We start from the raw sequence: 71,631 nt of genomic DNA, 5'->3' as shown, positions 1-71,631 counted from the left end.
TTGGTTGTAACATCTGTGAAAGGGCACTGAATGCCGTCCAAATTTTCTGCTGCGCTTGAGTCCCAGGAAGCAACTGGGTTCGTTGGCTTTAAGGCTGTGAACGTGCAGTAGTAATGGCAAAGCCCTGCCCGGATCGCTCGACAGCTCTCATTTTTACAGCATTCAAACGGCCTCAGGAACGCCGTTCCAAGCAACCTTACACTCCATGCTGGCGTAGCTAGGGAGGCATTTGGATTCTTCTGAGAAACACCACTGTGCCTCACAAGTGAAACCTGTGGGCTCCCAAATACGTCTCCCTACGGCAGTCGGAAGCTATATGTTTAGTTCCAGCCTGAAAACAACGGAGAGCTTTACCTGTGACAATGCTGGACTTCTGGGACCATCCAGATTCACCAAGGCCTAACTTTTGCCCGGCGGGGGAATGCTCTTCTGCTCGTACAGCACTCACCACGTGAAAACCTTTCTTTGCAGAAAGAAGCAGTCTTTCTCCAGTAGTAGAGAGGTAGGCAGAATCTTTAGATAAACCTGCTGTCATCAACCTTGAAAGTCGGACACCGATGGGAACGTTCGTATTCTCCTGGAATGGAAGCCACTTGCTTTGGGCTTCACAGCTGCCTGAACAGCCCTAGGGGCCCAACTTCTCCTCACTGCAGGATTGTCGCTGTGGGCCAAGGCTGCGTTCTCCTAATGGCTATAAAGTGATGGCAATTGCTTTCTAGAAACTCATCCAACTGCACTCCAGATTCAGCTCCATACAAATGAAATGTGACCTAAGTCCTCAGGGTAAGGTCCAGTGTTTCACATCAGCAGAGTTGAGTGTGCAGTGGTAGCCACGAAGCCATACTCTGAAAAGGAGTGCCATAACTCTGCTATGCCCCTGGGGACACATAGGGCAGTGTATCGTGCACCAGGTTGTCATGATGACCACTGTATGCTAGAAGAGAGGCCGCTGGCTTTGAGGAACCCTAGGCGAAGTAGGTTCCAGGAAGCACTCTTCACATTCATAGCAAGGGCAAAGTACTCCTTTCTGGGATGCCTTGGCAAAGAGTTCCAGTCGTCAAAAGGCCTCGCGAAAGCAGCGCCTGGCAGATTCTCTTTGCAAGTGGATCGTCCTCAGTGACTGAAACAGAAGTGCCCTGTTACTGCACATTGTGCTTGTGATTCAGTCTGGAACACAGGGTAGCAGTCTCCCAGTAGCGAAAGCTAACCTTTGCATCCAGCCTGAAGACCAGTACATGCATCACACTTCACACTGTTAAGTATGTGCAAGAGCCATGGTCACCGATGCCTACAAAAGGTACTGAAATACTTACACATTTCATCCTATGCAGAGGTCCCTGTGCCCACAGGAACTCCATGGAAGAGCCCTGTGGGTCCCGTGTGTTTCCTTGAGGTAGTCAGATACTACTGAGGATAACCTTATGAGCTTAAGTTTGAAACCGGGCAACCCTGGCCAAACCTTCATTTCGTCCGTGGTAGGCGAGACAGGTGCGGTTTGAAAGCTGCCTGAAAATCACTCTTGCTGCCCATCTTCTCTTGGCTGCCTGACAGCATCACGAAAGAACTTGACTGTAATCGTATGAGGCATGCTGGTCTCCGTTCCTTGCTGGGAGCTCCTCTAGCAGCACACTGGAACCTGCCGGCATAGGACAGGCACCACTGTGCTCAAGTAAAAGTCCAGATTTCTCCCTTAGTAAGCTTAGCTTTGCCCTAGTAGCGAAGCAGCATGTCTTAAAGGAAGGCTGCAACAGTGTTACGTATTTCACGACTCATTGTGCACTCACCTTGGTTGTAACATCTGTGAAAGGGCACTGAATGCCGTCCAAAACGTCTGCTGCGTTTGAGTCCCAGGAAGCAACTGGGTTCGTTGGCTTTAAGGCTGTGAACGTGCAGTGGTAATGGCAAAGCCCTGCCCGGATCGCTCGACAGCTCTCATTTGTACAGCATTCAAACGGCCTCAGGAACGCCGTTCCAAGCAACCTTACACTCCATGCTGGCGTAGCTAGGGAGGCATTTGGATTCTTCTGAGAAACACCACTGTGCCTCACAAGTGAAACTTGTGGGCTCCCAAATACGTCTCCCTACGGCAGTTGGAAGCTATATGTTTAGTTCCAGCCTGAAAACAACGGACAGCTTTACCTGTGACAATGCTGGACTTCTGGGACCATCCAGATTCACCAAGGCCTAACTTTTGCCCGGCGGGGGAATGCTCTTCTGCTCGTACAGCACTCACCACGTGAAAACCTTTCTTTGCAGAAAGAAGCAGTCTTTCCCCACTAGTAGAGAGGTAGGCAGAATCTTCAGATAAACCTGCTGTGTCATCAAGCTTGAAAGTCGGACACCGATGGGAACGTTCGTATTCTCCTGGAATGGAAGCCACTTGCTTTGGGCTTCACAGCTGCCTGAACAGCCCTAGGGGCCCAACTTCTCCTCACTGCAGGATTGTCGCTGTGGGCCAAGGCTGCGTTCTCCTAATGGCTATAATGTGTTGGCAATTGCTTTCTAGAAACTCATCCAACTGCACTCCAGATTCAGCTCCATACAAATGAAATGTGACCTAAGTCCTCAGGGTAAGGTCCAGTGTTTCACATCAGCAGAGTTGAGTGTGCAGTGGTAGCCACGAAGCCATACGCTGAAAAGGAGTGCCATAACTCTGCTATGCTCCTGGGGACACATAGGGCAGTGTATCGTGCACCAGATTCTCATGATGACCACTGTATGCTAGAAGAGAGGCCGCTGGCTTCTGAGGAACCCTAGGCGAAGTAGGTTCCAGGAAGCACTCTTCACATTCATAGCAAGGGCAAAGTACTCCTTTCTGGGATGCCTTGGCAGAGAGTTCCAGTCGTCAAAAGGCCTCGCGAAAGCAGCGCCTGGCAGAATCTCTTTGCAAGTGGATCGTCCTCAGTGACTGAAACAGAAGTGCCCTGTTACTGCACAATGTGCTTGTGATTCAGTCTGGAACACAGGATAGCAGTCTCCCAGTAGCGAAAGCTAACCTTTGCATCCAGCCTGAAGACCAGTACATGCTTCACACTTCACACTGTTAAGTATGTGCAAGAGCCATGGTCACCGATGCCTACAAAAGGTACTGAAATACTTACCCATTTCATCCTATGCAGAGGTCCCTGTGCCCACAGGAACTCCATGGAAGAGCCCTGTGGGTCCCGTGTGTTTCCTTGAGGTAGTCAGATACTACTGAGGATAACCTTATGAGCTTAAGTTTGAAACCGAGCAACCCTGGCCAAACCTTCATTTCGTCCGTGGTAGGCGAGACAGGTGCGGTTTGAAAGCTGCCTGAAAATCACTCTTGCTCCCCATCTTCTCTTGGCTGCCTGACAGCATCACGAAAGAACTTGAGTGTAATCGTATGAGGCATGCTGGTCTCCGTTCCTTGCTGGGAGCTCCTCTAGCAGCACACTGGAACCTGCCGGCATAGGACAGGCACCACTGTGCTCAAGTAAAAGTCCAGATTTCTCCCTTAGTAAGCTTAGCTTTGCCCTAGTAGCGAAGCAGCATGTCTTAAAGGAAGGCTGCAACAGTGTCACGTATTTCACGACTCATTGTGCACTCACCTTGGTTGTAACATCTGTGAAAGGGCACTGAATGCCGTCCAAAACGTCTGCTGCGTTTGTGTCCCAGGAAGCAACTGGGTTCGTTGGCTTTAAGGCTGTGAACGTGCAGTGGTAATGGCAAAGCCCTGCCCGGATCGCTCGACAGCTCTCATTTGTACAGCATTCAAACGGCCTCAGGAACGCCGTTCCAAGCAACCTTACATTCCATGCTGGCGTAGCTAGGGAGGCATTTGGATTCTTCTGAGAAACACCACTGTGCCTCACAAGTGAAACCTGTGGGCTCCCAAATACTTCTCCCTACGGCAGTTGGAAGCTATATGTTTAGTTCCAGCCTGAAAACAACGGACAGCTTTACCTGTGACAATGCTGGACTTCTGGGACCATCCAGATTCACCAAGGCCTAACTTTTGCCCGGCGGGGGAATGCTCTTCTGCTCGTACAGCACTCACCACGTGAAAACCTTTCTTTGCAGAAAGAAGCAGTCTTTCCCCAGTAGTAGAGAGGTAGGCAGAATCTTCAGAGAAACCTGCTGTGTCATCAACCTTGAAAGTCGGACACCGATGGGAACGTTCGTATTCTCCTGGAATGGAAGCCACTTGCTTTGGGCTTCACAGCTGCCTGAACAGCCCTAGGGGCCCAACTTCTCCTCACTGCAGGATTGTCGCTGTGGGCCAAGGCTGCGTTCTCCTAATGGCTATAATGTGTTGGCAATTGCTTTCTAGAAACTCATCCAACTGCACTCCAGATTCAGCTCCATACAAATGAAATGTGACCTAAGTCCTCAGGGTAAGGTCCAGTGTTTCACATCAGCAGAGTTGAGTGTGCAGTGGTAGCCACGAAGCCATACTCTGAAAAGGAGTGCCATAACTCTGCTATGACCCTGGGGACACATAGGGCAGTGTATCGTGCACCAGGTTCTCATGATGACCACTGTATGCTAGAAGAGAGGCCGCTGGCTTTGAGGAACCCTAGGCGAAGTAGGTTCCAGGAAGCACTCTTCACATTCATAGCAAGGGCAAAGTACTCCTTTCTGGGATGCCTTGGCAGAGAGTTCCAGTCGTCAAAAGGCCGCGCGACAGCAGCGCCTGGCAGATTCTCTTTGCAAGTGGATCGTCCTCAGTGACTGAAACAGAAGTGCCCTGTTACTGCACAATGTGCTTGTGATTCAGTCTGGAACACAGGATAGCAGTCTCCCAGTAGCGAAAGCTAACCTTTGCATCCAGCCTGAAGACCAGTACATGCTTCACACTTCACACTGTTAAGTATGTGCAAGAGCCATGGTCACCGATGCCTACATAAGGTACTGGAATACTTACCCATTTCATTCTATGCAGAGGTTCCTGTGCCCACAGGAACTCCATGGAAGAGCCCTGTGGGTCCCGTGTGTTTCCTTGTGGAAGTCAGAAACTACTGAGGATAACCTGATGAGCTCAAGTTTGAAACCGGGCAACCGTGGCCAAACCTTCATTTCGTCCGTGGTAGGCGAGACAGGTGCGGTTTGAAAGCTGCCTGAAAATCACTCTTGCTGCCCATCTTCTCTTGGCTGCCTGACAGCATCACGAAAGAACTTGACTGTAATCGTATGAGGCATGCTGGTGTCCGTTCCTTGCTGGGATCTCCTCTAGCAGCACACTGGAACCTGCCGGCATAGGACTGGCACCCCTGTGCTCAAGTAAAATCCAGATTTCTCCCTTAGTAAGCTTAGCTATGCCCTAGTAGCGAAGCAGCATGTCTTAAAGGAAGGCTGCAACAGTGTTACGTATTTCACGACTCATTGTGCACTCACCTTGGTTGTACCATCTGTGAAAGGGCACTGAATGCCGTCCAAATCTTGTGCTGCGCTTGAGTCCCAGGAAGCAACTAGGTTCGTTGGCTTTAAGGCTGTGAACGTGCAGCGGTAATGGCAAAGCCCTGCCCGGATCGCTCGACAGCTCTCATTTGTACAGCATTCAAACGGCCTCAGGAACGCCGTTCCAAGCAACCTTACACTCCATGCTGGCGTAGCCAGGGAGGCATTTGGATTCTTCTGAGAAACACCACTGTGTCTCACAAGTGAAACCTGTGGGCTCCCAAATACGTCTCCCTACGGCAGTCGGAAGCTATATGTTTAGTTCCAGCCTGAAAACAACGGACAGCTTTACCTGTGACAATGCTGGACTTCTGGGACCATCCAGATTCACCAAGGCCTAAGTTTTGCCCGGCGGGGGAATGCTCTTCTGCTCGTACAGCACTCACCACGTGAAAACCTTTCTTTGCAGAAAGAAGCAGTCTTTCCCCAGTAGTAGAGAGGTAGGCAGAATCTTCAGAGAAACCTGCTGTGTCATCAACCTTGAAAGTCGGACACCGATGGGAACGTTCGTATTCTCCTGGAATGGAAGCCACTTGCTTTGGGCTTCACAGCTGCCTGAACAGCCCTAGGGGCCCAACTTCTCCTCACTGCAGGATTGTCGCTGTGGGCCAAGGCTGCGTTCTCCTAATGGCTATAATGTGTTGGCAATTGCTTTCTAGAAACTCATCCAACTGCACTCCAGATTCAGCTCCATACAAATGAAATGTGACCTAAGTCCTCAGGGTAAGGTCCAGTGTTTCACATCAGCAGAGTTGAGTGTGCAGTGGTAGCCACGAAGCCATACTCTGAAAGGAGTGCCATAACTCTGCTATGCCCCTGGGGACACATAGGGCAGTGTATCGTGCACCAGGTTCTCATGATGACCACTGTATGCTAGAAGAGAGGCCGCTGGCTTTGAGGAACCCTAGGCGAAGTAGGTTCCAGGAAGCACTCTTCACATTCATAGCAAGGGCAAAGTACTCCTTTCTGGGATGCCTTGGCAGAGAGTTCCAGTCGTGAAAAGGCCGCGCGACAGCAGCGCCTGGCAGATTCTCTTTGCAAGTGGATCGTCCTCAGTGACTGAAACAGAAGTGCCCTGTTACTGCACAATGTGCTTGTGATTCAGTCTGGAACACAGGATAGCAGTCTCCCAGTAGCGAAAGCTAACCTTTGCATCCAGCCTGAAGACCAGTACATGCTTCACACTTCACACTGTTAAGTATGTGCAAGAGCCATGGTCACCGATGCCTACATAAGGTACTGGAATACTTACCCATTTCATTCTATGCAGAGGTTCCTGTGCCCACAGGAACTCCATGGAAGAGCCCTGTGGGTCCCGTGTGTTTCCTTGTGGAAGTCAGAAACTACTGAGGATAACCTGATGAGCTCAAGTTTGAAACCGGGCAACCGTGGCCAAACCTTCATTTCGTCCGTGGTAGGCGAGACAGGTGCGGTTTGAAAGCTGCCTGAAAATCACTCTTGCTGCCCATCTTCTCTTGGCTGCCTGACAGCATCACGAAAGAACTTGACTGTAATCGTATGAGGCATGCTGGTGTCCGTTCCTTGCTGGGATCTCCTCTAGCAGCACACTGGAACCTGCCGGCATAGGACTGGCACCCCTGTGCTCAAGTAAAAGTCCAGATTTCTCCCTTAGTAAGCTTAGCTATGCCCTAGTAGCGAAGCAGCATGTCTTAAAGGAAGGCTGCAACAGTGTTACGTATTTCACGACTCATTGTGCACTAACCTTGGTTGTACCATCTGTGAAAGGGCACTGAATGCCGTCCAAATCTTGTGCTGCGCTTGAGTCCCAGGAAGCAACTAGGTTCGTTGGCTTTAAGGCTGTGAACGTGCAGCGGTAATGGCAAAGCCCTGCCCGGATCGCTCGACAGCTCTCATTTGTACAGCATTCAAACGGCCTCAGGAACGCCGTTCCAAGCAACCTTACACTCCATGCTGGCGTAGCCAGGGAGGCATTTGGATTCTTCTGAGAAACACCACTGTGTCTCACAAGTGAAACCTGTGGGCTCCCAAATACGTCTCCCTACGGCAGTCGGAAGCTATATGTTTAGTTCCAGCCTGAAAACAACGGACAGCTTTACCTGTGACAATGCTGGACTTCTGGGACCATCCAGATTCACCAAGGCCTAACTTTTGCCCGGCAGGGGAATGCTCTTCTGCTCGTACAGCACTCACCACGTGAAAACCTTTCTTTGCAGAAAGAAGCAGTCTTTCCCCAGTAGTAGAGAGGTAGGCAGAATCTTCAGATAAACCTGCTGTGTCATCAAGCTTGAAAGTCGGACACCGATGGGAACGTTCGTATTCTCCTGGAATGGAAGCCACTTGCTTTGGGCTTCACAGCTGCCTGAACAGCCCTAGGGGCCCAACTTCTCCTCACTGCAGGATTGTCGCTGTGGGCCAAGGCTGCGTTCTCATAATGGCTATAATGTGTTGGCAATTGCTTTCTAGAAACTCATCCAACTGCACTCCAGATTCAGCTCCATACAAATGAAATGTGACCTAAGTCCTCAGGGTAAGGTCCAGTGTTTCACATCAGCAGAGTTGAGTGTGCAGTGGTAGCCACGAAGCCATACTCTGAAAGGAGTGCCATAACTCTGCTATGCCCCTGGGGACACATAGGGCAGTGTATCGTGCACCAGGTTCTCATGATGACCACTGTATGCTAGAAGAGAGGCCGCTGGCTTTGAGGAACCCTAGGCGAAGTAGGTTCCAGGAAGCACTCTTCACATTCATAGCAAGGGCAAAGTACTCCTTTCTGGGATGCCTTGGCAGAGAGTTCCAGTCGTGAAAAGGCCGCGCGACAGCAGCGCCTGGCAGATTCTCTTTGCAAGTGGATCGTCCTCAGTGACTGAAACAGAAGTGCCCTGTTACTGCACAATGTGCTTGTGATTCAGTCTGGAACACAGGATAGCAGTCTCCCAGTAGCGAAAGCTAACCTTTGCATCCAGCCTGAAGACCAGTACATGCTTCACACTTCACACTGTTAAGTATGTGCAAGAGCCATGGTCACCGATGCCTACATAAGGTACTGGAATACTTACCCATTTCATTCTATGCAGAGGTTCCTGTGCCCACAGGAACTCCATGGAAGAGCCCTGTGGGTCCCGTGTGTTTCCTTGTGGAAGTCAGAAACTACTGAGGATAACCTGATGAGCTCAAGTTTGAAACCGGGCAACCGTGGCCAAACCTTCATTTCGTCCGTGGTAGGCGAGACAGGTGCGGTTTGAAAGCTGCCTGAAAATCACTCTTGCTGCCCATCTTCTCTTGGCTGCCTGACAGCATCACGAAAGAACTTGACTGTAATCGTATGAGGCATGCTGGTGTCCGTTCCTTGCTGGGATCTCCTCTAGCAGCACACTGGAACCTGCCGGCATAGGACTGGCACCCCTGTGCTCAAGTAAAAGTCCAGATTTCTCCCTTAGTAAGCTTAGCTATGCCCTAGTAGCGAAGCAGCATGTTTTAAAGGAAGGCTGCAACAGTGTTACGTATTTCACGACTCATTGTGCACTCACCTTGGTTGTACCATCTGTGAAAGGGCACTGAATGCCGTCCAAATCTTGTGCTGCGCTTGAGTCCCAGGAAGCAACTAGGTTCGTTGGCTTTAAGGCTGTGAACGTGCAGCGGTAATGGCAAAGCCCTGCCCGGATCGCTCGACAGCTCTCATTTGTACAGCATTCAAACGGCCTCAGGAACGCCGTTCCAAGCAACCTTACACTCCATGCTGGCGTAGCCAGGGAGGCATTTGGATTCTTCTGAGAAACACCACTGTGTCTCACAAGTGAAACCTGTGGGCTCCCAAATACGTCTCCCTACGGCAGTCGGAAGCTATATGTTTAGTTCCAGCCTGAAAACAACGGACAGCTTTACCTGTGACAATGCTGGACTTCTGGGACCATCCAGATTCACCAAGGCCTAACTTTTGCCCGGCGGGGGAATGCTCTTCTGCTCGTACAGCACTCACCACGTGAAAACCTTTCTTTGCAGAAAGAAGCAGTCTTTCCCCAGTAGTAGAGAGGTAGGCAGAATCTTCAGAGAAACCTGCTGTGTCATCAACCTTGAAAGTCGGACACCGATGGGAACGTTCGTATTCTCCTGGAATGGAAGCCACTTGCTTTGGGCTTCACAGCTGCCTGAACAGCCCTAGGGGCCCAACTTCTCCTCACTGCAGGATTGTCGCTGTGGGCCAAGGCTGCGTTCTCCTAATGGCTATAATGTGTTGGCAATTGCTTTCTAGAAACTCATCCAACTGCACTCCAGATTCAGCTCCATACAAATGAAATGTGACCTAAGTCCTCAGGGTAAGGTCCAGTGTTTCACATCAGCAGAGTTGAGTGTGCAGTGGTAGCCACGAAGCCATACTCTGAAAGGAGTGCCATAACTCTGCTATGCCCCTGGGGACACATAGGGCAGTGTATCGTGCACCAGGTTCTCATGATGACCACTGTATGCTAGAAGAGAGGCCGCTGGCTTTGAGGAACCCTAGGCGAAGTAGGTTCCAGGAAGCACTCTTCACATTCATAGCAAGGGCAAAGTACTCCTTTCTGGGATGCCTTGGCAGAGAGTTCCAGTCGTGAAAAGGCCGCGCGACAGCAGCGCCTGGCAGATTCTCTTTGCAAGTGGATCGTCCTCAGTGACTGAAACAGAAGTGCCCTGTTACTGCACAATGTGCTTGTGATTCAGTCTGGAACACAGGATAGCAGTCTCCCAGTAGCGAAAGCTAACCTTTGCATCCAGCCTGAAGACCAGTACATGCTTCACACTTCACACTGTTAAGTATGTGCAAGAGCCATGGTCACCGATGCCTACATAAGGTACTGGAATACTTACCCATTTCATTCTATGCAGAGGTTCCTGTGCCCACAGGAACTCCATGGAAGAGCCCTGTGGGTCCCGTGTGTTTCCTTGTGGAAGTCAGAAACTACTGAGGATAACCTGATGAGCTCAAGTTTGAAACCGGGCAACCGTGGCCAAACCTTCATTTCGTCCGTGGTAGGCGAGACAGGTGCGGTTTGAAAGCTGCCTGAAAATCACTCTTGCTGCCCATCTTCTCTTGGCTGCCTGACAGCATCACGAAAGAACTTGACTGTAATCGTATGAGGCATGCTGGTGTCCGTTCCTTGCTGGGATCTCCTCTAGCAGCACACTGGAACCTGCCGGCATAGGACTGGCACCCCTGTGCTCAAGTAAAAGTCCAGATTTCTCCCTTAGTAAGCTTAGCTATGCCCTAGTAGCGAAGCAGCATGTCTTAAAGGAAGGCTGCAACAGTGTTACGTATTTCACGACTCATTGTGCACTAACCTTGGTTGTACCATCTGTGAAAGGGCACTGAATGCCGTCCAAATCTTGTGCTGCGCTTGAGTCCCAGGAAGCAACTAGGTTCGTTGGCTTTAAGGCTGTGAACGTGCAGCGGTAATGGCAAAGCCCTGCCCGGATCGCTCGACAGCTCTCATTTGTACAGCATTCAAACGGCCTCAGGAACGCCGTTCCAAGCAACCTTACACTCCATGCTGGCGTAGCCAGGGAGGCATTTGGATTCTTCTGAGAAACACCACTGTGTCTCACAAGTGAAACCTGTGGGCTCCCAAATACGTCTCCCTACGGCAGTCGGAAGCTATATGTTTAGTTCCAGCCTGAAAACAACGGACAGCTTTACCTGTGACAATGCTGGACTTCTGGGACCATCCAGATTCACCAAGGCCTAACTTTTGCCCGGCGGGGGAATGCTCTTCTGCTCGTACAGCACTCACCACGTGAAAACCTTTCTTTGCAGAAAGAAGCAGTCTTTCCCCAGTAGTAGAGAGGTAGGCAGAATCTTCAGATAAACCTGCTGTGTCATCAAGCTTGAAAGTCGGACACCGATGGGAACGTTCGTATTCTCCTGGAATGGAAGCCACTTGCTTTGGGCTTCACAGCTGCCTGAACAGCCCTAGGGGCCCAACTTCTCCTCACTGCAGGATTGTCGCTGTGGGCCAAGGCTGCGTTCTCCTAATGGCTATAATGTGTTGGCAATTGCTTTCTAGAAACTCATCCAACTGCACTCCAGATTCAGCTCCATACAAATGAAATGTGACCTAAGTCCTCAGGGTAAGGTCCAGTGTTTCACATCAGCAGAGTTGAGTGTGCAGTGGTAGCCACGAAGCCATACTCTGAAAGGAGTGCCATAACTCTGCTATGCCCCTGGGGACACATAGGGCAGTGTATCGTGCACCAGGTTCTCATGATGACCACTGTATGCTAGAAGAGAGGCCGCTGGCTTTGAGGAACCCTAGGCGAAGTAGGTTCCAGGAAGCACTCTTCACATTTATAGCAAGGGCAAAGTACTCCTTTCTGGGATGCCTTGGCAGAGAGTTCCAGTCGTGAAAAGGCCGCGCGACAGCAGCGCCTGGCAGATTCTCTTTGCAAGTGGATCGTCCTCAGTGACTGAAACAGAAGTGCCCTGTTACTGCACAATGTGCTTGTGATTCAGTCTGGAACACAGGATAGCAGTCTCCCAGTAGCGAAAGCTAACCTTTGCATCCAGCCTGAAGACCAGTACATGCTTCACACTTCACACTGTTAAGTATGTGCAAGAGCCATGGTCACCGATGCCTACATAAGGTACTGGAATACTTACCCATTTCATTCTATGCAGAGGTTCCTGTGCCCACAGGAACTCCATGGAAGAGCCCTGTGGGTCCCGTGTGTTTCCTTGTGGAAGTCAGAAACTACTGAGGATAACCTGATGAGCTCAAGTTTGAAACCGGGCAACCGTGGCCAAACCTTCATTTCGTCCGTGGTAGGCGAGACAGGTGCGGTTTGAAAGCTGCCTGAAAATCACTCTTGCTGCCCATCTTCTCTTGGCTGCCTGACAGCATCACGAAAGAACTTGACTGTAATCGTATGAGGCATGCTGGTGTCCGTTCCTTGCTGGGATCTCCTCTAGCAGCACACTGGAACCTGCCGGCATAGGACTGGCACCCCTGTGCTCAAGTAAAAGTCCAGATTTCTCCCTTAGTAAGCTTAGCTATGCCCTAGTAGCGAAGCAGCATGTTTTAAAGGAAGGCTGCAACAGTGTTACGTATTTCACGACTCATTGTGCACTCACCTTGGTTGTACCATCTGTGAAAGGGCACTGAATGCCGTCCAAATCTTGTGCTGCGCTTGAGTCCCAGGAAGCAACTAGGTTCGTTGGCTTTAAGGCTGTGAACGTGCAGCGGTAATGGCAAAGCCCTGCCCGGATCGCTCGACAGCTCTCATTTGTACAGCATTCAAACGGCCTCAGGAACGCCGTTCCAAGCAACCTTACACTCCATGCTGGCGTAGCCAGGGAGGCATTTGGATTCTTCTGAGAAACACCACTGTGTCTCACAAGTGAAACCTGTGGGCTCCCAAATACGTCTCCCTACGGCAGTCGGAAGCTATATGTTTAGTTCCAGCCTGAAAACAACGGACAGGTTTACCTGTGACAATGCTGGACTTCTGGGACCATCCAGATTCACCAAGGCCTAACTTTTGCCCGGCGGGGGAATGCTCTTCTGCTCGTACAGCACTCACCACGTGAAAACCCTTTCTTTGCAGAAATAAGCAGTCTTTCCCCAGTAGTAGAGAGGTAGGCAGAATCTTCAGATAAACCTGCTGTGTCATCAAGCTTGAAAGTCGGACACCGATGGGAACGTTCGTATTCTCCTGGAATGGAAGCCACTTGCTTTGGGCTTCACAGCTGCCTGAACAGCCCTTGGGGCCCAACTTCTCTTCACTGCAGGATTGTCGCTGTGGGCCAAGGCTGCGTTCTCCTAATGGCTATAATGTGTTGGCAATTGCTTTCTAGAAACTCATCCAACTGCACTCCAGGTTCAGCTCCATACATATGAAATGTGACCTAAGTCCTCAGGGTAAGGTCCAGTGTTTCACATCAGCAGACTTGAGTGTGCAGTGGTAGCCACGAAGCCATACTCTGAAAAGGAGTGCCAAAACTCTGCTATGCCCCTGGGGACACATAGGGCAGTGTATCGTGCACCAGGTTCTCATGATGACCACTGAATGCTAGAAGAGAGGCCGCTGGCTTCTGAGGAACCCTAGGCGAAGTAGGTTCCAGGAAGCACTCTTCACATTCATAGCAAGGGCAAAGTACTCCTTTCTGGGATGCCTTGGCAGAGAGTTCCAATCGTCAAAAGGCCTCGCGAAAGCAGCGCCTGGCAGATTCTCTTTGCAAGTGGATCGTCCTCAGTGACTGAAACAGAACTGCCCTGTTACTGCACAATCTGCTTGTGATTCAGTCTGGAACACAGGATAGCAGTCTCCCAGTAGCGAAAGCTAACCTTTGCATCCAGCCTGAAGACCAGTACATGCTTCACACTTCACACTGTTAAGTATGTGCAAGAGCCATGGTCACCGATGCCTACATAAGGTACTGGAATACTTACCCATTTCATCCTATGCAGAGGTCCCTGTGCCCACAGGAACTCCATGGAAGAGCCCTGTGGGTCCCGTGTGTTTTCCTTGAGGTAGTCAGAAACTACTGAGGATAACCTTATGAGCTCAAGTTTGAAACCGGGCAACCCTGGCCAAACCTTCATTTCGTCCGTGGTAGGCGAGACAGGTGTGGTTTGAAAGCTGCCTGAAAATCACTCTTGCTGCCCATCTTCTCTTTGCTGCCTGACAGCATCACGAAAGAACTTGAGTGTAATCGTATGAGGCATGCTGGTCTCCGTTCCTTGCTGGGAGCTCCTCTAGCAGCACACTGGAACCTGCCGGCATAGGACAGGCCCCCCTGTGCTCAAGTAAAAGTCCAGATTTCTCCCATAGTAAGCTTAGCTATGCCCTAGTAGCGAAGCAGCATGTCTTAAAGGAAGGCTGCAACAGTGTTACGTATTTCACGACTCATTGTGCACTCACCTTGGTTGTACCATCTGTGAAAGGGCACTGAATGCCGTCCAAATCTTGTGCTGCGCTTGAGTCCCAGGAAGCAACTAGGTTCGTTGGCTTTAAGGCTGTGAACGTGCAGCGGTAATGGCAAAGCCCTGCCCGGATCGCTCGACAGCTCTCATTTGTACAGCATTCAAACGGCCTCAGGAACGCCGTTCCAAGCAACCTTACACTCCATGCTGGCGTAGCCAGGGAGGCATTTGGATTCTTCTGAGAAACAGCACTGTGCCTCACAAGTGAAACCAGTGGGCCCCCAAATACGTCTCCCTACCGCAGTCTGAAGCTATATGTTTAGTTCAGCCTGAAAACAACGGACAGCTTTACCTGTGACAATGCTGGACTTCTGGGACCATCCAGATTCACCAAGGCCTAACTTTTGCCCGGCGGGGGAATGCTCTTCTGCTCGTACAGCACTCACCACGTGAAAACTTTTCTTTGCAGAAAGAAGCAGTCTTTCCCCAGTAGTAGTGAGGTAGGCAGAATCTTCAGATAAACCTGCTGTGTCATCAAGCTTGAAAGTCGGACACCGATGGGAACGTTCGTATTCTCCTGGAATGGAAGCCACTTGCTTTGGGCTTCACAGCTGCCTGAACAGCCCTAGGGGCCCAACTTCTCCTCACTGCAGGATTGTCGCTGTGGGCCAAGGCTGCGTTCTCCTAATGGCTATAAAGTGTTGGCAATTGCTTTCTAGAAACTCATCCAACTGCACTCCAGATTCAGCTCCATACAAATGAAATGTGACCTAAGTCCTCAGGGTAAGGTCCAGTGTTTCACATCAGCAGAGTTGAGTGTGCAGTGGTAGCCACGAAGCCATACTCTGAAAAGGAGTGCCATAAGTCTGCTATGCCCCTGGGGACACATAGGGCAGTGTATCGTGCACCAGGTTCTCATGATGACCACTGTATGCTAGAAGAGAGGCCGCTGGCTTCTGAGGAACCCTAGGCGAAGTAGGTTCCAGGAAGCACTCTTCACATTCATAGCAAGGGCAAAGTACTCCTTTCTGGGATGCCTTGGCAGAGAGTTCCATTCGTCAAAAGGCCTCGCGAAACCAGCGCCTGGCAGAATCTCTTTGCAAGTGGATCGTCCTCAGTGACTGAAACAGAAGTGCCCTGTTACTGCACAATGTGCTTGTGATTCAGTCTGGAACACAGGATAGCAGTCTCCCAGTAGCGAAAGCTAACCTTTGCATCCAGCCTGAAGACCAGTACATGCTTCACACTTCACACTGTTAAGTATGTGCAAGAGCCATGGTCACCGATGCCTACAAAAGGTACTGAAATACTTACCCATTTCATCCTATGCAGAGGTCCCTGTGCCCACAGGAACTCCATGGAAGAGCCCTGTGGGTCCCGTGTGTTTCCTTGAGGTAGTCAGAAACTACTGAGGATAACCTTATGAGCTCAATTTGAAACCGGGAACCGTGGCCAAACCTTCATTTCGTCCGTGGTAGGCGAGACAGGTGCGGTTTGAAAGCTGCCTGAAAATCACTCTTGCTGCCCATCTTCTCTTGGCTGCCTGACAGCATCACGAAAGAACTTGAGTGTAATCGTATGAGGCATGCTGGTCTCCGTTCCTTGCTGGGAGCTCCTCTAGCAGCACACTGGAACCTGCCGGCATAGGACTGGCACCCCTGTGCTCAAGTAAAAGTCCAGATTTCTCCCTTAGTAAGCTTAGCTTTGCCCTAGTAGCGAAGCAGCATGTCTTAAAGGAAGGCTGCAACAGTGTTACGTATTTCACGACTCATTGTGCACTCACCTTGGTTGTAACATCTGTGAAAGGGCACTGAATGCCGTCCAAATTTTCTGCTGCGCTTGAGTCCCAGGAAGCAACTGGGTTCGTTGGCTTTAAGGCTGTGAACGTGCAGTAGTAATGGCAAAGCCCTGCCCGGATGGCTCGACAGCTCTCATTTGTACAGCATTCAAACGGCCTCAGGAACGCCGTTCCAAGCAACCTTACACTCCATGCTGGCGTAGCTAGGGAGGCATTTGGAATCTTCTGAGAAACACCACTGTGCCTCACAAGTGAAACCTGTGGGCTCCCAAATACGTCTCCCTACGGCAGTCGGAAGCTATATGTTTAGTTCCAGCCTGAAAACAACGGAGAGCTTTACCTGTGACAATGCTGGACTTCTGGGACCATCCAGATTCACCAAGGCCTAACTTTTGCCCGGCGGGGGAATGCTCTTCTGCTCGTACAGCACTCACCACGTGAAAACCTTTCTTTGCAGAAAGAAGCAGTCTTTCTCCAGTAGTAGAGAGGTAGGCAGAATCTTTAGATAAACCTGCTGTCATCAACCTTGAAAGTCGGACACCGATGGGAACGTTCGTATTCTCCTGGAATGGAAGCCACTTGCTTTGGGCTTCACAGCTGCCTGAACAGCCCTAGGGGCCCAACTTCTCCTCACTGCAGGATTGTCGCTGTGGGCCAAGGCTGCGTTCTCCTAATGGCTATAAAGTGATGGCAATTGCTTTCTAGAAACTCATCCAACTGCACTCCAGATTCAGCTCCATACAAATGAAATGTGACCTAAGTCCTCAGGGTAAGGTCCAGTGTTTCACATCAGCAGAGTTGAGTGTGCAGTGGTAGCCACGAAGCCATACTCTGAAAAGGAGTGCCATAACTCTGCTATGCCCCTGGGGACACATAGGGCAGTGTATCGTGCACCAGGGTGTCATGATGACCACTGTATGCTAGAAGAGAGGCCGCTGGCTTTGAGGAACCCTAGGCGAAGTAGGTTCCAGGAAGCACTCTTCACATTCATAGCAAGGGCAAAGTACTCCTTTCTGGGATGCCTTGGCAGAGAGTTCCAGTCGTCAAAAGGCCTCGCGAAAGCAGCGCCTGGCAGATTCTCTTTGCAAGTGGATCGTCCTCAGTGACTGAAACAGAAGTGCCCTCTTACTGCACATTGTGCTTGTGATTCAGTCTGGAACACAGGGTAGCAGTCTCCCAGTAGCGAAAGCTAACCTTTGCATCCTACCTGAAGACCAGTACATGCATCACACTTCACACTGTTAAGTATGTGCAAGAGCCATGGTCACCGATGCCTACAAAAGGTACTGAAATACTTACCCATTTCATCCTATGCAGAGGTCCCTGTGCCCACAGGAACTCCATGGAAGAGCCCTGTGGGTCCCGTGTGTTTCCTTGAGGTAGTCAGAAACTACTGAGGATAACCTTATGAGCTCAATTTGAAACCGGGCAACCGTGGCCAAACCTTCATTTCGTCCGTGGTAGGCGAGACAGGTGCGGTTTGAAAGCTGCCTGAAAATCACTCTTGCTGCCCATCTTCTCTTGGCTGCCTGACAGCATCACGAAAGAACTTGAGTGTAATCGTATGAGGCATGCTGGTCTCCGTTCCTTGCTGGGAGCTCCTCTAGCAGCACACTGGAACCTGCCGGCATAGGACAGGCACCCCTGTGCTCAAGTAAAAGTCCAGATTTCTCCCTTAGTAAGCTTAGCTTTGCCCTAGTAGCGAAGCAGCATGTCTTAAAGGAAGGCTGCAACAGTGTTACGTATTTCACGACTCATTGTGCACTCACCTTGGTTGTAACATCTGTGAAAGGGCACTGAATGCCGTCCAAATTTTCTGCTGCGCTTGAGTCCCAGGAAGCAACTGGGTTCGTTGGCTTTAAGGCTGTGAACGTGCAGTAGTAATGGCAAAGCCCTGCCCGGATGGCTCGACAGCTCTCATTTGTACAGCATTCAAACGGCCTCAGGAACGCCGTTCCAAGCAACCTTACACTCCATGCTGGCGTAGCTAGGGAGGCATTTGGAATCTTCTGAGAAACACCACTGTGCCTCACAAGTGAAACCTGTGGGCTCCCAAATACGTCTCCCTACGGCAGTCGGAAGCTATATGTTTAGTTCCAGCCTGAAAACAACGGAGAGCTTTACCTGTGACAATGCTGGACTTCTGGGACCATCCAGATTCACCAAGGCCTAACTTTTGCCTGGCGGGGGAATGCTCTTCTGCTCGTACAGCACTCACCACGTGAAAACCTTTCTTTGCAGAAAGAAGCAGTCTTTCTCCAGTAGTAGAGAGGTAGGCAGAATCTTTAGATAAACCTGCTGTCATCAACCTTGAAAGTCGGACACCGATGGGAACGTTCGTATTCTCCTGGAATGGAAGCCACTTGCTTTGGGCTTCACAGCTGCCTGAACAGCCCTAGGGGCCCAACTTCTCCTCACTGCAGGATTGTCGCTGTGGGCCAAGGCTGCGTTCTCCTAATGGCTATAAAGTGATGGCAATTGCTTTCTAGAAACTCATCCAACTGCACTCCAGATTCAGCTCCATACAAATGAAATGTGACCTAAGTCCTCAGGGTAAGGTCCAGTGTTTCACATCAGCAGAGTTGAGTGTGCAGTGGTAGCCACGAAGCCATACTCTGAAAAGGAGTGCCATAACTCTGCTATGCCCCTGGGGACACATAGGGCAGTGTATCGTGCACCAGGTTGTCATGATGACCACTGTATGCTAGAAGAGAGGCCGCTGGCTTTGAGGAACCCTAGGCGAAGTAGGTTCCAGGAAGCACTCTTCACATTCATAGCAAGGGCAAAGTACTCCTTTCTGGGATGCCTTGGCAGAGAGTTCCAGTCGTCAAAAGGCCTCGCGAAAGCAGCGCCTGGCAGATTCTCTTTGCAAGTGGATCGTCCTCAGTGACTGAAACAGAAGTGCCCTGTTACTGCACATTGTGCTTGTGATTCAGTCTGGAACACAGGATAGCAGTCTCCCAGTAGCGAAAGCTAACCTTTGCATCCAGCCTGAAGACCAGTACATGCATCACACTTCACACTGTTAAGTATGTGCAAGAGCCATGGTCACCGATGCCTACAAAAGGTACTGAAATACTTACCCATTTCATCCTATGCAGAGGTCCCTGTGCCCACAGGAACTCCATGGAAGAGCCCTGTGGGTCCCGTGTGTTTCCTTGAGGTAGTCAGATACTACTGAGGATAACCTTATGAGCTTAAGTTTGAAACCGGGCAACCCTGGCCAAACCTTCATTTCGTCCGTGGTAGGCGAGACAGGTGCGGTTTGAAAGCTGCCTGAAAATCACTCTTGCTGCCCATCTTCTCTTTGCTGCCTGACAGCATCACGAAAGAACTTTAGTGTAATCGTATGAGGCATGCTGGTCTCCGTTCCTTGCTGGGAGCTCCTCTAGCAGCACACTGGAACCTGCCGGCATAGGACAGGCACCCCTGTGCTCAAGTAAAAGTCCAGATTTCTCCCTTAGTAAGCTTAGCTTTGCCCTAGTAGCGAAGCAGCATGTCTTAAAGGAAGGCTGCAACAGTGTTACGTATTTCACGACTCATTGTGCACTCACCTTGGTTGTAACATCTGTGAAAGGGCACTGAATGCCGTCCAAAACGTCTGCTGCTTTTGAGTCCCAGGAAGCAACTGGGTTCGTTGGCTTTAAGGCTGTGAACGTGCAGTGGTAATGGCAAAGCCCTGCCCGGATCGCTCGACAGCTCTCATTTGTACAGCATTCAAACGGCCTCAGGAACGCCGTTCCAAGCAACCTTACACTCCATGCTGGCGTAGCTAGGGAGGCATTTGGATTCTTCTGAGAAACACCACTGTGCCTCACAAGTGAAACCTGTGGGCTCCCAAATACGTCTCCCTACGGCAGTTGGAAGCTATATGTTTAGTTCCAGCCTGAAAACAACGGACAGCTTTACCTGTGACAATGCTGGACTTCTGGGACCATCCAGATTCACCAAGGCCTAACTTTTGCCCGGCGGGGGAATGCTCTTCTGCTCGTACAGCACTCACCACGTGAAAACCTTTCTTTGCAGAAAGAAGCAGTCTTTCCCCAGTAGTAGAGAGGTAGGCAGAATCTTCAGATAAACCTGCTGTGTCATCAAGCTTGAAAGTCGGACACCGATGGGAACGTTCGTATTCTCCTGGAATGGAAGCCACTTGCTTTGGGCTTCACAGCTGCCTGAACAGCCCTAGGGGCCCAACTTCTCCTCACTGCAGGATTGTCGCTGTGGGCCAAGGCTGCGTTCTCCTAATGGCTATAATGTGTTGGCAATTGCTTTCTAGAAACTCATCCAACTGCACCCCAGATTCAGCTCCATACAAATGAAATGTGACCTAAGTCCTCAGGGTAAGGTCCAGTGTTTCACATCAGCAGAGTTGAGTGTGCAGTGGTAGCCACGAAGCCATACGCTGAAAAGGAGTGCCATAACTCTGCTATGCTCCTGGGGACACATAGGGCAGTGTATCGTGCACCAGGTTCTCATGATGACCACTGTATGCTAGAAGAGAGGCCGCTGGCTTCTGAGGAACCCTAGGCGAAGTAGGTTCCAGGAAGCACTCTTCACATTCATAGCAAGGGCAAAGTACTCCTTTCTGGGATGACTTGGCAGAGAGTTCCATTCGTCAAAAGGCCTCGCGAAACCAGCGCCTGGCAGAATCTCTTTGCAAGTGGATCGTCCTCTGTGACTGAAACAGAAGTGCCCTGTTACTGCACAATGTGCTTGTGATTCAGTCTGGAACACAGGATAGCAGTCTCCCAGTAGCGAAAGCTAACCTTTGCATCCAGCCTGAAGACCAGTACATGCTTCACACTTCACACTGTTAAGTATGTGCAAGAGCCATGGTCACCGATGCCTACAAAAGGTACTGAAATACTTACCCATTTCATCCTATGCAGAGGTCCCTGTGCCCACAGGAACTCCATGGAAGAGCCCTGTGGGTCCCGTGTGTTTCCTTGAGGTAGTCAGAAACTACTGAGGATAACCTTATGAGCTCAACTTGAAACTGGACAACCGTGGCCAAACCTTCATTTCGTCCGTGGTAGGCGAGACAGGTGCGGTTTGAAAGCTGCCTGAAAATCACTCTTGCTGCCCATCTTCTCTTGGCTGCCTGACAGCATCACGAAAGAACTTGAGTGTAATCGTATGAGGCATGCTGGTCTCCGTTCCTTGCTGGGAGCTCCTCTAGCAGCACACTGGAACCTGCCGGCATAGGACAGGCACCCCTGTGCTCAAGTAAAAGTCCAGATTTCTCCCTTAGTAAGCTTAGCTTTGCCCTAGTAGCGAAGCAGCATGTCTTAAAGGAAGGCTGCAACAGTGTTACGTATTTCACGACTCATTGTGCACTCACCTTGGTTGTAACATCTGTGAAAGGGCACTGAATGCCGTCCAAATTTTCTGCTGCGCTTGAGTCCCAGGAAGCAACTGGGTTCGTTGGCTTTAAGGCTGTGAACGTGCAGTAGTAATGGCAAAGCCCTGCCCGGATGGCTCGACAGCTCTCATTTGTACAGCATTCAAACGGCCTCAGGAACGCCGTTCCAAGCAACCTTACACTCCATGCTGGCGTAGCTAGGGAGGCATTTGGAATCTTCTGAGAAACACCACTGTGCCTCACAATTGAAACCTGTGGGCTCCCAAATACGTCTCCCTACGGCAGTCGGAAGCTATATGTTTAGTTCCAGCCTGAAAACAACGGAGAGCTTTACCTGTGACAATGCTGGACTTCTGGGACCATCCAGATTCACCAAGGCCTAACTTTTGCCCGGCGGGGGAATGCTCTTCTGCTCGTACAGCACTCACCACGTGAAAACCTTTCTTTGCAGAAAGAAGCAGTCTTTCTCCAGTAGTAGAGAGGTAGGCAGAATCTTTAGATAAACCTGCTGTCATCAACCTTGAAAGTCGGACACCGATGGGAACGTTCGTATTCTCCTGGAATGGAAGCCACTTGCTTTGGGCTTCACAGCTGCCTGAACAGCCCTAGGGGCCCAACTTCTCCTCACTGCAGGATTGTCGCTGTGGGCCAAGGCTGCGTTTTCCTAATGGCTATAAAGTGATGGCAATTGCTTTCTAGAAACTCATCCAACTGCACTCCAGATTCAGCTCCATACAAATGAAATGTGACCTAAGTCCTCAGGGTAAGGTCCAGTGTTTCACATCAGCAGAGTTGAGTGTGCAGTGGTAGCCACGAAGCCATACTCTGAAAAGGAGTGCCATAACTCTGCTATGCCCCTGGGGACACATAGGGCAGTGTATCGTGCACCAGGTTGTCATGATGACCACTGTATGCTAGAAGAGAGGCCGCTGGCTTTGAGGAACCCTAGGCGAAGTAGGTTCCAGGAAGCACTCTTCACATTCATAGCAAGGGCAAAGTACTCCTTTCTGGGATGCCTTGGCAGAGAGTTCCAGTCGTCAAAAGGCCTCGCGAAAGCAGCGCCTGGCAGATTCTCTTTGCAAGTGGATCGTCCTCAGTGACTGAAACAGAAGTGCCCTGTTACTGCACATTGTGCTTGTGATTCAGTCTGGAACACAGGATAGCAGTCTCCCAGTAGCGAAAGCTAACCTTTGCATCCAGCCTGAAGACCAGTACATGCATCACACTTCACACTGTTAAGTATGTGCAAGAGCCATGGTCACCGATGCCTACAAAAGGTACTGAAATACTTACCCATTTCATCCTATGCAGAGGTCCCTGTGCCCACAGGAACTCCATGGAAGAGCCCTGTGGGTCCCGTGTGTTTCCTTGAGGTAGTCAGATACTACTGAGGATAACCTTATGAGCTTAAGTTTGAAACCGGGCAACCCTGGCCAAACCTTCATTTCGTCCGTGGTAGGCGAGACAGGTGCGGTTTGAAAGCTGCCTGAAAATCACTCTTGCTGCCCATCTTCTCTTGGCTGCCTGACAGCATCACGAAAGAACTTGAGTGTAATCGTATGAGGCATGCTGGTCTCCGTTCCTTGCTGGGAGCTCCTCTAGCAGCACACTGGAACCTGCCGGCATAGGACAGGCACCCCTGTGCTCAAGTAAAAGTCCAGATTTCTCCCTTAGTAAGCTTAGCTTTGCCCTAGTAGCGAAGCAGCATGTCTTAAAGGAAGGCTGCAACAGTGTTACGTATTTCACGACTCATTGTGCACTCACCTTGGTTGTAACATCTGTGAAAGGGCACTGAATGCCGTCCAAAACGTCTGCTGCGTTTGAGTCCCAGGAAGCAACTGGGTTCGTTGGCTTTAAGGCTGTGAACGTGCAGTGGTAATGGCAAAGCCCTGCCCGGATCGCTCGACAGCTCTCATTTGTACAGCATTCAAACGGCCTCAGGAACGCCGTTCCAAGCAACCTTACACTCCATGCTGGCGTAGCTAGGGAGGCATTTGGATTCTTCTGAGAAACACCACTGTGCCTCACAAGTGAAACCTGTGGGCTCCCAAATACGTCTCCCTACGGCAGTTGGAAGCTATATGTTTAGTTCCAGCCTGAAAACAACGGACAGCTTTACCTGTGACAATGCTGGACTTCTGGGACCATCCAGATTCACCAAGGCCTAACTTTTGCCCGGCGGGGGAATGCTCTTCTGCTCGTACAGCACTCACCACGTGAAAACCTTTCTTTGCAGAAAGAAGCAGTCTTTCCCCAGTAGTAGAGAGGTAGGCAGAATCTTCAGATAAACCTGCTGTGTCATCAAGCTTGAAAGTCGGACACCGATGGGAACGTTCGTATTCTCCTGGAATGGAAGCCACTTGCTTTGGGCTTCACAGCTGCCTGAACAGCCCTAGGGGCCAAACTTCTCCTCACTGCAGGATTGTCGCTGTGGGCCAAGGCTGCGTTCTCCTAATGGCTATAATGTGTTGGCAATTGCTTTCTAGAAACTCATCCAACTGCACCCCAGATTCAGCTCCATACAAATGAAATGTGACCTAAGTCCTCAGGGTAAGGTCCAGTGTTTCACATCAGCAGAGTTGAGTGTGCAGTGGTAGCCACGAAGCCATACGCTGAAAAGGAGTGCCATAACTCTGCTATGCTCCTGGGGACACATAGGGCAGTGTATCGTGCACCAGATTCTCATGATGACCACTGTATGCTAGAAGAGAGGCCGCTGGCTTCTGAGGAACCCTAGGCGAAGTAGGTTCCAGGAAGCACTCTTCACATTCATAGCAAGGGCAAAGTACTCCTTTCTGGGATGCCTTGGCAGAGAGTTCCAGTCGTCAAAAGGCCTCGCGAAAGCAGCGCCTGGCAGAATCTCTTTGCAAGTGGATCGTCCTCAGTGACTGAAACAGAAGTGCCCTGTTACTGCACAATGTGCTTGTGATTCAGTCTGGAACACAGGATAGCAGTCTCCCAGTAGCGAAAGCTAACCTTTGCATCCAGCCTGAAGACCAGTACATGCTTCACACTTCACACTGTTAAGTATGTGCAAGAGCCATGGTCACCGATGCCTACATAAGGTACTGGAATACTTACCCATTTCATCCTATGCAGAGGTCCCTGTGCCCACAGGAACTCCATGGAAGAGCCCTGTGGGTCCCGTGTGTTTTCCTTGAGGTAGTCAGAAACTACTGAGGATAACCTTATGAGCTCAAGTTTGAAACCGGGCAACCCTGGCCAAACCTTCATTTCGTCCGTGGTAGGCGAGACAGGTGTGGTTTGAAAGCTGCCTGAAAATCACTCTTGCTGCCCATCTTCTCTTTGCTGCCTGACAGCATCACGAAAGAACTTGAGTGTAATCGTATGAGGCATGCTGGTCTCCGTTCCTTGCTGGGAGCTCCTCTAGCAGCACACTGGAACCTGCCGGCATAGGACAGGCACCCCTGTGCTCAAGTAAAAGTCCAGATTTCTCCCATAGTAAGCTTAGCTATGCCCTAGTAGCGAAGCAGCATGTCTTAAAGGAAGGCTGCAACAGTGTTACGTATTTCACGACTCATTGTGCACTCACCTTGGTTGTACCATCTGTGAAAGGGCACTGAATGCCGTCCAAATCTTGTGCTGCGCTTGAGTCCCAGGAAGCAACTAGGTTCGTTGGCTTTAAGGCTGTGAACGTGCAGCGGTAATGGCAAAGCCCTGCCCGGATCGCTCGACAGCTCTCATTTGTACAGCATTCAAACGGCCTCAGGAACGCCGTTCCAAGCAACCTTACACTCCATGCTGGCGTAGCCAGGGAGGCATTTGGATTCTTCTGAGAAACAGCACTGTGCCTCACAAGTGAAACCAGTGGGCCCCCAAATACGTCTCCCTACCGCAGTCTGAAGCTATATGTTTAGTTCAGCCTGAAAACAACGGACAGCTTTACCTGTGACAATGCTGGACTTCTGGGACCATCCAGATTCACCAAGGCCTAACTTTTGCCCGGCGGGGGAATGCTCTTCTGCTCGTACAGCACTCACCACGTGAAAACTTTTCTTTGCAGAAAGAAGCAGTCTTTCCCCAGTAGTAGTGAGGTAGGCAGAATCTTCAGATAAACCTGCTGTGTCATCAAGCTTGAAAGTCGGACACCGATGGGAACGTTCGTATTCTCCTGGAATGGAAGCCACTTGCTTTGGGCTTCACAGCTGCCTGAACAGCCCTAGGGGCCCAACTTCTCCTCACTGCAGGATTGTCGCTGTGGGCCAAGGCTGCGTTCTCCTAATGGCTATAAAGTGTTGGCAATTGCTTTCTAGAAACTCATCCAACTGCACTCCAGATTCAGCTCCATACAAATGAAATGTGACCTAAGTCCTCAGGGTAAGGTCCAGTGTTTCACATCAGCAGAGTTGAGTGTGCAGTGGTAGCCACGAAGCCATACTCTGAAAAGGAGTGCCATAAGTCTGCTATGCCCCTGGGGACACATAGGGCAGTGTATCGTGCACCAGGTTCTCATGATGACCACTGTATGCTAGAAGAGAGGCCGCTGGCTTCTGAGGAACCCTAGGCGAAGTAGGTTCCAGGAAGCACTCTTCACATTCATAGCAAGGGCAAAGTACTCCTTTCTGGGATGCCTTGGCAGAGAGTTCCATTCGTCAAAAGGCCTCGCGAAACCAGCGCCTGGCAGAATCTCTTTGCAAGTGGATCGTCCTCAGTGACTGAAACAGAAGTGCCCTGTTACTGCACAATGTGCTTGTGATTCAGTCTGGAACACAGGATAGCAGTCTCCCAGTAGCGAAAGCTAACCTTTGCATCCAGCCTGAAGACCAGTACATGCTTCACACTTCACACTGTTAAGTATGTGCAAGAGCCATGGTCACCGATGCCTACAAAAGGTACTGAAATACTTACCCATTTCATCCTATGCAGAGGTCCCTGTGCCCACAGGAACTCCATGGAAGAGCCCTGTGGGTCCCGTGTGTTTCCTTGAGGTAGTCAGAAACTACTGAGGATAACCTTATGAGCTCAATTTGAAACCGGGAACCGTGGCCAAACCTTCATTTCGTCCGTGGTAGGCGAGACAGGTGCGGTTTGAAAGCTGCCTGAAAATCACTCTTGCTGCCCATCTTCTCTTGGCTGCCTGACAGCATCACGAAAGAACTTGAGTGTAATCGTATGAGGCATGCTGGTCTCCGTTCCTTGCTGGGAGCTCCTCTAGCAGCACACTGGAACCTGCCGGCATAGGACTGGCACCCCTGTGCTCAAGTAAAAGTCCAGATTTCTCCCTTAGTAAGCTTAGCTTTGCCCTAGTAGCGAAGCAGCATGTCTTAAAAGAAGGCTGCAACAGTGTTACGTATTTCACGACTCATTGTGCACTCACCTTGGTTGTAACATCTGTGAAAGGGCACTGAATGCCGTCCAAATTTTCTGCTGCGCTTGAGTCCCAGGAAGCAACTGGGTTCGTTGGCTTTAAGGCTGTGAACGTGCAGTAGTAATGGCAAAGCCCTGCCCGGATGGCTCGACAGCTCTCATTTGTACAGCATTCAAACGGCCTCAGGAACGCCGTTCCAAGCAACCTTACACTCCATGCTGGCGTAGCTAGGGAGGCATTTGGAATCTTCTGAGAAACACCACTGTGCCTCACAAGTGAAACCTGTGGGCTCCCAAATACGTCTCCCTACGGCAGTCGGAAGCTATATGTTTAGTTCCAGCCTGAAAACAACGGAGAGCTTTACCTGTGACAATGCTGGACTTCTGGGACCATCCAGATTCACCAAGGCCTAACTTTTGCCCGGCGGGGGAATGCTCTTCTGCTCGTACAGCACTCACCACGTGAAAACCTTTCTTTGCAGAAAGAAGCAGTCTTTCTCCAGTAGTAGAGAGGTAGGCAGAATCTTTAGATAAACCTGCTGTCATCAACCTTGAAAGTCGGACACCGATGGGAACGTTCGTATTCTCCTGGAATGGAAGCCACTTGCTTTGGGCTTCACAGCTGCCTGAACAGCCCTAGGGGCCCAACTTCTCCTCACTGCAGGATTGTCGCTGTGGGCCAAGGCTGCGTTCTCCTAATGGCTATAAAGTGATGGCAATTGCTTTCTAGAAACTCATCCAACTGCACTCCAGATTCAGCTCCATACAAATGAAATGTGACCTAAGTCCTCAGGGTAAGGTCCAGTGTTTCACATCAGCAGAGTTGAGTGTGCAGTGGTAGCCACGAAGCCATACTCTGAAAAGGAGTGCCATAACTCTGCTATGCCCCTGGGGACACATAGGGCAGTGTATCGTGCACCAGGTTCTCATGATGACCACTGTATGCTAGAAGAGAGGCCGCTGGCTTTGAGGAACCCTAGGCGAAGTAGGTTCCAGGAAGCACTCTTCACATTCATAGCAAGGGCAAAGTACTCCTTTCTGGGATGCCTTGGCAGAGAGTTCCAGTCGTCAAAAGGCCTCGCGAAAGCAGCGCCTGGCAGATTCTCTTTGCAAGTGGATCGTCCTCAGTGACTGAAACAGAAGTGCCCTCTTACTGCACATTGTGCTTGTGATTCAGTCTGGAACACAGGGTAGCAGTCTCCCAGTAGCGAAAGCTAACCTTTGCATCCAGCCTGAAGACCAGTACATGCATCACACTTCACACTGTTAAGTATGTGCAAGAGCCATGGTCACCGATGCCTACAAAAGGTACTGAAATACTTACCCATTTCATCCTATGCAGAGGTCCCTGTGCCCACAGGAACTCCATGGAAGAGCCCTGTGGGTCCCGTGTGTTTCCTTGAGGTAGTCAGAAACTACTGAGGATAACCTTATGAGCTCAATTTGAAACCGGGCAACCGTGGCCAAACCTTCATTTCGTCCGTGGTAGGCGAGACAGGTGCGGTTTGAAAGCTGCCTGAAAATCACTCTTGCTGCCCATCTTCTCTTGGCTGCCTGACAGCATCACGAAAGAACTTGAGTGTAATCGTATGAGGCATGCTGGTCTCCGTTCCTTGCTGGGAGCTCCTCTAGCAGCACACTGGAACCTGCCGGCATAGGACAGGCACCCCTGTGCTCAAGTAAAAGTCCAGATTTCTCCCTTAGTAAGCTTAGCTTTGCCCTAGTAGCGAAGCAGCATGTCTTAAAGGAAGGCTGCAACAGTGTTACGTATTTCACGACTCATTGTGCACTCACCTTGGTTGTAACATCTGTGAAAGGGCACTGAATGCCGTCCAAATTTTCTGCTGCGCTTGAGTCCCAGGAAGCAACTGGGTTCGTTGGCTTTAAGGCTGTGAACGTGCAGTAGTAATGGCAAAGCCCTGCCCGGATGGCTCGACAGCTCTCATTTGTACAGCATTCAAACGGCCTCAGGAACGCCGTTCCAAGCAACCTTACACTCCATGCTGGCGTAGCTAGGGAGGCATTTGGAATCTTCTGAGAAACACCACTGTGCCTCACAAGTGAAACCTGTGGGCTCCCAAATACGTCTCCCTACGGCAGTCGGAAGCTATATGTTTAGTTCCAGCCTGAAAACAACGGAGAGCTTTACCTGTGACAATGCTGGACTTCTGGGACCATCCAGATTCACCAAGGCCTAACTTTTGCCTGGCGGGGGAATGCTCTTCTGCTCGTACAGCACTCACCACGTGAAAACCTTTCTTTGCAGAAAGAAGCAGTCTTTCTCCAGTAGTAGAGAGGTAGGCAGAATCTTTAGATAAACCTGCTGTCATCAACCTTGAAAGTCGGACACCGATGGGAACGTTCGTATTCTCCTGGAATGGAAGCCACTTGCTTTGGGCTTCACAGCTGCCTGAACAGCCCTAGGGGCCCAACTTCTCCTCACTGCAGGATTGTCGCTGTGGGCCAAGGCTGCGTTCTCCTAATGGCTATAAAGTGATGGCAATTGCTTTCTAGAAACTCATCCAACTGCACTCCAGATTCAGCTCCATACAAATGAAATGTGACCTAAGTCCTCAGGGTAAGGTCCAGTGTTTCACATCAGCAGAGTTGAGTGTGCAGTGGTAGCCACGAAGCCATACTCTGAAAAGGAGTGCCATAACTCTGCTATGCCCCTGGGGACACATAGGGCAGTGTATCGTGCACCAGGTTCTCATGATGACCACTGTATGCTAGAAGAGAGGCCGCTGGCTTTGAGGAACCCTAGGCGAAGTAGGTTCCAGGAAGCACTCTTCACATTCATAGCAAGGGCAAAGTACTCCTTTCTGGGATGCCTTGGCAGAGAGTTCCAGTCGTCAAAAGGCCTCGCGAAAGCAGCGCCTGGCAGATTCTCTTTGCAAGTGGATCGTCCTCAGTGACTGAAACAGAAGTGCCCTCTTACTGCACATTGTGCTTGTGATTCAGTCTGGAACACAGGATAGCAGTCTCCCAGTAGCGAAAGCTAACCTTTGCATCCAGCCTGAAGACCAGTACATGCATCACACTTCACACTGTTAAGTATGTGCAAGAGCCATGGTCACCGATGCCTACAAAAGGTACTGAAATACTTACCCATTTCATCCTATGCAGAGGTCCCTGTGCCCACAGGAACTCCATGGAAGAGCCCTGTGGGTCCCGTGTGTTTCCTTGAGGTAGTCAGATACTACTGAGGATAACCTTATGAGCTTAAGTTTGAAACCGGGCAACCCTGGCCAAACCTTCATTTCGTCCGTGGTAGGCGAGACAGGTGCGGTTTGAAAGCTGCCTGAAAATCACTCTTGCTGCCCATCTTCTCTTTGCTGCCTGACAGCATCACGAAAGAACTTGAGTGTAATCGTATGAGGCATGCTGGTCTCCGTTCCTTGCTGGGAGCTCCTCTAGCAGCACACTGGAACCTGCCGGCATAGGACAGGCACCCCTGTGCTCAAGTAAAAGTCCAGATTTCTCCCTTAGTAAGCTTAGCTTTGCCCTAGTAGCGAAGCAGCATGTCTTAAAGGAAGGCTGCAACAGTGTTACGTATTTCACGACTCATTGTGCACTCACCTTGGTTGTAACATCTGTGAAAGGGCACTGAATGCCGTCCAAAACGTCTGCTGCGTTTGAGTCCCAGGAAGCAACTGGGTTCGTTGGCTTTAAGGCTGTGAACGTGCAGTGGTAATGGCAAAGCCCTGCCCGGATCGCTCGACAGCTCTCATTTGTACAGCATTCAAACGGCCTCAGGAACGCCGTTCCAAGCAACCTTACACTCCATGCTGGCGTAGCTAGGGAGGCATTTGGATTCTTCTGAGAAACACCACTGTGCCTCACAAGTGAAACCTGTGGGCTCCCAAATACGTCTCCCTACGGCAGTTGGAAGCTATATGTTTAGTTCCAGCCTGAAAACAACGGACAGCTTTACCTGTGACAATGCTGGACTTCTGGGACCATCCAGATTCACCAAGGCCTAACTTTTGCCCGGCGGGGGAATGCTCTTCTGCTCGTACAGCACTCACCACGTGAAAACCTTTCTTTGCAGAAAGAAGCAGTCTTTCCCCAGTAGTAGAGAGGTAGGCAGAATCTTCAGATAAACCTGCTGTGTCATCAAGCTTGAAAGTCGGACACCGATGGGAACGTTCGTATTCTCCTGGAATGGAAGCCACTTGCTTTGGGCTTCACAGCTGCCTGAACAGTCCTAGGGGCCCAACTTCTCCTCACTGCAGGATTGTCGCTGTGGGCCAAGGCTGCGTTCTCCTAATGGCTATAATGTGTTGGCAATTGCTTTCTAGAAACTCATCCAACTGCACCCCAGATTCAGCTCCATACAAATGAAATGTGACCTAAGTCCTCAGGGTAAGGTCCAGTGTTTCACATCAGCAGAGTTGAGTGTGCAGTGGTAGCCACGAAGCCATACGCTGAAAAGGAGTGCCATAACTCTGCTATGCTCCTGGGGACACATAGGGCAGTGTATCGTGCACCAGGTTCTCATGATGACCACTGTATGCTAGAAGAGAGGCCGCTGGCTTCTGGGGAACCCTAGGCGAAGTAGGTTCCAGGAAGCACTCTTCACATTCATAGCAAGGGCAAAGTACTCCTTTCTGGGATGACTTGGCAGAGAGTTCCATTCGTCAAAAGGCCTCGCGAAACCAGCGCCTGGCAGAATCTCTTTGCAAGTGGATCGTCCTCAGTGACTGAAACAGAAGTGCCCTGTTACTGCACAATGTGCTTGTGATTCAGTCTGGAACACAGGATAGCAGTCTCCCAGTAGCGAAAGCTAACCTTTGCATCCAGCCTGAAGACCAGTACATGCTTCACACTTCACACTGTTAAGTATGTGCAAGAGCCATGGTCACCGATGCCTACAAAAGGTACTGAAATACTTACCCATTTCATCCTATGCAGAGGTCCCTGTGCCCACAGGAACTCCATGGAAGAGCCCTGTGGGTCCCGTGTGTTTCCTTGAGGTAGTCAGAAACTACTGAGGATAACCTTATGAGCTCAATTTGAAACTGGACAACCGTGGCCAAACCTTCATTTCGTCCGTGGTAGGCGAGACAGGTGCGGTTTGAAAGCTGCCTGAAAATCACTCTTGCTGCCCATCTTCTCTTGGCTGCCTGACAGCATCACGAAAGAACTTGAGTGTAATCGTATGAGGCATGCTGGTCTCCGTTCCTTGCTGGGAGCTCCTCTAGCAGCACACTGGAACCTGCCGGCATAGGACAGGCACCCCTGTGCTCAAGTAAAAGTCCAGATTTCTCCCTTAGTAAGCTTAGCTTTGCCCTAGTAGCGAAGCAGCATGTCTTAAAGGAAGGCTGCAACAGTGTTACGTATTTCACGACTCATTGTGCACTCACCTTGGTTGTAACATCTGTGAAAGGGCACTGAATGCCGTCCAAATTTTCTGCTGCGCTTGAGTCCCAGGAAGCAACTGGGTTCGTTGGCTTTAAGGCTGTGAACGTGCAGTAGTAATGGCAAAGCCCTGCCCGGATGGCTCGACAGCTCTCATTTGTACAGCATTCAAACGGCCTCAGGAACGCCGTTCCAAGCAACCTTACACTCCATGCTGGCGTAGCCAGGGAGGCATTTGGATTCTTCTGAGAAACACCACTGTGTCTCACAAGTGAAACCTGTGGGCTCCCAAATACGTCTCCCTACGGCAGTCGGAAGCTATATGTTTAGTTCCAGCCTGAAAACAACGGAGAGCTTTACCTGTGACAATGCTGGATTTCTGGGACCATCCAGATTCACCAAGGCCTAACTTTTGCCCGGCGGGGGAATGCTCTTCTGCTCGTACAGCACTCACCACGTGAAAACCTTTCTTTGCAGAAAGAAGCAGTCTTTCTCCAGTAGTAGAGAGGTAGGCAGAATCTTTAGATAAACCTGCTGTCATCAACCTTGAAAGTCGGACACCGATGGGAACGTTCGTATTCTCCTGGAATGGAAGCCACTTGCTTTGGGCTTCACAGCTGCCTGAACAGCCCTAGGGGCCCAACTTCTCCTCACTGCAGGATTGTCGCTGTGGGCCAAGGCTGCGTTTTCCTAATGGCTATAAAGTGATGGCAATTGCTTTCTAGAAACTCATCCAACTGCACTCCAGATTCAGCTCCATACAAATGAAATGTGACCTAAGTCCTCAGGGTAAGGTCCAGTGTTTCACATCAGCAGAGTTGAGTGTGCAGTGGTAGCCACGAAGCCATACTCTGAAAAGGAGTGCCATAACTCTGCTATGCCCCTGGGGACACATAGGGCAGTGTATCGTGCACCAGGTTCTCATGATGACCACTGTATGCTAGAAGAGAGGCCGCTGGCTTTGAGGAACCCTAGGCGAAGTAGGTTCCAGGAAGCACTCTTCACATTCATAGCAAGGGCAAAGTACTCCTTTCTGGGATGCCTTGGCAGAGAGTTCCAGTCGTCAAAAGGCCTCGCGAAAGCAGCGCCTGGCAGATTCTCTTTGCAAGTGGATCGTCCTCAGTGACTGAAACAGAAGTGCCCTGTTACTGCACATTGTGCTTGTGATTCAGTCTGGAACACAGGATAGCAGTCTCCCAGTAGCGAAAGCTAACCTTTGCATCCAGCCTGAAGACCAGTACATGCATCACACTTCACACTGTTAAGTATGTGCAAGAGCCATGGTCACCGATGCCTACAAAAGGTACTGAAATACTTACCCATTTCATCCTATGCAGAGGTCCCTGTGCCCACAGGAACTCCATGGAAGAGCCCTGTGGGTCCCGTGTGTTTCCTTGAGGTAGTCAGATACTACTGAGGATAACCTTATGAGCTTAAGTTTGAAACCGGGCAACCCTGGCCAAACCTTCATTTCGTCCGTGGTAGGCGAGACAGGTGTGGTTTGAAAGCTGCCTGAAAATCACTCTTGCTGCCCATCTTCTCTTGGCTGCCTGACAGCATCACGAAAGAACTTGAGTGTAATCGTATGAGGCATGCTGGTCTCCGTTCCTTGCTGGGAGCTCCTCTAGCAGCACACTGGAACCTGCCGGCATAGGACAGGCACCCCTGTGCTCAAGTAAAAGTCCAGATTTCTCCCTTAGTAAGCTTAGCTTTGCCCTAGTAGCGAAGCAGCATGTCTTAAAGGAAGGCTGCAACAGTGTTACGTATTTCACGACTCATTGTGCACTCACCTTGGTTGTAACATCTGTGAAAGGGCACTGAATGCCGTCCAAAACGTCTGCTGCGTTTGAGTCCCAGGAAGCAACTGGGTTCGTTGGCTTTAAGGCTGTGAACGTGCAGTGGTAATGGCAAAGCCCTGCCCGGATCGCTCGACAGCTCTCATTTGTACAGCATTCAAACGGCCTCAGGAACGCCGTTCCAAGCAACCTTACACTCCATGCTGGCGTAGCTAGGGAGGCATTTGGATTCTTCTGAGAAACACCACTGTGCCTCACAAGTGAAACCTGTGGGCTCCCAAATACGTCTCCCTACGGCAGTTGGAAGCTATATGTTTAGTTCCAGCCTGAAAACAACGGACAGCTTTACCTGTGACAATGCTGGACTTCTGGGACCATCCAGATTCACCAAGGCCTAACTTTTGCCCGGCGGGGGAATGCTCTTCTGCTCGTACAGCACTCACCACGTGAAAACCTTTCTTTGCAGAAAGAAGCAGTCTTTCCCCAGTAGTAGAGAGGTAGGCAGAATCTTCAGATAAACCTGCTGTGTCATCAAGCTTGAAAGTCGGACACCGATGGGAACGTTCGTATTCTCCTGGAATGGAAGCCACTTGCTTTGGGCTTCACAGCTGCCTGAACAGCCCTAGGGGCCCAACTTCTCCTCACTGCAGGATTGTCGCTGTGGGCCAAGGCTGCGTTCTCCTAATGGCTATAATGTGTTGGCAATTGCTTTCTAGAAACTCATCCAACTGCACCCCAGATTCAGCTCCATACAAATGAAATGTGACCTAAGTCCTCAGGGTAAGGTCCAGTGTTTCACATCAGCAGAGTTGAGTGTGCAGTGGTAGCCACGAAGCCATACGCTGAAAAGGAGTGCCATAACTCTGCTATGCTCCTGGGGACACATAGGGCAGTGTATCGTGCACCAGATTCTCATGATGACCACTGTATGCTAGAAGAGAGGCCGCTGGCTTCTGAGGAACCCTAGGCGAAGTAGGTTCCAGGAAGCACTCTTCACATTCATAGCAAGGGCAAAGTACTCCTTTCTGGGATGCCTTGGCAGAGAGTTCCAGTCGTCAAAAGGCCTCGCGAAAGCAGCGCCTGGCAGAATCTCTTTGCAAGTGGATCGTCCTCAGTGACTGAAACAGAAGTGCCCTGTTACTGCACAATGTGCTTGTGATTCAGTCTGGAACACAGGATAGCAGTCTCCCAGTAGCGAAAGCTAACCTTTGCATCCAGCCTGAAGACCAGTACATGCTTCACACTTCACACTGTTAAGTATGTGCAAGAGCCATGGTCACCGATGCCTACATAAGGTACTGGAATACTTACCCATTTCATCCTATGCAGAGGGCCCTGTGCCCACAGGAACTCCATGGAAGAGCCCTGTGGGTCCCGTGTGTTTTCCTTGAGGTAGTCAGAAACTACTGAGGATAACCTTATGAGCTCAAGTTTGAAACCGGGCAACCCTGGCCAAACCTTCATTTCGTCCGTGGTAGGCGAGACAGGTGTGGTTTGAAAGCTGCCTGAAAATCACTCTTGCTGCCCATCTTCTCTTTGCTGCCTGACAGCATCACGAAAGAACTTGAGTGTAATCGTATGAGGCATGCTGGTCTCCGTTCCTTGCTGGGAGCTCCTCTAGCAGCACACTGGAACCTGCCGGCATAGGACAGGCACCCCTGTGCTCAAGTAAAAGTCCAGATTTCTCCCATAGTAAGCTTAGCTATGCCCTAGTAGCGAAGCAGCATGTCTTAAAGGAAGGCTGCAACAGTGTTACGTATTTCACGACTCATTGTGCACTCACCTTGGTTGTACCATCTGTGAAAGGGCACTGAATGCCGTCCAAATCTTGTGCTGCGCTTGAGTCCCAGGAAGCAACTAGGTTCGTTGGCTTTAAGGCTGTGAACGTGCAGCGGTAATGGCAAAGCCCTGCCCGGATCGCTCGACAGCTCTCATTTGTACAGCATTCAAACGGCCTCAGGAACGCCGTTCCAAGCAAACTTACACTCCATGCTGGCGTAGCCAGGGAGGCATTTGGATTCTTCTGAGAAACAGCACTGTGCCTCACAAGTGAAACCAGTGGGCCCCCAAATACGTCTCCCTACCGCAGTCTGAAGCTATATGTTTAGTTCAGCCTGAAAACAACGGACAGCTTTACCTGTGACAATGCTGGACTTCTGGGACCATCCAGATTCACCAAGGCCTAACTTTTGCCCGGCGGGGGAATGCTCTTCTGCTCGTACAGCACTCACCACGTGAAAACTTTTCTTTGCAGAAAGAAGCAGTCTTTCCCCAGTAGTAGTGAGGTAGGCAGAATCTTCAGATAAACCTGCTGTGTCATCAAGCTTGAAAGTCGGACACCGATGGGAACGTTCGTATTCTCCTGGAATGGAAGCCACTTGCTTTGGGCTTCACAGCTGCCTGAACAGCCCTAGGGGCCCAACTTCTCCTCACTGCAGGATTGTCGCTGTGGGCCAAGGCTGCGTTCTCCTAATGGCTATAAAGTGTTGGCAATTGCTTTCTAGAAACTCATCCAACTGCACTCCAGATTCAGCTCCATACAAATGAAATGTGACCTAAGTCCTCAGGGTAAGGTCCAGTGTTTCACATCAGCAGAGTTGAGTGTGCAGTGGTAGCCACGAAGCCATACTCTGAAAAGGAGTGCCATAAGTCTGCTATGCCCCTGGGGACACATAGGGCAGTGTATCGTGCACCAGGTTCTCATGATGACCACTGTATGCTAGAAGAGAGGCCGCTGGCTTCTGAGGAACCCTAGGCGAAGTAGGTTCCAGGAAGCACTCTTCACATTCATAGCAAGGGCAAAGTACTCCTTTCTGGGATGCCTTGGCAGAGAGTTCCATTCGTCAAAAGGCCTCGCGAAACCAGCGCCTGGCAGAATCTCTTTGCAAGTGGATCGTCCTCAGTGACTGAAACAGAAGTGCCCTGTTACTGCACAATGTGCTTGTGATTCAGTCTGGAACACAGGATAGCAGTCTCCCAGTAGCGAAAGCTAACCTTTGCATCCAGCCTGAAGACCAGTACATGCTTCACACTTCACACTGTTAAGTATGTGCAAGAGCCATGGTCACCGATGCCTACAAAAGGTACTGAAATACTTACCCATTTCATCCTATGCAGAGGTCCCTGTGCCCACAGGAACTCCATGGAAGAGCCCTGTGGGTCCCGTGTGTTTCCTTGAGGTAGTCAGAAACTACTGAGGATAACCTTATGAGCTCAATTTGAAACCGGGAACCGTGGCCAAACCTTCATTTCGTCCGTGGTAGGCGAGACAGGTGCGGTTTGAAAGCTGCCTGAAAATCACTCTTGCTGCCCATCTTCTCTTGGCTGCCTGACAGCATCACGAAAGAACTTGAGTGTAATCGTATGAGGCATGCTGGTCTCCGTTCCTTGCTGGGAGCTCCTCTAGCAGCACACTGGAACCTGCCGGCATAGGACTGGCACCCCTGTGCTCAAGTAAAAGTCCAGATTTCTCCCTTAGTAAGCTTAGCTTTGCCCTAGTAGCGAAGCAGCATGTCTTAAAGGAAGGCTGCAACAGTGTTACGTATTTCACGACTCATTGTGCACTCACCTTGGTTGTAACATCTGTGAAAGGGCACTGAATGCCGTCCAAATTTTCTGCTGCGCTTGAGTCCCAGGAAGCAACTGGGTTCGTTGGCTTTAAGGCTGTGAACGTGCAGTAGTAATGGCAAAGCCCTGCCCGGATGGCTCGACAGCTCTCATTTGTACAGCATTCAAACGGCCTCAGGAACGCCGTTCCAAGCAACCTTACACTCCATGCTGGCGTAGCTAGGGAGGCATTTGGAATCTTCTGAGAAACACCACTGTGCCTCACAAGTGAAACCTGTGGGCTCCCAAATACGTCTCCCTACGGCAGTCGGAAGCTATATGTTTAGTTCCAGCCTGAAAACAACGGAGAGCTTTACCTGTGACAATGCTGGACTTCTGGGACCATCCAGATTCACCAAGGCCTAACTTTTGCCCGGCGGGGGAATGCTCTTCTGCTCGTACAGCACTCACCACGTGAAAACCTTTCTTTGCAGAAAGAAGCAGTCTTTCTCCAGTAGTAGAGAGGTAGGCAGAATCTTTAGATAAACCTGCTGTCATCAACCTTGAAAGTCGGACACCGATGGGAACGTTCGTATTCTCCTGGAATGGAAGCCACTTGCTTTGGGCTTCACAGCTGCCTGAACAGCCCTAGGGGCCCAACTTCTCCTCACTGCAGGATTGTCGCTGTGGGCCAAGGCTGCGTTCTCCTAATGGCTATAAAGTGATGGCAATTGCTTTCTAGAAACTCATCCAACTGCACTCCAGATTCAGCTCCATACAAATGAAATGTGACCTAAGTCCTCAGGGTAAGGTCCAGTGTTTCACATCAGCAGAGTTGAGTGTGCAGTGGTAGCCACGAAGCCATACTCTGAAAAGGAGTGCCATAACTCTGCTATGCCCCTGGGGACACATAGGGCAGTGTATCGTGCACCAGGTTCTCATGATGACCACTGTATGCTAGAAGAGAGGCCGCTGGCTTTGAGGAACCCTAGGCGAAGTAGGTTCCAGGAAGCACTCTTCACATTCATAGCAAGGGCAAAGTACTCCTTTCTGGGATGCCTTGGCAGAGAGTTCCAGTCGTCAAAAGGCCTCGCGAAAGCAGCGCCTGGCAGATTCTCTTTGCAAGTGGATCGTCCTCAGTGACTGAAACAGAAGTGCCCTCTTACTGCACATTGTGCTTGTGATTCAGTCTGGAACACAGGGTAGCAGTCTCCCAGTAGCGAAAGCTAACCTTTGCATCCAGCCTGAAGACCAGTACATGCATCACACTTCACACTGTTAAGTATGTGCAAGAGCCATGGTCACCGATGCCTACAAAAGGTACTGAAATACTTACCCATTTCATCCTATGCAGAGGTCCCTGTGCCCACAGGAACTCCATGGAAGAGCCCTGTGGGTCCCGTGTGTTTCCTTGAGGTAGTCAGAAACTACTGAGGATAACCTTATGAGCTCAATTTGAAACCGGGCAACCGTGGCCAAACCTTCATTTCGTCCGTGGTAGGCGAGACAGGTGCGGTTTGAAAGCTGCCTGAAAATCACTCTTGCTGCCCATCTTCTCTTGGCTGCCTGACAGCATCACGAAAGAACTTGAGTGTAATCGTATGAGGCATGCTGGTCTCCGTTCCTTGCTGGGAGCTCCTCTAGCAGCACACTGGAACCTGCCGGCATAGGACAGGCACCCCTGTGCTCAAGTAAAAGTCCAGATTTCTCCCTTAGTAAGCTTAGCTTTGCCCTAGTAGCGAAGCAGCATGTCTTAAAGGAAGGCTGCAACAGTGTTACGTATTTCACGACTCATTGTGCACTCACCTTGGTTGTAACATCTGTGAAAGGGCACTGAATGCCGTCCAAATTTTCTGCTGCGCTTGAGTCCCAGGAAGCAACTGGGTTCGTTGGCTTTAAGGCTGTGAACGTGCAGTAGTAATGGCAAAGCCCTGCCCGGATGGCTCGACAGCTCTCATTTGTACAGCATTCAAACGGCCTCAGGAACGCCGTTCCAAGCAACCTTACACTCCATGCTGGCGTAGCTAGGGAGGCATTTGGAATCTTCTGAGAAACACCACTGTGCCTCACAAGTGAAACCTGTGGGCTCCCAAATACGTCTCCCTACGGCAGTCGGAAGCTATATGTTTAGTTCCAGCCTGAAAACAACGGAGAGCTTTACCTGTGACAATGCTGGACTTCTGGGACCATCCAGATTCACCAAGGCCTAACTTTTGCCTGGCGGGGGAATGCTCTTCTGCTCGTACAGCACTCACCACGTGAAAACCTTTCTTTGCAGAAAGAAGCAGTCTTTCTCCAGTAGTAGAGAGGTAGGCAGAATCTTTAGATAAACCTGCTGTCATCAACCTTGAAAGTCGGACACCGATGGGAACGTTCGTATTCTCCTGGAATGGAAGCCACTTGCTTTGGGCTTCACAGCTGCCTGAACAGCCCTAGGGGCCCAACTTCTCCTCACTGCAGGATTGTCGCTGTGGGCCAAGGCTGCGTTCTCCTAATGGCTATAAAGTGATGGCAATTGCTTTCTAGAAACTCATCCAACTGCACTCCAGATTCAGCTCCATACAAATGAAATGTGACCTAAGTCCTCAGGGTAAGGTCCAGTGTTTCACATCAGCAGAGTTGAGTGTGCAGTGGTAGCCACGAAGCCATACTCTGAAAAGGAGTGCCATAACTCTGCTATGCCCCTGGGGACACATAGGGCAGTGTATCGTGCACCAGGTTGTCATGATGACCACTGTATGCTAGAAGAGAGGCCGCTGGCTTTGAGGAACCCTAGGCGAAGTAGGTTCCAGGAAGCACTCTTCACATTCATAGCAAGGGCAAAGTACTCCTTTCTGGGATGCCTTGGCAGAGAGTTCCAGTCGTCAAAAGGCCTCGCGAAAGCAGCGCCTGGCAGATTCTCTTTGCAAGTGGATCGTCCTCAGTGACTGAAACAGAAGTGCCCTGTTACTGCACATTGTGCTTGTGATTCAGTCTGGAACACAGGATAGCAGTCTCCCAGTAGCGAAAGCTAACCTTTGCATCCAGCCTGAAGACCAGTACATGCATCACACTTCACACTGTTAAGTATGTGCAAGAGCCATGGTCACCGATGCCTACAAAAGGTACTGAAATACTTACCCATTTCATCCTATGCAGAGGTCCCTGTGCCCACAGGAACTCCATGGAAGAGCCCTGTGGGTCCCGTGTGTTTCCTTGAGGTAGTCAGATACTACTGAGGATAACCTTATGAGCTTAAGTTTGAAACCGGGCAACCCTGGCCAAACCTTCATTTCGTCCGTGGTAGGCGAGACAGGTGCGGTTTGAAAGCTGCCTGAAAATCACTCTTGCTGCCCATCTTCTCTTTGCTGCCTGACAGCATCACGAAAGAACTTGAGTGTAATCGTATGAGGCATGCTGGTCTCCGTTCCTTGCTGGGAGCTCCTCTAGCAGCACACTGGAACCTGCCGGCATAGGACAGGCACCCCTGTGCTCAAGTAAAAGTCCAGATTTCTCCCTTAGTAAGCTTAGCTTTGCCCTAGTAGCGAAGCAGCATGTCTTAAAGGAAGGCTGCAACAGTGTTACGTATTTCACGACTCATTGTGCACTCACCTTGGTTGTAACATCTGTGAAAGGGCACTGAATGCCGTCCAAAACGTCTGCTGCGTTTGAGTCCCAGGAAGCAACTGGGTTCGTTGGCTTTAAGGCTGTGAACGTGCAGTGGTAATGGCAAAGCCCTGCCCGGATCGCTCGACAGCTCTCATTTGTACAGCATTCAAACGGCCTCAGGAACGCCGTTCCAAGCAACCTTACACTCCATGCTGGCGTAGCTAGGGAGGCATTTGGATTCTTCTGAGAAACACCACTGTGCCTCACAAGTGAAACCTGTGGGCTCCCAAATACGTCTCCCTACGGCAGTTGGAAGCTATATGTTTAGTTCCAGCCTGAAAACAACGGACAGCTTTACCTGTGACAATGCTGGACTTCTGGGACCATCCAGATTCACCAAGGCCTAACTTTTGCCCGGCGGGGGAATGCTCTTCTGCTCGTACAGCACTCACCACGTGAAAACCTTTCTTTGCAGAAAGAAGCAGTCTTTCCCCAGTAGTAGAGAGGTAGGCAGAATCTTCAGATAAACCTGCTGTGTCATCAAGCTTGAAAGTCGGACACCGATGGGAACGTTCGTATTCTCCTGGAATGGAAGCCACTTGCTTTGGGCTTCACAGCTGCCTGAACAGCCCTAGGGGCCCAACTTCTCCTCACTGCAGGATTGTCGCTGTGGGCCAAGGCTGCGTTCTCCTAATGGCTATAATGTGTTGGCAATTGCTTTCTAGAAACTCATCCAACTGCACCCCAGATTCAGCTCCATACAAATGAAATGTGACCTAAGTCCTCAGGGTAAGGTCCAGTGTTTCACATCAGCAGAGTTGAGTGTGCAGTGGTAGCCACGAAGCCATACGCTGAAAAGGAGTGCCATAACTCTGCTATGCTCCTGGGGACACATAGGGCAGTGTATCGTGCACCAGGTTCTCATGATGACCACTGTATGCTAGAAGAGAGGCCGCTGGCTTCTGAGGAACCCTAGGCGAAGTAGGTTCCAGGAAGCACTCTTCACATTCATAGCAAGGGCAAAGTACTCCTTTCTGGGATGACTTGGCAGAGAGTTCCATTCGTCAAAAGGCCTCGCGAAACCAGCGCCTGGCAGAATCTCTTTGCAAGTGGATCGTCCTCAGTGACTGAAACAGAAGTGCCCTGTTACTGCACAATGTGCTTGTGATTCAGTCTGGAACACAGGATAGCAGTCTCCCAGTAGCGAAAGCTAACCTTTGCATCCAGCCTGAAGACCAGTACATGCTTCACACTTCACACTGTTAAGTATGTGCAAGAGCCATGGTCACCGATGCCTACAAAAGGTACTGAAATACTTACCCATTTCATCCTATGCAGAGGTCCCTGTGCCCACAGGAACTCCATGGAAGAGCCCTGTGGGTCCCGTGTGTTTCCTTGAGGTAGTCAGAAACTACTGAGGATAACCTTATGAGCTCAATTTGAAACTGGACAACCGTGGCCAAACCTTCATTTCGTCCGTGGTAGGCGAGACAGGTGCGGTTTGAAAGCTGCCTGAAAATCACTCTTGCTGCCCATCTTCTCTTGGCTGCCTGACAGCATCACGAAAGAACTTGAGTGTAATCGTATGAGGCATGCTGGTCTCCGTTCCTTGCTGGGAGCTCCTCTAGCAGCACACTGGAACCTGCCGGCATAGGACAGGCACCCCTGTGCTCAAGTAAAAGTCCAGATTTCTCCCTTAGTAAGCTTAGCTTTGCCCTAGTAGCGAAGCAGCATGTCTTAAAGGAAGGCTGCAACAGTGTTACGTATTTCACGACTCATTGTGCACTCACCTTGGTTGTAACATCTGTGAAAGGGCACTGAATGCCGTCCAAATTTTCTGCTGCGCTTGAGTCCCAGGAAGCAACTGGGTTCGTTGGCTTTAAGGCTGTGAACGTGCAGTAGTAATGGCAAAGCCCTGCCCGGATGGCTCGACAGCTCTCATTTGTACAGCATTCAAACGGCCTCAGGAACGCCGTTCCAAGCAACCTTACACTCCATGCTGGCGTAGCTAGGGAGGCATTTGGAATCTTCTGAGAAACACCACTGTGCCTCACAAGTGAAACCTGTGGGCTCCCAAATACGTCTCCCTACGGCAGTCGGAAGCTATATGTTTAGTTCCAGCCTGAAAACAACGGAGAGCTTTACCTGTGACAATGCTGGACTTCTGGGACCATCCAGATTCACCAAGGCCTAACTTTTGCCCGGCGGGGGAATGCTCTTCTGCTCGTACAGCACTCACCACGTGAAAACCTTTCTTTGCAGAAAGAAGCAGTCTTTCTCCAGTAGTAGAGAGGTAGGCAGAATCTTTAGATAAACCTGCTGTCATCAACCTTGAAAGTCGGACACCGATGGGAACGTTCGTATTCTCCTGGAATGGAAGCCACTTGCTTTGGGCTTCACAGCTGCCTGAACAGCCCTAGGGGCCCAACTTCTCCTCACTGCAGGATTGTCGCTGTGGGCCAAGGCTGCGTTTTCCTAATGGCTATAAAGTGATGGCAATTGCTTTCTAGAAACTCATCCAACTGCACTCCAGATTCAGCTCCATACAAATGAAATGTGACCTAAGTCCTCAGGGTAAGGTCCAGTGTTTCACATCAGCAGAGTTGAGTGTGCAGTGGTAGCCACGAAGCCATACTCTGAAAAGGAGTGCCATAACTCTGCTATGCCCCTGGGGACACATAGGGCAGTGTATCGTGCACCAGGTTGTCATGATGACCACTGTATGCTAGAAGAGAGGCCGCTGGCTTTGAGGAACCCTAGGCGAAGTAGGTTCCAGGAAGCACTCTTCACATTCATAGCAAGGGCAAAGTACTCCTTTCTGGGATGCCTTGGCAGAGAGTTCCAGTCGTCAAAAGGCCTCGCGAAAGCAGCGCCTGGCAGATTCTCTTTGCAAGTGGATCGTCCTCAGTGACTGAAACAGAAGTGCCCTGTTACTGCACATTGTGCTTGTGATTCAGTCTGGAACACAGGATAGCAGTCTCCCAGTAGCGAAAGCTAACCTTTGCATCCAGCCTGAAGACCAGTACATGCATCACACTTCACACTGTTAAGTATGTGCAAGAGCCATGGTCACCGATGCCTACAAAAGGTACTGAAATACTTACCCATTTCATCCTATGCAGAGGTCCCTGTGCCCACAGGAACTCCATGGAAGAGCCCTGTGGGTCCCGTGTGTTTCCTTGAGGTAGTCAGATACTACTGAGGATAACCTTATGAGCTTAAGTTTGAAACCGGGCAACCCTGGCCAAACCTTCATTTCGTCCGTGGTAGGCGAGACAGGTGCGGTTTGAAAGCTGCCTGAAAATCACTCTTGCTGCCCATCTTCTCTTGGCTGCCTGACAGCATCACGAAAGAACTTGAGTGTAATCGTATGAGGCATGCTGGTCTCCGTTCCTTGCTGGGAGCTCCTCTAGCAGCACACTGGAACCTGCCGGCATAGGACAGGCACCCCTGTGCTCAAGTAAAAGTCCAGATTTCTCCCTTAGTAAGCTTAGCTTTGCCCTAGTAGCGAAGCAGCATGTCTTAAAGGAAGGCTGCAACAGTGTTACGTATTTCACGACTCATTGTGCACTCACCTTGGTTGTAACATCTGTGAAAGGGCACTGAATGCCGTCCAAAACGTCTGCTGCGTTTGAGTCCCAGGAAGCAACTGGGTTCGTTGGCTTTAAGGCTGTGAACGTGCAGTGGTAATGGCAAAGCCCTGCCCGGATCGCTCGACAGCTCTCATTTGTACAGCATTCAAACGGCCTCAGGAACGCCGTTCCAAGCAACCTTACACTCCATGCTGGCGTAGCTAGGGAGGCATTTGGATTCTTCTGAGAAACACCACTGTGCCTCACAAGTGAAACCTGTGGGCTCCCAAATACGTCTCCCTACGGCAGTTGGAAGCTATATGTTTAGTTCCAGCCTGAAAACAACGGACAGCTTTACCTGTGACAATGCTGGACTTCTGGGACCATCCAGATTCACCAAGGCCTAACTTTTGCCCGGCGGGGGAATGCTCTTCTGCTCGTACAGCACTCACCACGTGAAAACCTTTCTTTGCAGAAAGAAGCAGTCTTTCCCCAGTAGTAGAGAGGTAGGCAGAATCTTCAGATAAACCTGCTGTGTCATCAAGCTTGAAAGTCGGACACCGATGGGAACGTTCGTATTCTCCTGGAATGGAAGCCACTTGCTTTGGGCTTCACAGCTGCCTGAACAGCCCTAGGGGCCCAACTTCTCCTCACTGCAGGATTGTCGCTGTGGGCCAAGGCTGCGTTCTCCTAATGGCTATAATGTGTTGGCAATTGCTTTCTAGAAACTCATCCAACTGCACCCCAGATTCAGCTCCATACAAATGAAATGTGACCTAAGTCCTCAGGGTAAGGTCCAGTGTTTCACATCAGCAGAGTTGAGTGTGCAGTGGTAGCCACGAAGCCATACGCTGAAAAGGAGTGCCATAACTCTGCTATGCTCCTGGGGACACATAGGGCAGTGTATCGTGCACCAGATTCTCATGATGACCACTGTATGCTAGAAGAGAGGCCGCTGGCTTCTGAGGAACCCTAGTCGAAGTAGGTTCCAGGAAGCACTCTTCACATTCATAGCAAGGGCAAAGTACTCCTTTCTGGGATGCCTTGGCAGAGAGTTCCAGTCGTCAAAAGGCCTCGCGAAAGCAGCGCCTGGCAGAATCTCTTTGCAAGTGGATCGTCCTCAGTGACTGAAACAGAAGTGCCCTGTTACTGCACAATGTGCTTGTGATTCAGTCTGGAACACAGGATAGCAGTCTCCCAGTAGCGAAAGCTAACCTTTGCATCCAGCCTGAAGACCAGTACATGCTTCACACTTCACACTGTTAAGTATGTGCAAGAGCCATGGTCACCGATGCCTACAAAAGGTACTGAAATACTTACCCATTTCATCCTATGCAGAGGTCCCTGTGCCCACAGGAACTCCATGGAAGAGCCCTGTGGGTCCCGTGTGTTTCCTTGAGGTAGTCAGAAACTACTGAGGATAACCTTATGAGCTCAATTTGAAACCGGGCAACCGTGGCCAAACCTTCATTTCGTCCGTGGTAGGCGAGACAGGTGCGGTTTGAAAGCTGCCTGAAAATCACTCTTGCTGCCCATCTTCTCTTGGCTGCCTGACAGCATCACGAAAGAACTTGAGTGTAATCGTATGAGGCATGCTGGTCTCCGTTCCTTGCTGGGAGCTCCTCTAGCAGCACACTGGAACCTGCCGGCATAGGACAGGCACCCCTGTGCTCAAGTAAAAGTCCAGATTTCTCCCTTAGTAAGCTTAGCTTTGCCCTAGTAGCGAAGCAGCATGTCTTAAAGGAAGGCTGCAACAGTGTTACGTATTTCACGACTCATTGTGCACTCACCTTGGTTGTAACATCTGTGAAAGGGCACTGAATGCCGTCCAAATTTTCTGCTGCGCTTGAGTCCCAGGAAGCAACTGGGTTCGTTGGCTTTAAGGCTGTGAACGTGCAGTAGTAATGGCAAAGCCCTGCCCGGATGGCTCGACAGCTCTCATTTGTACAGCATTCAAACGGCCTCAGGAACGCCGTTCCAAGCAACCTTACACTCCATGCTGGCGTAGCTAGGGAGGCATTTGGAATCTTCTGAGAAACACCACTGTGCCTCACAAGTGAAACCTGTGGGCTCCCAAATACGTCTCCCTACGGCAGTCGGAAGCTATATGTTTAGTTCCAGCCTGAAAACAACGGAGAGCTTTACCTGTGACAATGCTGGACTTCTGGGACCATCCAGATTCACCAAGGCCTAACTTTTGCCCGGCGGGGGAATGCTCTTCTGCTCGTACAGCACTCACCACGTGAAAACCTTTCTTTGCAGAAAGAAGCAGTCTTTCTCCAGTAGTAGAGAGGTAGGCAGAATCTTTAGATAAACCTGCTGTCATCAACCTTGAAAGTCGGACACCGATGGGAACGTTCGTATTCTCCTGGAATGGAAGCCACTTGCTTTGGGCTTCACAGCTGCCTGAACAGCCCTAGGGGCCCAACTTCTCCTCACTGCAGGATTGTCGCTGTGGGCCAAGGCTGCGTTCTCCTAATGGCTATAAAGTGATGGCAATTGCTTTCTAGAAACTCATCCAACTGCACTCCAGATTCAGCTCCATACAAATGAAATGTGACCTAAGTCCTCAGGGTAAGGTCCAGTGTTTCACATCAGCAGAGTTGAGTGTGCAGTGGTAGCCACGAAGCCATACTCTGAAAAGGAGTGCCATAACTCTGCTATGCCCCTGGGGACACATAGGGCAGTGTATCGTGCACCAGGTTCTCATGATGACCACTGTATGCTAGAAGAGAGGCCGCTGGCTTTGAGGAACCCTAGGCGAAGTAGGTTCCAGGAAGCACTCTTCACATTCATAGCAAGGGCAAAGTACTCCTTTCTGGGATGCCTTGGCAGAGAGTTCCAGTCGTCAAAAGGCCTCGCGAAAGCAGCGCCTGGCAGATTCTCTTTGCAAGTGGATCGTCCTCAGTGACTGAAACAGAAGTGCCCTCTTACTGCACATTGTGCTTGTGATTCAGTCTGGAACACAGGGTAGCAGTCTCCCAGTAGCGAAAGCTAACCTTTGCATCCAGCCTGAAGACCAGTACATGCATCACACTTCACACTGTTAAGTATGTGCAAGAGCCATGGTCACCGATGCCTACAAAAGGTACTGAAATACTTACCCATTTCATCCTATGCAGAGGTCCCTGTGCCCACAGGAACTCCATGGAAGAGCCCTGTGGGTCCCGTGTGTTTCCTTGAGGTAGTCAGAAACTACTGAGGATAACCTTATGAGCTCAATTTGAAACCGGGCAACCGTGGCCAAACCTTCATTTCGTCCGTGGTAGGCGAGACAGGTGCGGTTTGAAAGCTGCCTGAAAATCACTCTTGCTGCCCATCTTCTCTTGGCTGCCTGACAGCATCACGAAAGAACTTGAGTGTAATCGTATGAGGCATGCTGGTCTCCGTTCCTTGCTGGGAGCTCCTCTAGCAGCACACTGGAACCTGCCGGCATAGGACAGGCACCCCTGTGCTCAAGTAAAAGTCCAGATTTCTCCCTTAGTAAGCTTAGCTTTGCCCTAGTAGCGAAGCAGCATGTCTTAAAGGAAGGCTGCAACAGTGTTACGTATTTCACGACTCATTGTGCACTCACCTTGGTTGTAACATCTGTGAAAGGGCACTGAATGCCGTCCAAATTTTCTGCTGCGCTTGAGTCCCAGGAAGCAACTGGGTTCGTTGGCTTTAAGGCTGTGAACGTGCAGTAGTAATGGCAAAGCCCTGCCCGGATGGCTCGACAGCTCTCATTTGTACAGCATTCAAACGGCCTCAGGAACGCCGTTCCAAGCAACCTTACACTCCATGCTGGCGTAGCTAGGGAGGCATTTGGAATCTTCTGAGAAACACCACTGTGCCTCACAAGTGAAACCTGTGGGCTCCCAAATACGTCTCCCTACGGCAGTCGGAAGCTATATGTTTAGTTCCAGCCTGAAAACAACGGAGAGCTTTACCTGTGACAATGCTGGACTTCTGGGACCATCCAGATTCACCAAGGCCTAACTTTTGCCTGGCGGGGGAATGCTCTTCTGCTCGTACAGCACTCACCACGTGAAAACCTTTCTTTGCAGAAAGAAGCAGTCTTTCTCCAGTAGTAGAGAGGTAGGCAGAATCTTTAGATAAACCTGCTGTCATCAACCTTGAAAGTCGGACACCGATGGGAACGTTCGTATTCTCCTGGAATGGAAGCCACTTGCTTTGGGCTTCACAGCTGCCTGAACAGCCCTAGGGGCCCAACTTCTCCTCACTGCAGGATTGTCGCTGTGGGCCAAGGCTGCGTTCTCCTAATGGCTATAAAGTGATGGCAATTGCTTTCTAGAAACTCATCCAACTGCACTCCAGATTCAGCTCCATACAAATGAAATGTGACCTAAGTCCTCAGGGTAAGGTCCAGTGTTTCACATCAGCAGAGTTGAGTGTGCAGTGGTAGCCACGAAGCCATACTCTGAAAAGGAGTGCCATAACTCTGCTATGCCCCTGGGGACACATAGGGCAGTGTATCGTGCACCAGGTTGTCATGATGACCACTGTATGCTAGAAGAGAGGCCGCTGGCTTTGAGGAACCCTAGGCGAAGTAGGTTCCAGGAAGCACTCTTCACATTCATAGCAAGGGCAAAGTACTCCTTTCTGGGATGCCTTGGCAGAGAGTTCCAGTCGTCAAAAGGCCTCGCGAAAGCAGCGCCTGGCAGATTCTCTTTGCAAGTGGATCGTCCTCAGTGACTGAAACAGAAGTGCCCTGTTACTGCACATTGTGCTTGTGATTCAGTCTGGAACACAGGATAGCAGTCTCCCAGTAGCGAAAGCTAACCTTTGCATCCAGCCTGAAGACCAGTACATGCATCACACTTCACACTGTTAAGTATGTGCAAGAGCCATGGTCACCGATGCCTACAAAAGGTACTGAAATACTTACCCATTTCATCCTATGCAGAGGTCCCTGTGCCCACAGGAACTCCATGGAAGAGCCCTGTGGGTCCCGTGTGTTTCCTTGAGGTAGTCAGATACTACTGAGGATAACCTTATGAGCTTAAGTTTGAAACCGGGCAACCCTGGCCAAACCTTCATTTCGTCCGTGGTAGGCGAGACAGGTGCGGTTTGAAAGCTGCCTGAAAATCACTCTTGCTGCCCATCTTCTCTTTGCTGCCTGACAGCATCACGAAAGAACTTGAGTGTAATCGTATGAGGCATGCTGGTCTCCGTTCCTTGCTGGGAGCTCCTCTAGCAGCACACTGGAACCTGCCGGCATAGGACAGGCACCCCTGTGCTCAAGTAAAAGTCCAGATTTCTCCCTTAGTAAGCTTAGCTTTGCCCTAGTAGCGAAGCAGCATGTCTTAAAGGAAGGCTGCAACAGTGTTACGTATTTCACGACTCATTGTGCACTCACCTTGGTTGTAACATCTGTGAAAGGGCACTGAATGCCGTCCAAAACGTCTGCTGCGTTTGAGTCCCAGGAAGCAACTGGGTTCGTTGGCTTTAAGGCTGTGAACGTGCAGTGGTAATGGCAAAGCCCTGCCCGGATCGCTCGACAGCTCTCATTTGTACAGCATTCAAACGGCCTCAGGAACGCCGTTCCAAGCAACCTTACACTCCATGCTGGCGTAGCTAGGGAGGCATTTGGATTCTTCTGAGAAACACCACTGTGCCTCACAAGTGAAACCTGTGGGCTCCCAAATACGTCTCCCTACGGCAGTTGGAAGCTATATGTTTAGTTCCAGCCTGAAAACAACGGACAGCTTTACCTGTGACAATGCTGGACTTCTGGGACCATCCAGATTCACCAAGGCCTAACTTTTGCCCGGCGGGGGAATGCTCTTCTGCTCGTACAGCACTCACCACGTGAAAACCTTTCTTTGCAGAAAGAAGCAGTCTTTCCCCAGTAGTAGAGAGGTAGGCAGAATCTTCAGATAAACCTGCTGTGTCATCAAGCTTGAAAGTCGGACACCGATGGGAACGTTCGTATTCTCCTGGAATGGAAGCCACTTGCTTTGGGCTTCACAGCTGCCTGAACAGCCCTAGGGGCCCAACTTCTCCTCACTGCAGGATTGTCGCTGTGGGCCAAGGCTGCGTTCTCCTAATGGCTATAATGTGTTGGCAATTGCTTTCTAGAAACTCATCCAACTGCACCCCAGATTCAGCTCCATACAAATGAAATGTGACCTAAGTCCTCAGGGTAAGGTCCAGTGTTTCACATCAGCAGAGTTGAGTGTGCAGTGGTAGCCACGAAGCCATACGCTGAAAAGGAGTGCCATAACTCTGCTATGCTCCTGGGGACACATAGGGCAGTGTATCGTGCACCAGGTTCTCATGATGACCACTGTATGCTAGAAGAGAGGCCGCTGGCTTCTGAGGAACCCTAGGCGAAGTAGGTTCCAGGAAGCACTCTTCACATTCATAGCAAGGGCAAAGTACTCCTTTCTGGGATGACTTGGCAGAGAGTTCCATTCGTCAAAAGGCCTCGCGAAACCAGCGCCTGGCAGAATCTCTTTGCAAGTGGATCGTCCTCAGTGACTGAAACAGAAGTGCCCTGTTACTGCACAATGTGCTTGTGATTCAGTCTGGAACACAGGATAGCAGTCTCCCAGTAGCGAAAGCTAACCTTTGCATCCAGCCTGAAGACCAGTACATGCTTCACACTTCACACTGTTAAGTATGTGCAAGAGCCATGGTCACCGATGCCTACAAAAGGTACTGAAATACTTACCCATTTCATCCTATGCAGAGGTCCCTGTGCCCACAGGAACTCCATGGAAGAGCCCTGTGGGTCCCGTGTGTTTCCTTGAGGTAGTCAGAAACTACTGAGGATAACCTTATGAGCTCAATTTGAAACTGGACAACCGTGGCCAAACCTTCATTTCGTCCGTGGTAGGCGAGACAGGTGCGGTTTGAAAGCTGCCTGAAAATCACTCTTGCTGCCCATCTTCTCTTGGCTGCCTGACAGCATCACGAAAGAACTTGAGTGTAATCGTATGAGGCATGCTGGTCTCCGTTCCTTGCTGGGAGCTCCTCTAGCAGCACACTGGAACCTGCCGGCATAGGACAGGCACCCCTGTGCTCAAGTAAAAGTCCAGATTTCTCCCTTAGTAAGCTTAGCTTTGCCCTAGTAGCGAAGCAGCATGTCTTAAAGGAAGGCTGCAACAGTGTTACGTATTTCACGACTCATTGTGCACTCACCTTGGTTGTAACATCTGTGAAAGGGCACTGAATGCCGTCCAAATTTTCTGCTGCGCTTGAGTCCCAGGAAGCAACTGGGTTCGTTGGCTTTAAGGCTGTGAACGTGCAGTAGTAATGGCAAAGCCCTGCCCGGATGGCTCGACAGCTCTCATTTGTACAGCATTCAAACGGCCTCAGGAACGCCGTTCCAAGCAACCTTACACTCCATGCTGGCGTAGCTAGGGAGGCATTTGGAATCTTCTGAGAAACACCACTGTGCCTCACAAGTGAAACCTGTGGGCTCCCAAATACGTCTCCCTACGGCAGTCGGAAGCTATATGTTTAGTTCCAGCCTGAAAACAACGGAGAGCTTTACCTGTGACAATGCTGGACTTCTGGGACCATCCAGATTCACCAAGGCCTAACTTTTGCCCGGCGGGGGAATGCTCTTCTGCTCGTACAGCACTCACCACGTGAAAACCTTTCTTTGCAGAAAGAAGCAGTCTTTCTCCAGTAGTAGAGAGGTAGGCAGAATCTTTAGATAAACCTGCTGTCATCAACCTTGAAAGTCGGACACCGATGGGAACGTTCGTATTCTCCTGGAATGGAAGCCACTTGCTTTGGGCTTCACAGCTGCCTGAACAGCCCTAGGGGCCCAACTTCTCCTCACTGCAGGATTGTCGCTGTGGGCCAAGGCTGCGTTTTCCTAATGGCTATAAAGTGATGGCAATTGCTTTCTAGAAACTCATCCAACTGCACTCCAGATTCAGCTCCATACAAATGAAATGTGACCTAAGTCCTCAGGGTAAGGTCCAGTGTTTCACATCAGCAGAGTTGAGTGTGCAGTGGTAGCCACGAAGCCATACTCTGAAAAGGAGTGCCATAACTCTGCTATGCCCCTGGGGACACATAGGGCAGTGTATCGTGCACCAGGTTGTCATGATGACCACTGTATGCTAGAAGAGAGGCCGCTGGCTTTGAGGAACCCTAGGCGAAGTAGGTTCCAGGAAGCACTCTTCACATTCATAGCAAGGGCAAAGTACTCCTTTCTGGGATGCCTTGGCAGAGAGTTCCAGTCGTCAAAAGGCCTCGCGAAAGCAGCGCCTGGCAGATTCTCTTTGCAAGTGGATCGTCCTCAGTGACTGAAACAGAAGTGCCCTGTTACTGCACATTGTGCTTGTGATTCAGTCTGGAACACAGGATAGCAGTCTCCCAGTAGCGAAAGCTAACCTTTGCATCCAGCCTGAAGACCAGTACATGCATCACACTTCACACTGTTAAGTATGTGCAAGAGCCATGGTCACCGATGCCTACAAAAGGTACTGAAATACTTACCCATTTCATCCTATGCAGAGGTCCCTGTGCCCACAGGAACTCCATGGAAGAGCCCTGTGGGTCCCGTGTGTTTCCTTGAGGTAGTCAGATACTACTGAGGATAACCTTATGAGCTTAAGTTTGAAACCGGGCAACCCTGGCCAAACCTTCATTTCGTCCGTGGTAGGCGAGACAGGTGCGGTTTGAAAGCTGCCTGAAAATCACTCTTGCTGCCCATCTTCTCTTGGCTGCCTGACAGCATCACGAAAGAACTTGAGTGTAATCGTATGAGGCATGCTGGTCTCCGTTCCTTGCTGGGAGCTCCTCTAGCAGCACACTGGAACCTGCCGGCATAGGACAGGCACCCCTGTGCTCAAGTAAAAGTCCAGATTTCTCCCTTAGTAAGCTTAGCTTTGCCCTAGTAGCGAAGCAGCATGTCTTAAAGGAAGGCTGCAACAGTGTTACGTATTTCACGACTCATTGTGCACTCACCTTGGTTGTAACATCTGTGAAAGGGCACTGAATGCCGTCCAAAACGTCTGCTGCGTTTGAGTCCCAGGAAGCAACTGGGTTCGTTGGCTTTAAGGCTGTGAACGTGCAGTGGTAATGGCAAAGCCCTGCCCGGATCGCTCGACAGCTCTCATTTGTACAGCATTCAAACGGCCTCAGGAACGCCGTTCCAAGCAACCTTACACTCCATGCTGGCGTAGCTAGGGAGGCATTTGGATTCTTCTGAGAAACACCACTGTGCCTCACAAGTGAAACCTGTGGGCTCCCAAATACGTCTCCCTACGGCAGTTGGAAGCTATATGTTTAGTTCCAGCCTGAAAACAACGGACAGCTTTACCTGTGACAATGCTGGACTTCTGGGACCATCCAGATTCACCAAGGCCTAACTTTTGCCCGGCGGGGGAATGCTCTTCTGCTCGTACAGCACTCACCACGTGAAAACCTTTCTTTGCAGAAAGAAGCAGTCTTTCCCCAGTAGTAGAGAGGTAGGCAGAATCTTCAGATAAACCTGCTGTGTCATCAAGCTTGAAAGTCGGACACCGATGGGAACGTTCGTATTCTCCTGGAATGGAAGCCACTTGCTTTGGGCTTCACAGCTGCCTGAACAGCCCTAGGGGCCCAACTTCTCCTCACTGCAGGATTGTCGCTGTGGGCCAAGGCTGCGTTCTCCTAATGGCTATAATGTGTTGGCAATTGCTTTCTAGAAACTCATCCAACTGCACCCCAGATTCAGCTCCATACAAATGAAATGTGACCTAAGTCCTCAGGGTAAGGTCCAGTGTTTCACATCAGCAGAGTTGAGTGTGCAGTGGTAGCCACGAAGCCATACGCTGAAAAGGAGTGCCATAACTCTGCTATGCTCCTGGGGACACATAGGGCAGTGTATCGTGCACCAGATTCTCATGATGACCACTGTATGCTAGAAGAGAGGCCGCTGGCTTCTGAGGAACCCTAGTCGAAGTAGGTTCCAGGAAGCACTCTTCACATTCATAGCAAGGGCAAAGTACTCCTTTCTGGGATGCCTTGGCAGAGAGTTCCAGTCGTCAAAAGGCCTCGCGAAAGCAGCGCCTGGCAGAATCTCTTTGCAAGTGGATCGTCCTCAGTGACTGAAACAGAAGTGCCCTGTTACTGCACAATGTGCTTGTGATTCAGTCTGGAACACAGGATAGCAGTCTCCCAGTAGCGAAAGCTAACCTTTGCATCCAGCCTGAAGACCAGTACATGCTTCACACTTCACACTGTTAAGTATGTGCAAGAGCCATGGTCACCGATGCCTACAAAAGGTACTGAAATACTTACCCATTTCATCCTATGCAGAGGTCCCTGTGCCCACAGGAACTCCATGGAAGAGCCCTGTGGGTCCCGTGTGTTTCCTTGAGGTAGTCAGAAACTACTGAGGATAACCTTATGAGCTCAATTTGAAACCGGGCAACCGTGGCCAAACCTTCATTTCGTCCGTGGTAGGCGAGACAGGTGCGGTTTGAAAGCTGCCTGAAAATCACTCTTGCTGCCCATCTTCTCTTGGCTGCCTGACAGCATCACGAAAGAACTTGAGTGTAATCGTATGAGGCATGCTGGTCTCCGTTCCTTGCTGGGAGCTCCTCTAGCAGCACACTGGAACCTGCCGGCATAGGACAGGCACCCCTGTGCTCAAGTAAAAGTCCAGATTTCTCCCTTAGTAAGCTTAGCTTTGCCCTAGTAGCGAAGCAGCATGTCTTAAAGGAAGGCTGCAACAGTGTTACGTATTTCACGACTCATTGTGCACTCACCTTGGTTGTAACATCTGTGAAAGGGCACTGAATGCCGTCCAAATTTTCTGCTGCGCTTGAGTCCCAGGAAGCAACTGGGTTCGTTGGCTTTAAGGCTGTGAACGTGCAGTAGTAATGGCAAAGCCCTGCCCGGATGGCTCGACAGCTCTCATTTGTACAGCATTCAAACGGCCTCAGGAACGCCGTTCCAAGCAACCTTACACTCCATGCTGGCGTAGCTAGGGAGGCATTTGGAATCTTCTGAGAAACACCACTGTGCCTCACAAGTGAAACCTGTGGGCTCCCAAATACGTCTCCCTACGGCAGTCGGAAGCTATATGTTTAGTTCCAGCCTGAAAACAACGGAGAGCTTTACCTGTGACAATGCTGGACTTCTGGGACCATCCAGATTCACCAAGGCCTAACTTTTGCCCGGCGGGGGAATGCTCTTCTGCTCGTACAGCACTCACCACGTGAAAACCTTTCTTTGCAGAAAGAAGCAGTCTTTCTCCAGTAGTAGAGAGGTAGGCAGAATCTTTAGATAAACCTGCTGTCATCAACCTTGAAAGTCGGACACCGATGGGAACGTTCGTATTCTCCTGGAATGGAAGCCACTTGCTTTGGGCTTCACAGCTGCCTGAACAGCCCTAGGGGCCCAACTTCTCCTCACTGCAGGATTGTCGCTGTGGGCCAAGGCTGCGTTTTCCTAATGGCTATAAAGTGATGGCAATTGCTTTCTAGAAACTCATCCAACTGCACTCCAGATTCAGCTCCATACAAATGAAATGTGACCTAAGTCCTCAGGGTAAGGTCCAGTGTTTCACATCAGCAGAGTTGAGTGTGCAGTGGTAGCCACGAAGCCATACTCTGAAAAGGAGTGCCATAACTCTGCTATGCCCCTGGGGACACATAGGGCAGTGTATCGTGCACCAGGTTGTCATGATGACCACTGTATGCTAGAAGAGAGGCCGCTGGCTTTGAGGAACCCTAGGCGAAGTAGGTTCCAGGAAGCACTCTTCACATTCATAGCAAGGGCAAAGTACTCCTTTCTGGGATGCCTTGGCAGAGAGTTCCAGTCGTCAAAAGGCCTCGCGAAAGCAGCGCCTGGCAGATTCTCTTTGCAAGTGGATCGTCCTCAGTGACTGAAACAGAAGTGCCCTGTTACTGCACATTGTGCTTGTGATTCAGTCTGGAACACAGGGTAGCAGTCTCCCAGTAGCGAAAGCTAACCTTTGCATCCAGCCTGAAGACCAGTACATGCATCACACTTCACACTGTTAAGTATGTGCAAGAGCCATGGTCACCGATGCCTACAAAAGGTACTGAAATACTTACCCATTTCATCCTATGCAGAGGTCCCTGTGCCCACAGGAACTCTATGGAAGAGCCCTGTGGGTCCCGTGTGTTTCCTTGAGGTAGTCAGATACTACTGAGGATAACCTTATGAGCTCAAGTTTGAAACCGGGCAACCCTGGCCAAACCTTCATTTCGTCCGTGGTAGGCGAGACAGGTGCGGTTTGAAAGCTGCCTGAAAATCACTCTTGCTGCCCATCTTCTCTTGGCTGCCTGACAGCATCACGAAAGAACTTGAGTGTAATCGTATGAGGCATGCTGGTCTCCGTTCCTTGCTGGGAGCTCCTCTAGCAGCACACTGGAACCTGCCGGCATAGGACAGGCACCACTGTGCTCAAGTAAAAGTCCAGATTTCTCCCTTAGTAAGCTTAGCTTTGCCCTAGTAGCGAAGCAGCATGTCTTAAAGGAAGGCTGCAACAGTGTTACGTATTTCACGACTCATTGTGCACTCACCTTGGTTGTAACATCTGTGAAAGGGCACTGAATGCCGTCCAAAACGTCTGCTGCGTTTGAGTCCCAGGAAGCAACTGGGTTCGTTGGCTTTAAGGCTGTGAACGTGCAGTGGTAATGGCAAAGCCCTGCCCGGATCGCTCGACAGCTCTCATTTGTACAGCATTCAAACGGCCTCAGGAACGCCGTTCCAAGCAACCTTACACTCCATGCTGGCGTAGCTAGGGAGGCATTTGGATTCTTCTGAGAAACACCACTGTGCCTCACAAGTGAAACCTGTGGGCTCCCAAATACGTCTCCCTACGGCAGTTGGAAGCTATATGTTTAGTTCCAGCCTGAAAACAACGGACAGCTTTACCTGTGACAATGCTGGACTTCTGGGACCATCCAGATTCACCAAGGCCTAACTTTTGCCCGGCGGGGGAATGCTCTTCTGCTCGTACAGCACTCACCACGTGAAAACCTTTCTTTGCAGAAAGAAGCAGTCTTTCCCCAGTAGTAGAGAGGTAGGCAGAATCTTCAGATAAACCTGCTGTGTCATCAAGCTTGAAAGTCGGACACCGATGGGAACGTTCGTATTCTCCTGGAATGGAAGCCACTTGCTTTGGGCTTCACAGCTGCCTGAACAGCCCTAGGGGCCCAACTTCTCCTCACTGCAGGATTGTCGCTGTGGGCCAAGGCTGCGTTCTCCTAATGGCTATAATGTGTTGGCAATTGCTTTCTAGAAACTCATCCAACTGCACCCCAGATTCAGCTCCATACAAATGAAATGTGACCTAAGTCCTCAGGGTAAGGTCCAGTGTTTCACATCAGCAGAGTTGAGTGTGCAGTGGTAGCCACGAAGCCATACGCTGAAAAGGAGTGCCATAACTCTGCTATGCTCCTGGGGACACATAGGGCAGTGTATCGTGCACCAGATTCTCATGATGACCACTGTATGCTAGAAGAGAGGCCGCTGGCTTCTGAGGAACCCTAGGCGAAGTAGGTTCCAGGAAGCACTCTTCACATTCATAGCAAGGGCAAAGTACTCCTTTCTGGGATGCCTTGGCAGAGAGTTCCAGTCGTCAAAAGGCCTCGCGAAAGCAGCGCCTGGCAGAATCTCTTTGCAAGTGGATCGTCCTCAGTGACTGAAACAGAAGTGCCCTGTTACTGCACAATGTGCTTGTGATTCAGTCTGGAACACAGGATAGCAGTCTCCCAGTAGCGAAAGCTAACCTTTGCATCCAGCCTGAAGACCAGTACATGCTTCACACTTCACACTGTTAAGTATGTGCAAGAGCCATGGTCACCGATGCCTACAAAAGGTACTGAAATACTTACCCATTTCATCCTATGCAGAGGTCCCTGTGCCCACAGGAACTCCATGGAAGAGCCCTGTGGGTCCCGTGTGTTTCCTTGAGGTAGTCAGAAACTACTGAGGATAACCTTATGAGCTCAATTTGAAACCGGGCAACCGTGGCCAAACCTTCATTTCGTCCGTGGTAGGCGAGACAGGTGCGGTTTGAAAGCTGCCTGAAAATCACTCTTGCTGCCCATCTTCTCTTGGCTGCCTGACAGCATCACGAAAGAACTTGAGTGTAATCGTATGAGGCATGCTGGTCTCCGTTCCTTGCTGGGAGCTCCTCTAGCAGCACACTGGAACCTGCCGGCATAGGACAGGCACCCCTGTGCTCAAGTAAAAGTCCAGATTTCTCCCTTAGTAAGCTTAGCTTTGCCCTAGTAGCGAAGCAGCATGTCTTAAAGGAAGGCTGCAACAGTGTTACGTATTTCACGACTCATTGTGCACTCACCTTGGTTGTAACATCTGTGAAAGGGCACTGAATGCCGTCCAAATTTTCTGCTGCGCTTGAGTCCCAGGAAGCAACTGGGTTCGTTGGCTTTAAGGCTGTGAACGTGCAGTAGTAATGGCAAAGCCCTGCCCGGATGGCTCGACAGCTCTCATTTGTACAGCATTCAAACGGCCTCAGGAACGCCGTTCCAAGCAACCTTACACTCCATGCTGGCGTAGCTAGGGAGGCATTTGGAATCTTCTGAGAAACACCACTGTGCCTCACAAGTGAAACCTGTGGGCTCCCAAATACGTCTCCCTACGGCAGTCGGAAGCTATATGTTTAGTTCCAGCCTGAAAACAACGGAGAGCTTTACCTGTGACAATGCTGGACTTCTGGGACCATCCAGATTCACCAAGGCCTAACTTTTGCCCGGCGGGGGAATGCTCTTCTGCTCGTACAGCACTCACCACGTGAAAACCTTTCTTTGCAGAAAGAAGCAGTCTTTCTCCAGTAGTAGAGAGGTAGGCAGAATCTTTAGATAAACCTGCTGTCATCAACCTTGAAAGTCGGACACCGATGGGAACGTTCGTATTCTCCTGGAATGGAAGCCACGTGCTTTGGGCTTCACAGCTGCCTGAACAGCCCTAGGGGCCCAACTTCTCCTCACTGCAGGATTGTCGCTGTGGGCCAAGGCTGCGTTTTCCTAATGGCTATAAAGTGATGGCAATTGCTTTCTAGAAACTCATCCAACTGCACTCCAGATTCAGCTCCATACAAATGAAATGTGACCTAAGTCCTCAGGGTAAGGTCCAGTGTTTCACATCAGCAGAGTTGAGTGTGCAGTGGTAGCCACGAAGCCATACTCTGAAAAGGAGTGCCATAACTCTGCTATGCCCCTGGGGACACATAGGGCAGTGTATCGTGCACCAGGTTGTCATGATGACCACTGTATGCTAGAAGAGAGGCCGCTGGCTTTGAGGAACCCTAGGCGAAGTAGGTTCCAGGAAGCACTCTTCACATTCATAGCAAGGGCAAAGTACTCCTTTCTGGGATGCCTTGGCAGAGAGTTCCAGTCGTCAAAAGGCCTCGCGAAAGCAGCGCCTGGCAGATTCTCTTTGCAAGTGGATCGTCCTCAGTGACTGAAACAGAAGTGCCCTGTTACTGCACATTGTGCTTGTGATTCAGTCTGGAACACAGGGTAGCAGTCTCCCAGTAGCGAAAGCTAACCTTTGCATCCAGCCTGAAGACCAGTACATGCATCACACTTCACACTGTTAAGTATGTGCAAGAGCCATGGTCACCGATGCCTACAAAAGGTACTGAAATACTTACCCATTTCATCCTATGCAGAGGTCCCTGTGCCCACAGGAACTCTATGGAAGAGCCCTGTGGGTCCCGTGTGTTTCCTTGAGGTAGTCAGATACTACTGAGGATAACCTTATGAGCTCAAGTTTGAAACCGGGCAACCCTGGCCAAACCTTCATTTCGTCCGTGGTAGGCGAGACAGGTGCGGTTTGAAAGCTGCCTGAAAATCACTCTTGCTGCCCATCTTCTCTTGGCTGCCTGACAGCATCACGAAAGAACTTGAGTGTAATCGTATGAGGCATGCTGGTCTCCGTTCCTTGCTGGGAGCTCCTCTAGCAGCACACTGGAACCTGCCGGCATAGGACAGGCACCACTGTGCTCAAGTAAAAGTCCAGATTTCTCCCTTAGTAAGCTTAGCTTTGCCCTAGTAGCGAAGCAGCATGTCTTAAAGGAAGGCTGCAACAGTGTTACGTATTTCACGACTCATTGTGCACTCACCTTGGTTGTAACATCTGTGAAAGGGCACTGAATGCCGTCCAAAACGTCTGCTGCGTTTGAGTCCCAGGAAGCAACTGGGTTCGTTGGCTTTAAGGCTGTGAACGTGCAGTGGTAATGGCAAAGCCCTGCCCGGATCGCTCGACAGCTCTCATTTGTACAGCATTCAAACGGCCTCAGGAACGCCGTTCCAAGCAACCTTACACTCCATGCTGGCGTAGCTAGGGAGGCATTTGGATTCTTCTGAGAAACACCACTGTGCCTCACAAGTGAAACCTGTGGGCTCCCAAATACGTCTCCCTACGGCAGTTGGAAGCTATATGTTTAGTTCCAGCCTGAAAACAACGGACAGCTTTACCTGTGACAATGCTGGACTTCTGGGACCATCCAGATTCACCAAGGCCTAACTTTTGCCCGGCGGGGGAATGCTCTTCTGCTCGTACAGCACTCACCACGTGAAAACCTTTCTTTGCAGAAAGAAGCAGTCTTTCCCCAGTAGTAGAGAGGTAGGCAGAATCTTCAGATAAACCTGCTGTGTCATCAAGCTTGAAAGTCGGACACCGATGGGAACGTTCGTATTCTCCTGGAATGGAAGCCACTTGCTTTGGGCTTCACAGCTGCCTGAACAGCCCTAGGGGCCCAACTTCTCCTCACTGCAGGATTGTCGCTGTGGGCCAAGGCTGCGTTCTCCTAATGGCTATAATGTGTTGGCAATTGCTTTCTAGAAACTCATCCAACTGCACCCCAGATTCAGCTCCATACAAATGAAATGTGACCTAAGTCCTCAGGGTAAGGTCCAGTGTTTCACATCAGCAGAGTTGAGTGTGCAGTGGTAGCCACGAAGCCATACGCTGAAAAGGAGTGCCATAACTCTGCTATGCTCCTGGGGACACATAGGGCAGTGTATCGTGCACCAGATTCTCATGATGACCACTGTATGCTAGAAGAGAGGCCGCTGGCTTCTGAGGAACCCTAGGCGAAGTAGGTTCCAGGAAGCACTCTTCACATTCATAGCAAGGGCAAAGTACTCCTTTCTGGGATGCCTTGGCAGAGAGTTCCAGTCGTCAAAAGGCCTCGCGAAAGCAGCGCCTGGCAGAATCTCTTTGCAAGTGGATCGTCCTCAGTGACTGAAACAGAAGTGCCCTGTTACTGCACAATGTGCTTGTGATTCAGTCTGGAACACAGGATAGCAGTCTCCCAGTAGCGAAAGCTAACCTTTGCATCCAGCCTGAAGACCAGTACATGCTTCACACTTCACACTGTTAAGTATGTGCAAGAGCCATGGTCACCGATGCCTACAAAAGGTACTGAAATACTTACCCATTTCATCCTATGCAGAGGTCCCTGTGCCCACAGGAACTCCATGGAAGAGCCCTGTGGGTCCCGTGTGTTTCCTTGAGGTAGTCAGAAACTACTGAGGATAACCTTATGAGCTCAATTTGAAACCGGGCAACCGTGGCCAAACCTTCATTTCGTCCGTGGTAGGCGAGACAGGTGCGGTTTGAAAGCTGCCTGAAAATCACTCTTGCTGCCCATCTTCTCTTGGCTGCCTGACAGCATCACGAAAGAACTTGAGTGTAATCGTATGAGGCATGCTGGTCTCCGTTCCTTGCTGGGAGCTCCTCTAGCAGCACACTGGAACCTGCCGGCATAGGACAGGCACCCCTGTGCTCAAGTAAAAGTCCAGATTTCTCCCTTAGTAAGCTTAGCTTTGCCCTAGTAGCGAAGCAGCATGTCTTAAAGGAAGGCTGCAACAGTGTTACGTATTTCACGACTCATTGTGCACTCACCTTGGTTGTAACATCTGTGAAAGGGCACTGAATGCCGTCCAAATTTTCTGCTGCGCTTGAGTCCCAGGAAGCAACTGGGTTCGTTGGCTTTAAGGCTGTGAACGTGCAGTAGTAATGGCAAAGCCCTGCCCGGATCGCTCGACAGCTCTCATTTGTACAGCATTCAAACGGCCTCAGGAACGCCGTTCCAAGCAACCTTACACTCCATGCTGGCGTAGCTAGGGAGGCATTTGGAATCTTCTGAGAAACACCACTGTGCCTCACAAGTGAAACCTGTGGGCTCCCAAATACGTCTCCCTACGGCAGTCGGAAGCTATATGTTTAGTTCCAGCCTGAAAACAACGGAGAGCTTTACCTGTGACAATGCTGGACTTCTGGGACCATCCAGATTCACCAAGGCCTAACTTTTGCCCGGCGGGGGAATGCTCTTCTGCTCGTACAGCACTCACCACGTGAAAACCTTTCTTTGCAGAAAGAAGCAGTCTTTCTCCAGTAGTAGAGAGGTAGGCAGAATCTTTAGATAAACCTGCTGTCATCAACCTTGAAAGTCGGACACCGATGGGAACGTTCGTAATCTCCTGGAATGGAAGCCACGTGCTTTGGGCTTCACAGCTGCCTGAACAGCCCTAGGGGCCCAACTTCTCCTCACTGCAGGATTGTCGCTGTGGGCCAAGGCTGCGTTTTCCTAATGGCTATAAAGTGATGGCAATTGCTTTCTAGAAACTCATCCAACTGCACTCCAGATTCAGCTCCATACAAATGAAATGTGACCTAAGTCCTCAGGGTAAGGTCCAGTGTTTCACATCAGCAGAGTTGAGTGTGCAGTGGTAGCCACGAAGCCATACTCTGAAAAGGAGTGCCATAACTCTGCTATGCCCCTGGGGACACATAGGGCAGTGTATCGTGCACCAGGTTGTCATGATGACCACTGTATGCTAGAAGAGAGGCCGCTGGCTTTGAGGAACCCTAGGCGAAGTAGGTTCCAGGAAGCACTCTTCACATTCATAGCAAGGGCAAAGTACTCCTTTCTGGGATGCCTTGGCAGAGAGTTCCAGTCGTCAAAAGGCCTCGCGAAAGCAGCGCCTGGCAGATTCTCTTTGCAAGTGGATCGTCCTCAGTGACTGAAACAGAAGTGCCCTGTTACTGCACATTGTGCTTGTGATTCAGTCTGGAACACAGGGTAGCAGTCTCCCAGTAGCGAAAGCTAACCTTTGCATCCAGCCTGAAGACCAGTACATGCATCACACTTCACACTGTTAAGTATGTGCAAGAGCCATGGTCACCGATGCCTACAAAAGGTACTGAAATACTTACCCATTTCATCCTATGCAGAGGTCCCTGTGCCCACAGGAACTCCATGGAAGAGCCCTGTGGGTCCCGTGTGTTTCCTTGAGGTAGTCAGATACTACTGAGGATAACCTTATGAGCTTAAGTTTGAAACCGGGCAACCCTGGCCAAACCTTCATTTCGTCCGTGGTAGGCGAGACAGGTGCGGTTTGAAAGCTGCCTGAAAATCACTCTTGCTGCCCATCTTCTCTTTGCTGCCTGACAGCATCACGAAAGAACTTGAGTGTAATCGTATGAGGCATGCTGGTCTCCGTTCCTTGCTGGGAGCTCCTCTAGCAGCACACTGGAACCTGCCGGCATAGGACAGGCACCCCTGTGCTCAAGTAAAAGTCCAGATTTCTCCCTTAGTAAGCTTAGCTTTGCCCTAGTAGCGAAGCAGCATGTCTTAAAGGAAGGCTGCAACAGTGTTACGTATTTCACGACTCATTGTGCACTCACCTTGGTTGTAACATCTGTGAAAGGGCACTGAATGCCGTCCAAAACGTCTGCTGCGTTTGAGTCCCAGGAAGCAACTGGGTTCGTTGGCTTTAAGGCTGTGAACGTGCAGTGGTAATGGCAAAGCCCTGCCCGGATCGCTCGACAGCTCTCATTTGTACAGCATTCAAACGGCCTCAGGAACGCCGTTCCAAGCAACCTTACACTCCATGCTGGCGTAGCTAGGGAGGCATTTGGATTCTTCTGAGAAACACCACTGTGCCTCACAAGTGAAACCTGTGGGCTCCCAAATACGTCTCCCTACGGCAGTTGGAAGCTATATGTTTAGTTCCAGCCTGAAAACAACGGACAGCTTTACCTGTGACAATGCTGGACTTCTGGGACCATCCAGATTCACCAAGGCCTAACTTTTGCCCGGCGGGGGAATGCTCTTCTGCTCGTACAGCACTCACCACGTGAAAACCTTTCTTTGCAGAAAGAAGCAGTCTTTCCCCAGTAGTAGAGAGGTAGGCAGAATCTTCAGATAAACCTGCTGTGTCATCAAGCTTGAAAGTCGGACACCGATGGGAACGTTCGTATTCTCCTGGAATGGAAGCCACTTGCTTTGGGCTTCACAGCTGCCTGAACAGCCCTAGGGGCCCAACTTCTCCTCACTGCAGGATTGTCGCTGTGGGCCAAGGCTGCGTTCTCCTAATGGCTATAATGTGTTGGCAATTGCTTTCTAGAAACTCATCCAACTGCACCCCAGATTCAGCTCCATACAAATGAAATGTGACCTAAGTCCTCAGGGTAAGGTCCAGTGTTTCACATCAGCAGAGTTGAGTGTGCAGTGGTAGCCACGAAGCCATACGCTGAAAAGGAGTGCCATAACTCTGCTATGCTCCTGGGGACACATAGGGCAGTGTATCGTGCACCAGATTCTCATGATGACCACTGTATGCTAGAAGAGAGGCCGCTGGCTTCTGAGGAACCCTAGGCGAAGTAGGTTCCAGGAAGCACTCTTCACATTCATAGCAAGGGCAAAGTACTCCTTTCTGGGATGCCTTGGCAGAGAGTTCCAGTCGTCAAAAGGCCTCGCGAAAGCAGCGCCTGGCAGAATCTCTTTGCAAGTGGATCGTCCTCAGTGACTGAAATAGAAGTGCCCTGTTACTGCACAATGTGCTTGTGATTCAGTCTGGAACACAGGATAGCAGTCTCCCAGTAGCGAAAGCTAACCTTTGCATCCAGCCTGAAGACCAGTACATGCTTCACACTTCACACTCTTAAGTATGTGCAAGAGCCATGGTCACCGATGCCTACAAAAGGTACTGAAATACTTACCCATTTCATCCTATGCAGAGGTCCCTGTGCCCACAGGAACTCCATGGAAGAGCCCTGTGGGTCCCGTGTGTTTCCTTGAGGTAGTCAGAAACTACTGAGGATAACCTTATGAGCTCAATTTGAAACCGGGCAACCGTGGCCAAACCTTCATTTCGTCCGTGGTAGGCGAGACAGGTGCGGTTTGAAAGCTGCCTGAAAATCACTCTTGCTGCCCATCTTCTCTTGGCTGCCTGACAGCATCACGAAAGAACTTGAGTGTAATCGTATGAGGCATGCTGGTCTCCGTTCCTTGCTGGGAGCTCCTCTAGCAGCACACTGGAACCTGCCGGCATAGGACAGGCACCCCTGTGCTCAAGTAAAAGTCCAGATTTCTCCCTTAGTAAGCTTAGCTTTGCCCTAGTAGCGAAGCAGCATGTCTTAAAGGAAGGCTGCAACAGTGTTACGTATTTCACGACTCATTGTGCACTCACCTTGGTTGTAACATCTGTGAAAGGGCACTGAATGCCGTCCAAATTTTCTGCTGCGCTTGAGTCCCAGGAAGCAACTGGGTTCGTTGGCTTTAAGGCTGTGAACGTGCAGTAGTAATGGCAAAGCCCTGCCCGGATCGCTCGACAGCTCTCATTTGTACAGCATTCAAACGGCCTCAGGAACGCCGTTCCAAGCAACCTTACACTCCATGCTGGCGTAGCTAGGGAGGCATTTGGAATCTTCTGAGAAACACCACTGTGCCTCACAAGTGAAACCTGTGGGCTCCCAAATACGTCTCCCTACGGCAGTCGGAAGCTATATGTTTAGTTCCAGCCTGAAAACAACGGAGAGCTTTACCTGTGACAATGCTGGACTTCTGGGACCATCCAGATTCACCAAGGCCTAACTTTTGCCCGGCGGGGGAATGCTCTTCTGCTCGTACAGCACTCACCACGTGAAAACCTTTCTTTGCAGAAAGAAGCAGTCTTTCTCCAGTAGTAGAGAGGTAGGCAGAATCTTTAGATAAACCTGCTGTCATCAACCTTGAAAGTCGGACACCGATGGGAACGTTCGTATTCTCCTGGAATGGAAGCCACTTGCTTTGGGCTTCACAGCTGCCTGAACAGCCCTAGGGGCCCAACTTCTCCTCACTGCAGGATTGTCGCTGTGGGCCAAGGCTGCGTTTTCCTAATGGCTATAAAGTGATGGCAATTGCTTTCTAGAAACTCATCCAACTGCACTCCAGATTCAGCTCCATACAAATGAAATGTGACCTAAGTCCTCAGGGTAAGGTCCAGTGTTTCACATCAGCAGAGTTGAGTGTGCAGTGGTAGCCACGAAGCCATACTCTGAAAAGGAGTGCCATAACTCTGCTATGCCACTGGGGACACATAGGGCAGTGTATCGTGCACCAGGTTGTCATGATGACCACTGTATGCTAGAAGAGAGGCCGCTGGCTTTGAGGAACCCTAGGCGAAGTAGGTTCCAGGAAGCACTCTTCACATTCATAGCAAGGGCAAAGTACTCCTTTCTGGGATGCCTTGGCAGAGAGTTCCAGTCGTCAAAAGGCCTCGCGAAAGCAGCGCCTGGCAGATTCTCTTTGCAAGTGGATCGTCCTCAGTGACTGAAACAGAAGTGCCCTTTTACTGCACATTGTGCTTGTGATTCAGTCTGGAACACAGGGTAGCAGTCTCCCAGTAGCGAAAGCTAACCTTTGCATCCAGCCTGAAGACCAGTACATGCATCACACTTCACACTGTTAAGTATGTGCAAGAGCCATGGTCACCGATGCCTACAAAAGGTACTGAAATACTTACCCATTTCATCCTATGCAGAGGTCCCTGTGCCCACAGGAACTCCATGGAAGAGCCCTGTGGGTCCCGTGTGTTTCCTTGAGGTAGTCAGATACTACTGAGGATAACCTTATGAGCTTAAGTTTGAAACCGGGCAACCCTGGCCAAACCTTCATTTCGTCCGTGGTAGGCGAGACAGGTGCGGTTTGAAAGCTGCCTGAAAATCACTCTTGCTGCCCATCTTCTCTTGGCTGCCTGACAGCATCACGAAAGAACTTGAGTGTAATCGTATGAGGCATGCTGGTCTCCGTTCCTTGCTGGGAGCTCCTCTAGCAGCACACTGGAACCTGCCGGCATAGGACAGGCACCACTGTGCTCAAGTAAAAGTCCAGATTTCTCCCTTAGTAAGCTTAGCTTTGCCCTAGTAGCGAAGCAGCATGTCTTAAAGGAAGGCTGCAACAGTGTTACGTATTTCACGACTCATTGTGCACTCACCTTGGTTGTAACATCTGTGAAAGGGCACTGAATGCCGTCCAAAACGTCTGCTGCGTTTGAGTCCCAGGAAGCAACTGGGTTCGTTGGCTTTAAGGCTGTGAACGTGCAGTGGTAATGGCAAAGCCCTGCCCGGATCGCTCGACAGCTCTCATTTGTACAGCATTCAAACGGCCTCAGGAACGCCGTTCCAAGCAACCTTACACTCCATGCTGGCGTAGCTAGGGAGGCATTTGGATTCTTCTGAGAAACACCACTGTGCCTCACAAGTGAAACCTGTGGGCTCCCAAATACGTCTCCCTACGGCAGTTGGAAGCTATATGTTTAGTTCCAGCCTGAAAACAACGGACAGCTTTACCTGTGACAATGCTGGACTTCTGGGACCATCCAGATTCACCAAGGCCTAACTTTTGCCCGGCGGGGGAATGCTCTTCTGCTCGTACAGCACTCACCACGTGAAAACCTTTCTTTGCAGAAAGAAGCAGTCTTTCCCCAGTAGTAGAGAGGTAGGCAGAATCTTCAGATAAACCTGCTGTGTCATCAAGCTTGAAAGTCGGACACCGATGGGAACGTTCGTATTCTCCTGGAATGGAAGCCACTTGCTTTGGGCTTCACAGCTGCCTGAACAGCCCTAGGGGCCCAACTTCTCCTCACTGCAGGATTGTCGCTGTGGGCCAAGGCTGCGTTCTCCTAATGGCTATAATGTGTTGGCAATTGCTTTCTAGAAACTCATCCAACTGCACCCCAGATTCAGCTCCATACAAATGAAATGTGACCTAAGTCCTCAGGGTAAGGTCCAGTGTTTCACATCAGCAGAGTTGAGTGTGCAGTGGTAGCCACGAAGCCATACGCTGAAAAGGAGTGCCATAACTCTGCTATGCTCCTGGGGACACATAGGGCAGTGTATCGTGCACCAGATTCTCATGATGACCACTGTATGCTAGAAGAGAGGCCGCTGGCTTCTGAGGAACCCTAGGCGAAGTAGGTTCCAGGAAGCACTCTTCACATTCATAGCAAGGGCAAAGTACTCCTTTCTGGGATGCCTTGGCAGAGAGTTCCAGTCGTCAAAAGGCCTCGCGAAAGCAGCGCCTGGCAGAATCTCTTTGCAAGTGGATCGTCCTCAGTGACTGAAATAGAAGTGCCCTGTTACTGCACAATGTGCTTGTGATTCAGTCTGGAACACAGGATAGCAGTCTCCCAGTAGCGAAAGCTAACCTTTGCATCCAGCCTGAAGACCAGTACATGCTTCACACTTCACACTCTTAAGTATGTGCAAGAGCCATGGTCACCGATGCCTACAAAAGGTACTGAAATACTTACCCATTTCATCCTATGCAGAGGTCCCTGTGCCCACAGGAACTCCATGGAAGAGCCCTGTGGGTCCCGTGTGTTTCCTTGAGGTAGTCAGAAACTACTGAGGATAACCTTATGAGCTCAATTTGAAACCGGGCAACCGTGGCCAAACCTTCATTTCGTCCGTGGTAGGCGAGACAGGTGCGGTTTGAAAGCTGCCTGAAAATCACTCTTGCTGCCCATCTTCTCTTGGCTGCCTGACAGCATCACGAAAGAACTTGAGTGTAATCGTATGAGGCATGCTGGTCTCCGTTCCTTGCTGGGAGCTCCTCTAGCAGCACACTGGAACCTGCCGGCATAGGACAGGCACCCCTGTGCTCAAGTAAAAGTCCAGATTTCTCCCTTAGTAAGCTTAGCTTTGCCCTAGTAGCGAAGCAGCATGTCTTAAAGGAAGGCTGCAACAGTGTTACGTATTTCACGACTCATTGTGCACTCACCTTGGTTGTAACATCTGTGAAAGGGCACTGAATGCCGTCCAAATTTTCTGCTGCGCTTGAGTCCCAGGAAGCAACTGGGTTCGTTGGCTTTAAGGCTGTGAACGTGCAGTAGTAATGGCAAAGCCCTGCCCGGATCGCTCGACAGCTCTCATTTGTACAGCATTCAAACGGCCTCAGGAACGCCGTTCCAAGCAACCTTACACTCCATGCTGGCGTAGCTAGGGAGGCATTTGGAATCTTCTGAGAAACACCACTGTGCCTCACAAGTGAAACCTGTGGGCTCCCAAATACGTCTCCCTACGGCAGTCGGAAGCTATATGTTTAGTTCCAGCCTGAAAACAACGGAGAGCTTTACCTGTGACAATGCTGGACTTCTGGGACCATCCAGATTCACCAAGGCCTAACTTTTGCCCGGCGGGGGAATGCTCTTCTGCTCGTACAGCACTCACCACGTGAAAACCTTTCTTTGCAGAAAGAAGCAGTCTTTCTCCAGTAGTAGAGAGGTAGGCAGAATCTTTAGATAAACCTGCTGTCATCAACCTTGAAAGTCGGACACCGATGGGAACGTTCGTATTCTCCTGGAATGGAAGCCACTTGCTTTGGGCTTCACAGCTGCCTGAACAGCCCTAGGGGCCCAACTTCTCCTCACTGCAGGATTGTCGCTGTGGGCCAAGGCTGCGTTTTCCTAATGGCTATAAAGTGATGGCAATTGCTTTCTAGAAACTCATCCAACTGCACTCCAGATTCAGCTCCATACAAATGAAATGTGACCTAAGTCCTCAGGGTAAGGTCCAGTGTTTCACATCAGCAGAGTTGAGTGTGCAGTGGTAGCCACGAAGCCATACTCTGAAAAGGAGTGCCATAACGCTGCTATGCCCCTGGGGACACATAGGGCAGTGTATCGTGCACCAGGTTGTCATGATGACCACTGTATGCTAGAAGAGAGGCCGCTGGCTTTGAGGAACCCTAGGCGAAGTAGGTTCCAGGAAGCACTCTTCACATTCATAGCAAGGGCAAAGTACTCCTTTCTGGGATGCCTTGGCAGAGAGTTCCAGTCGTCAAAAGGCCTCGCGAAAGCAGCGCCTGGCAGATTCTCTTTGCAAGTGGATCGTCCTCAGTGACTGAAACAGAAGTGCCCTGTTACTGCACATTGTGCTTGTGATTCAGTCTGGAACACAGGGTAGCAGTCTCCCAGTAGCGAAAGCTAACCTTTGTATCCAGCCTGAAGACCAGTACATGCATCACACTTCACACTGTTAAGTATGTGCAAGAGCCATGGTCACCGATGCCTACAAAAGGTACTGAAATACTTACCCATTTCATCCTATGCAGAGGTCCCTGTGCCCACAGGAACTCCATGGAAGAGCCCTGTGGGTCCCGTGTGTTTCCTTGAGGTAGTCAGATACTACTGAGGATAACCTTATGAGCTTAAGTTTGAAACCGGGCAACCCTGGCCAAACCTTCATTTCGTCCGTGGTAGGCGAGACAGGTGCGGTTTGAAAGCTGCCTGAAAATCACTCTTGCTGCCCATCTTCTCTTGGCTGCCTGACAGCATCACGAAAGAACTTGAGTGTAATCGTATGAGGCATGCTGGTCTCCGTTCCTTGCTGGGAGCTCCTCTAGCAGCACACTGGAACCTGCCGGCATAGGACAGGCACCACTGTGCTCAAGTAAAAGTCCAGATTTCTCCCTTAGTAAGCTTAGCTTTGCCCTAGTAGCGAAGCAGCATGTCTTAAAGGAAGGCTGCAACAGTGTTACGTATTTCACGACTCATTGTGCACTCACCTTGGTTGTAACATCTGTGAAAGGGCACTGAATGCCGCCCAAATCTTCTGCTGCGTTTGAGTCCCAGGAAGCAACTGGGTTCGTTGGCTTTAAGGCTTTTATCGTGCAGTGGTAATGGCAAAGCCCTGCCCGGATCGCTCGACAGCTCTCATTTGTACAGCATTCAAACGGCCTCAGGAACGCCGTTCCAAGCAA

This window comes from Eschrichtius robustus, chromosome 16 (genome assembly GCF_028021215.1).
Source record: "Eschrichtius robustus isolate mEscRob2 chromosome 16, mEscRob2.pri, whole genome shotgun sequence".
NCBI lineage: Eukaryota > Metazoa > Chordata > Mammalia > Artiodactyla > Eschrichtiidae > Eschrichtius > Eschrichtius robustus.
Note: the sequence above shows the minus strand (reverse complement) of the source record.